We start from the raw sequence: 72,089 nt of genomic DNA on the forward strand, positions 1-72,089 counted from the left end.
CGTGCTGCCAGATGAGAAAAATATAATCTATGTAGCGCTTGTAATAGAAGGGTTTTAAGCTACAACTGCCAAGGAATTTGCCCTCAAGTAATCCCATAAAAATATTTGCATAATTCGGGCCTATTTTTGTCCCCATTGAGGTACCGCTCACTTGTACAAAATGCTCGCCATTGAATTCAAGATTATTTAACTGGAGAATTAGCCTCTATAGGAACTCAAGAGTGGATGTATCGACCACCTTGTCGAAGCTTATATCATCATACGCGTGGAGTACCGCGCGAATACCATCTTCATGTGGAATATTAGTATATAGAGAAGCTACATCCATGGTCACAAGTAGTAAACCATGAGGGACATCAAGGTCTATAATCTCTGTTAAGAAATGGTTGGTGTCTTTAAGGTAAGATGAAAATGTGGGTGGGATAATGTTGATCAAACTGTCAACATAGCGGGACAGGGGCTCAGTGACCGTTCCAATGCCTGAGACTATGGGACGGCCGGGATTGTCGGGTTTATGTATTTTAGGTAAAAGATAAAATCTGCCTGCAATCAGGCTCATAGGTACTAGTGATTGTTTTGCTTTTTCAAAAAGTTTTCCATCTTTCAAAAGCTCTCTTATGCTATCTAATATTATTTCCTTAAATTTGTCCGTAGGGTCAGCATCCAATCGTTTATAAAACGTGGTGTCATTAAGCTGTCTTTCTGCCTCAGCAATATATTTGGTCTGCTCCATGACTACCACTGCGCCACCTTTGTCTGCGGGCTTGATAACAATTTCAAGGCGATTCTGCAGTGACTCAATTTCTTTTGTTTCAGCTGTGTACAAGTTATGCCTGAAAGAAGAACGTTTTTCGTACATTTTTAGAATATCCTGTTGTACAGCGGTTATGTATAGATCGAGGTATTTGTCCCGATGACAGGGTGGGGTCCATTGACGATGTGATGGCATATGAGTAGCGCCGGCCGTTCATGAAAGGCCTCGCGTAGCCTCAGCGTGCGCGCAAAGTTTTCTAAATCTTTTACTAGCTGGAATTCGTTATAACTACCCGTCGCTGGACAGAAGATCAAGCCGCGCGAGAGCGCAGCAGTTTCTGCCTCAGATAAAACACATTTTGTTGACGATGTTTGTTTCGGGCGGTGCATTGGCCATTACATCACTCTTTGCAGGTAACTATCAGATGTTATCCCGTAGAAACTTCTTGCAATTTATAGCTTCAACCTCTTTCGTTTTCTGTGCTTCATATTCATCTAGCGCAGCACACTGTACAGGTCTTAGGGTGGACCACTACCACATTGGCAAGAAGTACTGCGTCAGACTACTACTGTAAAATAAAAGGCAATTTCACTTGCGACAGCAGCAATGTTATCTATCTGCTCGAATGCGGTGTGTGTAAGCTTCAGTACTTCGGGTAGACTGAACTATCCTTCAGGTTGCGATTGAATAACCACCGATCACATGCCAATACCCTTCCTAATCTTCCGCTCTCAAGACTCATTTATTAACATTAAAGCCACAATAATTGAATCTGGCTTCAAATCTCACCATGACAGAGAAGTTCGAGAATCTTTCCTAATTTTCAAATTCAGAGCACTTACGTCTGGTTTGAATGAACACCCTGGCAAAATATCTTTCCTCTCAAAGTAGCGAATAATGCAACACGTGCTGATGATTGCCTTTTGTTTTCTGTGCTATCCATGCAGTACTTTTCAGCATGTTTGTAAAAGCTTCCTCCTTTGCTTTTTTTTTAATTCTCGAATGTGCAGGACTCGAGCCCAACACGTGTCAATACCTGTGTACTGTATCACCTATGCCCCGTGTACTTTTTGTGTTTAATCTCATTGTTTATCAATGACGAAGTGACTGGCCGCGTGTTTCTGTGCCATGCCTGCAACGCCGCAACGTGTGTTATTTATTATTGTTTTCTGGATGCCCCAGAGAAACATTTTTTAATGCTTTTTTATGCTATCTTTACTTGCGAGGAGCACGTGCCAACCCCGAAAGACTGTAAGCCTCATCACTGTGCGCCACTTTGGACGTCATGCGCATTTTATTACGTTGTCATCAGCCATTAGTGGCTGCTCTTATGTCTTATCATAGGACAAGTATTTAAGGACCAAGCACAGATGCTTTGTGCATTACTTGATCAAGGCCGGGCCCCGGCCGAAACGTCGTTAATAAATCTGTGTTTCGGTTCGTGCGCCCCTCTTTTCTGCATTATATATATATATATATATATATATATATATATATATATATATATATATATATATATATATATATATATATATATATATATATATATATATATATATATATATATATATATATATATACACTTATGAAGGGATCCAACAGTCACCGAAATCAAGGTGCATAGGGGAAAGTTTTTTTTAATGTGTTTTGCTTATCAGTGGGATAATATTACTTAGATTAATAAATCGCTTAAAGAAAATTTCTTATAAAGCAGCAGAAAAAACAACCATGCCGCCGGTGGGATCCGAACCCACGACCTCCGAATATCGCGTCCGGTGCTCTACCAACTGAGCTACGGCGACGGCTGTCCAATCTGCTGCTCTCGTGGGTATTTATGTTTATAGGGTGTAAGCGAGCCTTGAGAGTGTTCACCAGCGCCACCCTAGTCCATAGCGGCGGATGTATTACGTCCTGTAATACCGCGAGTGTGACGTGGAAAGTCATCTAACGGCGGGGGCGGAAACTGTGCGAGAGCCCTCTTATGCTACCTATGGCATCAAGACTGCCAGAACCGAGACCCTCGTTAAGCTATTAGCAGACAAGGTAATTGAAATGAGGGACTCGTTTGACAAATTTATTAAGAAGCCAACAGTCACCGAAACCAAGATGCATAGGGGAATGTAATTTTTTTTAATGTGTTATGCTGATCAGTGGCATAATACTTAGAATAATCTATCGCTTAAAGAAAATTACTTATAAAGCAGCGGGAATGCAACCATGCCGCCGATGCTGTCCGAACCCACGACCTCAGAATATCGCGTCCGGTGCTCTCACAACTGAGCTATGGAGACGGCTGTCTAATCTGCTACTCTCGTGGGTATTTATGTTTATTTTATGTGAGCGAACCTTGAGAGTATTCACAAGCGCCACCCTCGGTCATAGCGGCGGACGTGGTTTCGGTGACTGTTCGCTCCCTTCATAGGTTTGTCACATGAGCCCCTCATTTCTTTTAGCCGGTCTGCTAATAGCTTAGCGAGGGTCTCGGTTCTGGCAGTCTTGATGCCATACGTAGTATATAAGGGCTCTCGCACAGTTTCCGCCCCCGCCATTAGTCGACGTTCCACCTCACACTCGCGGTATTACAAGACGTGCTACGTCCGCCGCTATGGATGAAGGTGTCGCTGGTGAACACCCTCAAGGTTCGTTTACACCCAATAAACATAAATACCAACGAGAGCAGCAGATTGGACAGCAGTTGCCATAGCTCAGTTGGTAGAGCACTGGACGCGATATTCGGAGGTCGTGAGTTCGGATCGCTCCGGGGGCATGTTTGTTTTTTCTGCTGCTTTATATGTAATTTTCTTTAACTCAGCTGATAGGCACTACAAACAAAAAAAAAGAAAAATTCTCCTATGCACCTTGGTTTCGGTGACTGTTGGCATCCCTAATATGTTTGTCAAAGGAGCCCCTCATTTCATTTGCCTTGTCTGCTAATAGCTTAACGGGGGTCTCGGTTCTGGCAGTCTTGATGCCATAGGCAGCATAAGAGGGTTCTCGCACAGTTTCCGCCGTCACCGTTACATGATGTTCTACGTCACACTCGTGTTATTAGAGGACGTGCTACGTCCACCGCTATGGACGAGGGTGGCGCTGGTGAACACTCAGGTGCTTTCCAGACCAAGACTTGGGAAAAGAGCCAAGGAGGTCCATGCCCGCTTGGTGAAAAGTGGTATTCAGTGGGTTTACGGGGTCAAGAAATCCGGCTGGTTTCAATTGATGAGACTTGCGACGTTGGCAGTCACGGCATGTGTTACTTCGGCCCGCGCCGACTGGAGTAACCTGGGCCAATAATACTTTTGTTTAATGAGCGCGAGTTTACGACGTACTCCGAGATGTCCGTCGCAGGGTGCATCATGACAGCAGGCACTCAAAATCTCTGGCCACAACTGCGATGGTACACACAAAGAGGAACGCTTCTTTGATGCTGGCAAACTTGCACTTGTAGAGAACACCATATTGTAAAGTGAAGGATTGGAGCCCACGACGAAAAATACGCGGGATGCGAGTGTCGACGCCTTCTTCGAGGTAATCGATGAGCGGCGCGAACTCCGAGTCCGCCCGCTGAATCTGCGCCATTTGGGTGGTACTAACAGCGCCCAGGAAAGTAAAATCATCAGCGGGTTCTTCGGGACCGATTGTGATAGGCGCGCGCGACAAACAGTCCACATCCTGGCGCTTACGGCCCGACTTGTAGACGACTGTTAAGTCGTATTCTTTTAAGCGTCTGCTCCATCTAGCCAAGCGTCCGGAGGGGTCTTTGAGGCTCGCCAGCCAGCATAAGGAGTGATGGTCGCTTACCACACGGAAGGGTCGCCTTAGAGGTACGGTCGGAACTTGCTAATGGCCCGTATCACTGGAAGGCACTGTTTCTCTGTCGTAGAATAATTGGTCTCGGAGCGCGTAAGTGTTCGGCTGGCATAACTGATCACCCTTTCGGCATCGTCTTTCCACTGGATCAGTACCGCACCAAGGCCAACATTGCTGGCATCACTGTGGATGTCCTTGGCAGCGTATTCATTAAAATCGGCGAGTATTGGAGTAAGTTGTGGACGGCTGCGAAGCTTGACAAATGCAGCCTCTTGGTCGCTTCCCCACACGAAGGGCGTGTCGTCGCGAGTCAGTAAGTTTAACGATTCGGCGATTCACGAGAAATTTTCAACAAAGCGCCGATAATACGAGCACAGACCCAAAAAGCGGCGAACGGCCTTCTTGTCAGTTGGGCGTGGAATACCTGAGACAGCAGCGGCCTTGTCACGGTTCGGGCGGACACCTTGTGCGCTGACAACGTGACCAAGAAAGCGAAGTTCCTCAAAGCCAAAATTGCATTTCTCAGCTTTGATGGTGAGTTGTGCGGATTTGATTGCTTGTAGCAAAATGCGCAGTCGCTCCAAGTGTTGGTCAAACGTGGTCGAAAATGTAACGACATCGTCCAGGTGCACCAGGCAGGTCTACCACTTCAAGCCGGAGAGAACGGTGTCCATCATGCGTTGATACGTGGCCGGTGCAGAGCACAGACCAAATGAGAGCACCTTAAACTCATATAGGCTGTCGGGCGTCACGAAAGCTGTCTTCTCCCGGTCTCTCTCGGCCACTTCGATTTGCCAGTACCGCTTTTAAGATCTAATGACGAGAAATATCGGGCGTCCCGCCATCGGTCGAGCGCGTCGTCTACCCTGGGCAGTAGGTAGACGTATTTTTTGGTCATGTTATTAAGTTTTCTGTAGTCAACACAGAACCGCAGAGTGTTGTTTTTTTTACAAGAACGACTGACGATGCCGATGTGCTGGTGGACGACTGAATGACGTCGTCCGCAAGCGTTTCGTCAACCTGATTCAGAATGGCTTCTCGCTCTATGGTGGAAACACGGTAGGGGCGCTGGCAGACGGGTCGCGCAGTGTCATCAGTGATGATACGGTGCTTGGCGAGTGGAGTGCGGCCGACCTTCAAGCACGTAAGGAAACAGTCCGCAAAATCTGCCAAGAGGTCCGACAGAAGATCATTCTGAACCGATGGCAGGGCCGGATTTCTTTTGACTGACTGAAGAACGTAGTGTGGGCCAGCATTTTCTGGTGTGGATCCTCCCACGGTGCACAAACCTGGGACCTCAGCAACTTCGTGGAGGAAGGCAATAGCCGTGCATTTGACGATGTGCTGATATTCGTTGGAAATGTTGGTCAGGGGAACTAGGGCACAGCTGTCACGTACTCGGACGAGACATCGGGCAACGACAAGGCCCCGCTCGAGCAGCAGTGGGGTATGGCCATCCACCAGGCCCTCGTAGTCGCGAAATAGGTCGTTCCGCACGAGCACCGGGACACTGCACCTCGGCGGCACCATCACGTCATCTTCGACAATGCGCAGAGCATTGCTGCAGGGATCTCCGCAGCCAGTGCGGGCCACGCCTTGTTTGGTCGCGAACGTGGCACGCGCGTCCTTAAAGTCAATCAAAGCGCCGTTCGCCTGCAAGAAGTCGATACCAAAAATCAAGTCTCTGAAACGCTCGGAGAGGACGACAAATTCACCAACGTACGTGAAACCACGAATTCCAACTCTAGCCGTGCACTTGACAACAGGGGAAGTTAGGTGTCCACCAGCGGGGGGACATGTGGGTCCCCGTCCTCGGAGTCAGAACCTTTTCAATGTCTCCAGCAAAGGCAGGGCTCATAACAGAGTAATCAGCACCGGTATCGAGCAGCGCGGTAATCTCATTGCCATCGATTCTCACCCGCAAATCGGATGCAGCGTATCGGGTACTGTCACTGCCGCTCTCTGTCCAGGTATCGTCGGCTCGATGGTTACGCGATGCAGGATCTTGACACGTGTCGACGTCAGCGGCCTTGCCTGAGCTCGCTGGTGTTAGTTTTCCCGACGCGGACTGGGCGAGTGACGGCCAGCAGAGCTGCTCTGCGGCCGGGGCTGGAAGCACGATAGCGGAGAGGCGAAGGCGAACGGGACTCGCGCCTTCCAGAGTAAACACGGTTCTGGCGCGCCCAGAGATGCTTCGCATTCTCTTGCGGTCGTTCACCGTTCCTAGGACAAGGTGCGTCGGGATGGAAACTGCAAAGACCAACTTGGCGGTAGGGGCAAGCTCGGTAGAGATGACCGGGCTCCCCACAGTGCTAGCACTGAGGCCTACGTTCCGTTGTACGCGACAAATCTGATTCCGAGGACGTGGCTCACCTGTAGCAGGTGCAGTTGCATAATATGGGGTGGTGCTACTTATGGGAGACGTCGGGGGATACCGTAGCCAGGTGCCGCTGCGTGACATGTGCCGATGCTGCTCATGGCAGGCGTCGGGGTAGCGCGACCGTAGCCAGCCATGCGACGTACAACTAATGCGTATGTGGGTCTGGCATCGAACTGGGGCGGCGCTTCGGGAACAGGAGGTGCCTGCGCAACCTGCCGCACTTCCTCTCTGACGACTTCTGTCAGCGCTGCCAGCGGCGCAGGCTCAGCCTGGGCCAGACAGAACCGTTGAAGTTTCTCCCGGACAACTGACCGAATCAATTCGCGCAAGATGTCTGCTCTGCCAGCGAGGCACGATGAAAAGGTTTCGGGCACAATGCTGTTGATGTCCCAATTGCACTGGCGGGCCTGTTGTTGGAGCGTCGTCTCCATGGTGGTCGCCTCGGTTAGAAAATCTGCTACAGTGCGAGGTGGGCTGCGTACAAGGCCTACGAAGAGCTCCTGCTTAACCCCTCGCATGAGATGGCGAAACTTCTCCTCCGTCATGCTGGGGTCGGCACGCTTTAATAGACGGGCCATGTCCTTGATGTACATGCGCACACTTTCGTTCGTGCGCTGATTTCGGGAGTGCAGCGCACCTTCAGCCTTCTCCCGGCAGTCAGCGTTCGGGAATGTAGACAGGAGACTCCTGCAAAACCTCTCCCAGGTAGGAAGGGTAGTCTCGTGGTTTTGAAACCACGTCCGGGCAGACTCTTCCAGAGCAAAATATACATTGTGGAGCTTGCGGTCGTCGCTCCAGCCGTTGTAGCGGGCGACCCGACCCGCTCGAAGGTCTCCAGCCAATTCTCAGCGTCTTCTAACACGTCACCGTGAAAAGATGGCGGTGCTCGCGGTGGGTGGTAAAGGATCAGCGCCAGAGGCCGGGTGTCGGTCGCCATGGCAGTTGAAATCAACGGGCTAGGCTGGGTCGGCGCTGTGGACCTGCTTTCAGTGGCCATGTCGGTTGGAATAGGTGTGCGAGGCTGCGTCGTTCTGGTGGGCGGGGGAAGGGGCCCAAAGTCAGGCAACTCTCCGCGGATACGGCGGCTGGGTCGCTGGTGGACAGCTGGGAGGTCCGTAGTGATGCTGTGCGGAGTCTGGCGGTCGGGAAGTGACCCCGCACCTCCACCAAATGTTACGAGCAAGGAAAACCTCCGGAGAAGCCACGTAAAGCTGCGGCGGTCCCTAAGTGGTTCGAACGCGCAATCGAGAGAAAACCAGCTTCTTTTTCTGCGAATGCAGGCGCTTCTACTTCTACAGTGGCACGTATCAATATATATATATATATATATATATATATATATATATATATATATATATATATATATATATATATATATATATATATATATATATATATATATATATATATATATATATATATATATATATATAGGCAAGGTAAAGTGAATGAGGGGCCCGTTTGACAAACTTATGAAGGGACCCAACAGTCACTAAAAACCAAGGTGCATAGGGGAACGTTATTTTTTTTTAATGTGCTCTGCTTATCAGTGGGATAATATTATTTAGATAAATAAATCGCTTAAAGAAAATTACTTATAAAGCAGCAGAAAAAAACAACCATGCCGCCGGTGGGATCCGAACCCACGACCTCCGAATATCGCGTCCGGTGCTCTTACCAAATGAGCTACGGCGACGGCTGTCCAATCTGCTGCTCTCGTGGGTATTTATATTTATTTGGTGTATGCGAACCATGAGAGTGTTCACTAGCGCCACCCTCGTCTATAGCGGCGGACGTAGCACGTCCTGTAATACCGCGAGCGTGACGTGGAACGTCATCTATCGGGGAGGGCGGAAACTGTGCGAGAGCCCTCTTAAGCAACCTGTGGCATCAAGACTGCCAGAACCGAGGCCCTCGTTAAGCTATTAGCAGACAAGGTAAAGAGAATGAGGGGCCCGTTTGACAAACTTATGAAGGGAGCCAACTGTCACCGAAACCAAGGTGCATAGGAGAACGTTATTTTTTTATTTTTTTTTATGTGTTGTGCTTATCAGTGGGATAATATTACTTAGATAAATAAATCGCTTAAAGAAAAAAAACTTATAAAGCAGCAGAAAAAACAACCATGCCGCCGGTGGGATCCGAACCCACGACCTCCAAATAAGCATAAACAGACATAAACATAAACGTAAACATAAATATACATAAATAAATAAACATAAATAAACAAACTAAATAAACCTAAACATAAACGTACACCAAATAAACATAAATACCCACGAGAGCAGCAGATTGGACAGCCGTCGCCGTAGCTCAGTTGGTAAGAGCACCGGACGCGATATTCGGAGGTCGTGGGTTCGGATCCCACCGGCGGCATGGTTGTTTTTTCTGCTGCTTTATAAGTAATTTTCTTGAAGCGATTTATTTATCTAAGTAATATTATCCCACTGATAAGCACAACACATTAAAAAAAATAATAACGTTCCCATATGCACCTTGGTTTCAGTGACTATATATATATATATATATATATATATATAACCTTTGTTAGTGAACTACCGAGAATGAGTCCATTAAGTTTAATGCCTTTAACATTGAAATCATTTGTGCAGCACCCCTTTGAAATAGTCTCCTTTGTAGTCTGTACACAGCTTACAGCGCTTCTTGAGGTCTTGCAAACAGTTGGGAAAAGCTTCTTTTGACAAGGCTGTCAGATCCTTTGTCGTGGCGTCTTGAATGGCCTCCAAGCTCCTCATCCCGCGAACTTTTGGGGCTCTCTTCACAAGAGGAAAGAAGGAAAAAATCGCATGGGGAGAGGTCAGGCGAGTATGTCGGATGTCGAAGTAGAGTAATGCTGTGCTTGCCGACGAATGTTGTTACGCTGAGAGCAGCGTGCGGCCTTGCGTTATCGTACAGAAGGCTCCATTGTCCAGATGCTCATAAATCAGAGCGACGGCGTCGCAGTGCATTCCGTATGTGTTGGAGGACGCGTATATAAAGCACCTGATTCACCGTCTGCCCTTGTGGGACGAACTCGTGGTGTTTGACACCTCTGGCATCGAGAAAAACTGTCAGCATCGTCTTTGTTTTGGTCTTCTGTCGCCGCACCTTTCTCGGCGCCGGAGAGCTTGTGGACCGCCAGTCGGCGCTCTGCCTCTTTATGTGAGGATCGTACTGAAAACACCATGTTGCTTCTTCAGCAATGATGTTGTCGACGAATGCAGCATGCTTCTCTGCCTCGGAGAGCAAATCAGCGCGTACTGATGCCCGCATATCCTTCTGGTCCTGTGTGAGGGAGTGTAGCAGAAGTCTAGCTTTCAGCTTTCGTTTCCGCAAGTTCTCACGCAGAATTTTGTGGAATCTTGTCTTACTAATGTCGAGAGCATCTGGGGGCATGCGGACTGTAATTGTACGGTCTTGCTGTACGAATGCCCTGATCCGAGTCACGTTGTTTTCATTCCATGAGGTTGAGGGGCGGCCGTGCCTTCTGTCGTCTTCCACCGACGTTCTCCTCGAAACCACTCGAAAACTCGCGCCCGAGATGATGTCACGTTGACGCATTCGTCACGAAGGAGCCCATACGTCTGTGTGGCTGTCTTGCCAAGCTTCACACAAAATGTAATGTTTACACGCTCGCAGTAGAATGTTCAAACGACTAGTGACAACGTATGAAAGGACGAGTGGATCAATACTGCTGAACCCTTTAAATCGGGCGGTGGCTCAAGCCACCTAGCCATGACTTATTATGTTTAATCTTATCTTAATTTTAGCCACCAATTCGATTAACCTTCGCTTGGTTACTTCTACCCGCTTAAACTCTACTTTCCCTTCACTATCCCTAAACCTCAATGCCTTGGGTAAGTCAGCCCCGCTGCCTTCCGCTGTAGGGTGAAGCCCTTTACAGAAAAGTATCTAGTGTTCAGCCGTTTTCTCCTCTCTGCACGCCGCGCACAACGTGTCTAGCTCATGGGACCTGATTCTATATGTCTTAGTCCGGAAAAGTCCCGTCCTGGCCTCAAATAACAAAGAGCTTCCCCTACAATTATCATAGATATTTTCTTTGGCAATTTCCTGCTTGAAAATCATGTATGTTCCCAGTGCTGATTTCGTCAGCATCCCTGTTTTCCACAGAGCTCTCTCTGTTTCTTTAACCTTTATATTAACTGATAATTGCTGCTTTCCCCCCTACTGCTGTCCAGATATTTGCTTGTAAATTTTCTAGTTCACTTTCTCCATTTCGTATCAACATTCCTTATAACAAGGTATCTGAAAACTTTCCTAGCCCACTGATTTTCCCCCATTTTTCTCAATCGCTCCTCAAATGCAATCTTACTGCTAGCTTCTTTGTTCTTGAACGACGCCCATCCCATATCACCCAGTACCCCCCGATTTGGAGTATTCCCATGTGCTGCCAAAGCTACCCTCCCTACGCCACGTTGTTTAATTTCTAACCTTGCTTGCATATCTGGTCTCATGCACAGAACCGCATTACCGGTAGTCAGGCTAGGAATCATCGCCCCTTTACAGATCCCTCTTACCACTTCAAAGCTATTGTAATTCCACAGGGCCCTATTTTTCATGACAGCGGCATTCCTACTACCTTTATCACTACATAATTTTCATGCTCTGTCAGATACTCAGCGCCGCTCTTTATCCACACCCCAAGATACTTGTACTCATACACTATTTCTAGCGTAAACTCCTGTATTCTATGCTCGCCGAACTCATCACTAAATATCATGACTGCAGATTTTTCCTTACTAAATTTGAAACCTAATCGATCTCCCTCTATACCACATATGTCTATCAACTTCTGTAAATCTTGCTTGCTGTCAGCCATCAGCACGATATCCTCGGAATACGTTAGTCCCGGTAATGACTGTTTAATCAATTCTCCTTGCTTGAAAAAAGAAAGTTTGTAGCCTAGACCGCTCCTCTCTAGCTTGGTCTGCAACCCTTGCAGGTACAACATGAACAACAAAGGAGGCAGAGGACATCTTTGCCTAAGCCCACGCTGTATCTCTACAGGCTCTGATACATTTTTCTCCATTTTATAAGCAATCTGTTACCTTTATATATATATATATATATATATATATATATATATATATATATATATATATATATATATATATATATATATATATATATATATATATATATATATATATATATATATACCAAAGTGGCAGCTGATTTGGTCAATATAATATAAAATTACCAAAAATTGAAGAAACATAACAGGATTTAATTCACGACGTTTCGGAGGACCAGCCAACCGAAACGTCGTGAATTAAATCCTGTTATGTTTCTTCAATTTTTGGTGATTTTATATTATATATATGTATATATATATATATATATATATATATATATATATATATATATATATATATATATATATATATATATATATATATATATATATCTTTTAAAAGATTAATTACACCATGTTCCACATCCAATGTGCCCAGTATGTCCCACAGATACTCTTCAATAACGTTGTCATAGGCTCCCTTAACATCCTGAAATGCTAGCCATAGGGGCTTGGGTTCCTTTTCAGCAATCTCTATACACTGCGTCCCTGAAAACAGATTGTCCTCCAACCTCCTTTGTTTCCGGAGCCCATTTTGTAGCTCCCCTAGCACCCCCTTGTTCTCGACCTAAACCTGCAATCTGTCCTTTATAATCTGCATCCCAGTCTGTACACCGCAGATGTCACTGTTATGGGACGGTAGTTACGTCAGCTTTGTCCCCCTTTCCCTTATATATCATGTTCAAACTACTTAATCGCCATTCATCGGGGACTTTCCCATCCACTATCATTTTATTCACTACCTGTATTAATGTTTGCTTGGATTTTGGTCCAAGCTTCTTTATTAACATAATCGGAATAATATCTGGTCCTGCTGACATGCCACTAGGAACCTTCTTCTCTGCCCTTTCCCACCCTCTTTGCTCAAGTGAAGCTATTGCAGTAACCGGTCTATCCTCCTTCAATAAATTATGTGCAACATTTCTTTAAATGTTTCTGTCATCCTTGTTCCTATGTGTTTAATCGCTTCACCTCCTTCTAGTCGAATACCCTGATCTGTAACAATAATCCTTTGTTCTAGCCTAGTCTTATTACTCACTGCATTTAAATGCTTCCATAATTTTTAAACTGCTTTTCTATCCTTTTTATTTACTCTTGACATCGATTGGGCAGCTTTTCTTTTCATTTTCTCATTAATCAAATAGTATGCTTCTCTTCTACACGCTATGAAGGTATCCCATTTTCTGTCTACTTCAACTTCTGGTTCCCCCCTGTTCTTAGAATATCTGTGTTCCCTGGACACTTCGTGATGTTTCTCTATCGCCCTGTTGACCTCCTCATCCCGCCAACTCTTTGGTTTGCGTCTTTTCCCTTTTAGCTTTAATCGCACCTTAGCTAGCTCTTGCTCCAGTAATAAAGTTAATTTCGTGTAAATCCATTCTGTGTCACTATCCTCCAAAATTACTTTCTCGATTTTTTTGGCTCCTGCTTCCAATTGCTTTTCTGAGTAAAAATTCTCTGATTGTTCATCTGGCTTCAGTCCTACTTTGGTTTCTCTTCTGAAACTCAACTTGATACGCTTGTGTTCACTACCTAGACTTCTGGAACCATGTTCATCTATGCTCATTACCCCTAATCTAATATACATCCTCTTTGACATATGTGCATAATCTATCGTCGTGTGCCGAATCCCTGTCTCCCATGTTATGAGCCCTTCACACTTGTCGGTACTGTTGCATAAAACTAAATCATGCCTGTCACACATGTCCAGCAGCATGCTTCCTGTCCAATCTGTGTACCCATCCAGGTTTTCTATATAATAACGTTCATGTCTCCTAATATAATAACGTACAACGTATTTTATGCCCGTAGTGCCATCTAGCGGCTGCCACAGCAATTAACATAATAGCTCAGGTTAGCCCAAAGAGATGGTGCTGCACATAGGCACCAACTAAAGCCCCTTGATAATATGAAAGTACTACCAACCATTGAACTTTGCCGCCACGACTTACAGGTCCAACAAGCCTTAGTCGGGCGCGCCCGGGCGGCGGCAACCGCCACTGGGGTCCCACACTAGGGACCTCCACCTAGTGCTTGTACGGATCGGTCCCTTACAGGCTGATCCAAACGTACCTCCTATTCATCCGTAATAAATGTTTTCACCACCACCCGCCACCGCGCGACCTCCTCGCCTTCTCCTTGCCCATTCTCCCCCTTCCCTGAGGGTCGGCTCTCCTCGCGACTTCCTGAGCGACGATTGGTCTCCCTGCCCTGCCCCTCTCTGCCGTTGCCCTTGGATACGCGCGGGACCACCGTATTTCTTGTGTTTTAATTTTTCCTACGCTCCATTTTCTCCTACGCTCGGCGAGCGTATATTACAGCCCCGTGCCTTTATCGCAACGTGCAAGCGCCATGGCGCGCTGTAGCGCGCACAACAGCAGCAAGCGGCCTGATGATAGTTATGCGGTATTAATGATACCATATATATTCTCGTTGGGGGATTTTCACGTTGTTGAGGTCGGTGCTTTGTGGTGTCGCCCCTCGTGTCCGTGTTCGTCTTTGCGCTGTGAATGTAAGCATGGTATACCAACTAGCCCGGCAACTCAATTTAAGGATTAACCACGACGTCATAAAAATTGGTTGACACCGTTGGTTGGAAGGCATCATTCGAGGGCTGTTTGCTGCTTCGTTTTTAGGTTATTTTGCATGCGAGGCCAGAACGGAACGAATCTCCAAAGCATCCGCACATTGCATCTTCTCTGGAAATAGAGACTGGGCTCAAAACGTGCTTGTTCTTCCACCTGTAGCGTCGTCTTTATAACAACAAATAGGCAATTTTTAACAGAGAGTCATTTAGCCTAAGATCCCATTGTCCATCAACTTTCGCCTGCATGAAACTGCTGAATAGATGTACAGAGTGATGTTGATTTGGGCTATGACATACACCACTGTCGTACTTCCTTGAGCATGCTTTTCTCAACTGTCATCAATACTGCATAGCACATATATCAACACTAGCGTGGATATTGAATATTATGTGATACTGCCGTCTGTTACGTGTATCTTGTCAATCAAGGTTCTTTTGCGTGCGCGAAAATAAATCATCCTGCTGACCATGCTCTCATTTTCTTTAATGATACATTTTAGGTGATGCCTAATCAAAATACCAGCTTTAGATGGCCTACTACATACTGCAACGAAATTTCAGTGTCAAGTATAATATTACATTATCGAGAGGCGTTCATCTTGCCTAGAGATAACAATGCGTTCTCTCATAAGTATACCGAATATATTCTTACGCTTCCTTGGCACCAGTGCCTAATAATGATCGATGAATGGTTGTCCGCTCTCCATGATCGCATTGAAAGCGCGCAATTAAATGCAAAAGCAAAGAAAAACATTTCGAAGCATTTCGTGTTAAGCCTAGTTAGAATGTTAGCTCTGTTTTTGTGAGGTTTTTCTTTAAGTTTGGCCAGCTAGCATAACGCGTTTACGCTTGCCCTTAGTGTTCCATCTATAGTGCAAATTTAGGATTTAACTGCAGTCAAATATTCAGCACTAATTAATTCGGGCCGATAACTGGCAACCTCATTTGCACTGAACCTAAGCTTTCGAAAGGTATATGACTCGATACTACAATGCAAATGGTGGTTTTGATTGCATATAGCTCAATAACGCTAATTAATAGGGATCGTAAACTAATTCAGAACATTTGCATTCATCCTAAGCTTTTCAACGGTATATGAATTTAGCAAGGTGGAAAGTTGGGCTGCTTGGTGCATGATTTTGCGGCAGGAACAGCGCAGCACGAGACAAAGCGTCGTGTCTCTCCTGTCCCTTTGTGTCGTGCTGCGCTGTTCCTGTCGCAAGGTATACGACTTCATCGTCTAGCTCACTGTTTGGTTTTGTAGCAAATTAACTAATTAACGCAGATTAATGTGGATCGCTGACTAGCACGGTGCCATTACAGTTGGCCTAAGTTTTCAACTGTATATGACTCGATGCTGAAGCGCAAATTTGGGTTTTAATTGCAATTTACTAAATATAAATTAATTTGGCTTCCAGTAATTAGTCATAATAAGTATATAATTAACCAGTGATCCAAACTCACGGTTTACCACGTGACATATACTATGCCTAGACTCATAGCTTGACAGTATCGAAACAGACTAAGTCCCGATTTGACCTTCTCTGATCTTGAAGTTCAGAGCACCAGCCCGGGTTGTTTTCCGAAGTTTTATTGCGGCGACAGAGTTCGCGCTCTAAAAAAACAAACACAGACAAGGTCAGAGGCAGTACTAAATCAGGAGCACAAACTAAAACACCTTATCATGTGACTTAAATGTCTGCAGTACCGAGCTCGCCTGAAGGCTTTGTTTACGTCAGTATTGCCCATTCACACAGTTCTAAGAAGAAACCATTCTCTTCATGAACGTTACTTTCGGCATTCTTATTGTTTTTCTTGCAATTTTTCAAAGATTTTGTGCACTCCTGTAGCGCAGAGCTGGCCCAAAAACACGCGCTTCGCTCACTGCTGCGGTCGGCCGGCGGGCGCCAAGGAGAAAAAGCGTGTCGTGCGCAGAGCTCACAGCCGCCGCGCGAGGAGAATAATCGAGGAGGAAAGCGCGGCGCGGAGGAGAGTGTCGCTACTTTCAAATTATCAAGGGGCTTTAGCACCAACTAAATCCCCTCAATGGACTAAAAGTAGCGCCATCTCCTCTCCTCTCTCGTGCGCCGCCGCTCCTTCTCTCTCGTTTCGACTGTGGCTCCCCCTACGCGGTGCGGAAGTAGCAGACGCTCTCCGGAGAAAACACTGGCGCTAAAGCTGGCGCAAGGTATCGCGGGGCCTTTTGAGCTCGTATTTTTGTCGCAATTTCTTCATGTTATATTATGACTTGCTGCTGAAACACCAAGTTAGATGTCTAAATGTCGTTGCGCTTCGGTATTCCCGCTCTTAGCTGTCCGACACTGTGCCATGCCGCGCGCGACCTCTGCGCTGGTTCAGCTACTGCCTTCGCCTCCGTGCTTCAGTCACTCGTCGGTTACCGGCCAAAGTGCGCAGCGCGGCTTCAACGTTACATTTGGCGTGCGAAAGCGATTGATCCGACAAGTTATCGTGCTGGTGTCACTGGCTGGCGAGCTACCGATAAAGCTGCGGAAGCTCGTCGCTGATGCCAAAGCGACGTGCTACGCTAGCTAGGGTCGCTCTTGCGTGTGCCGCAGGTCAGAGCACGTTACATAATGCCATGCTTGCCTTTTTTTTCTTTTTAGAGGAAGGGAGGTGTCTATAAAAGCAAGGCGGCAGTCGTTTTACAGGTGTGTGCAAGCAGCTACTGCTGATCATATCGGCGCTTGCGTGTGTTGCGCGTGGCAGCAAGATGTAGCGTGCTTGGCATTTTATACAGTATCTTAACAAAATGAGCGAATACAAAGTATGATATAATATGCGGCTTTGCCCCCTCCCAGCCACCTTTGGAATCCGCGGTATCGCCGCACGCAGGCACCCATGGACCTTCAGAGGTGCTTCTAACATGCCCCTTCAGAGGTACAGAGCTAACATAGGACTTTGTCCCAGGCGTGCAGGAATTCGTTAAGTGTAAAATCGAGGGCCTTCGCATGTGAAATAAGTTTAGTGGTTAGTCAAACTGGTTGTTCGTTTCAAACAGTGCGTAACTGAATGAATGTGCGCGCAAGTCTTCCCATATGGCTCCTGATACTTAAATATAGCTAAGGAGTAAGAGTTAACATTACTGATCCCCAATCATATCGGATCTGGAGGCAGTATTCCTTTTGTTCATGCTACGTGAGAGCGTTTGGTGCAGAAAATAGCACCACGTAGATGTTCTTACGGCACATCCAACGCTTCCCCTTCGCTGTGTTGACATTTAGGTACGTCGGCGATGACCAGATCACCAGTTTTGTGCAACTTTACTCGAGCCTTCGTGCCACATGGCTTTAACATTTAATAGGAAATTAAATTTCCAGTACGGGTCACCAAGGAAACGAACATTTTAACAATTAAAAAGCAAGCACTAGACAGTACCTGGAAGTGGATCACTGTGTATGAAATTTTTCTATAATAGTTTGTTCATCTAGACAGTGCCAAACCTTGATACATACTAGGGTCCGAAATCGAAATTTTACATGGGTTCACAAAGGCCAGTGCACCTTTCCTAGTGCACAATAACCATATTTTTCAAGTCTTTCGGCGCTACAGTAAAAGCTTTGTCGTTTCAACTTAAAGAAGGAACACGGAATATCAAGTAACAGCACAAAACATTTTGTTTTATTTCGCATAGATACGTGTTGCAGTGCAGAAAAAAAACAGACAGTGAACATAGATATATATCAAATACATATAATTAGAGGAGATTACGTGAACATAAAAGCAAAGAAAGCGACTACAGACAGGAAGATACAACGGCAGAAAATTAAGGCAGCCACTTCACATTTTCCTAGGCTGCTATGGTACTTTGCACTGATGGTATATGCCACAGCGATGATGATATGATGGCAGTGGAGAGTTATTAGTCGAATACGCAGATAGAAATAATTTACGGATCACGAATACCTTCTTCCGCAAACGAGAAAACAAGAAGTGGACCTGGACGAGCCCCAATGGTGAGACTAAAAATGAAATCGACTTCATACTATGCGCTCAATCTGGCATCGGTCAGGATGTGGGCATCCTCGGAAAGGTGCGTTGTAGCGATCACAGAATGGTAAGGTCTCGAATTAGCTTAGACTTGAAGAGGGAACGGAAGAAGCTGGTGAAGAGGAAATCCATTAACGAGTTAGCGGTAAGAGGGAAAGTACAGGAACTTAGGATATCGCTGCAAAACAGATATTCGACTTTAACTGAGGAAGACGATCTTGATGTTCATACAATGAACGATAATCTGACGGCCATCATTAGGGAGTGCGCGGTAGAAGTAGGTGGCAGGACAGTTCGACAGAATACCGGAAAGCTATCTCACGCGACGAAAGATCTGATTAAAAAACGCCAAAGCATGAGGGCGTCTAACCCTTCCGACAGAATAGAACTAACAGAGCTATCGAAATTAATAAATGAGCGCAAGTTAGCCGACAAAAGGAAGTTTAATATGGAGGGAATCGAGCATGCTCTAAAGAACGGAGGTATCCTAAAAGCAGTGAAGAGGAAACTAGGCAAAGGTAAAAACGAGATGTATGAGTTACGAGACGAGGAGGGCAATGTCATTAGCAATATGGATAATATAGTTAAAGTAGCCGAAGAGTTCTCCACAAATCTGTACAATAGCCAAAGTAATCAGAACGTTAATGAGAGAGACAGTAGCACAGAGCAAAGCGTCATCCCGCCAGTAACGGCAGAGGAAGTAAAGAAAGCCTTAAGAGCAATGGAAAGGGAAAAATCAGTTGGGGAGGATCAGGTAACAGCAGATCTGTTGAAGAATTGAGGGCAGATCGTGCTAGAAAAACTAGTCACCCTGTATACGCAATGCCTTATGACTTCGACCGTACCAGAAGCTTGAAATAATGGAAACATTACCTTAATTCATAAGAAGGGAGGCACCAAGCACTTGAAAAATTACAGACCGATCAGCTTACTATCCGTTGCCTACAAGACATTTACTAAGGTAATCGCTAATACAGTCAGGGCAACCTTAGACTTTAATCAACCAAATGATCAGGTAGGCTTTCATAAAGGGTATTCCATAAGCGATCATATTCTTAATATCAATCAGGTGATAGAGAAATGCGCAGAATATATCCGACCTCTATATATAGCCTACACTGATTACGAGCAAGCATTCGATTCAGTGGAAACCTCAGCAGTAATACAGGCATTGCATAATCAGGGTGTAGAAGAGCCTCATGTCAAAATACTGGAAGATATATATAGCAACTGCACAGCTACTATAGTCCTCCATAAAGTCAGCAATAAAATTCCAATAAGGAAGGGTGTCAGGCAGGGACACACTATCTCGCCAAACTCTTCCCTGCCTGTTTACAGGAGGTATTCCTATGCCTGAATTGGGAGCAGTTGGGAATAAGAGTTAATGGAGAATACACAAATAATCTGCTATTCGCTGACGACATTGTTTTGCTGGTCACTCAGAAGATGAACTGCAAATCATGATCAATGAGTTAGACAGACAGAGCAGTACGGTGGGTATAAATATTAACATGCAGAAAGCCAAAGTAATGGTTAACAGTCTAGCAAGGGAACAGCAGTTCACAACTGTCAACGAGGTGCTGGAAGTAGTAAAGGAATACTTAGTGCAGGCAGTGACAGCTGATCCGGATCATGAGAGGGAAATAACTAGAAAGATAAGAATGGGGTGACGCGCATATGGCATGTTCTCTCAGATAATCAACGGCAGTTTACCAATTTCCCTCAGGAGAAAAGTGTACAACAGCTGTGTCGTACCAGTACTCCCCTACGGGGCAGAAACGTGGAGGCTAACGAAAAGAGTTCAGCTTAAGTTAAGGACAACGCAGCGAGCCATGGAACGAAAAATGATAGGTGTAACGTTAAGAGACCGGAAGTGGGCAGAGTGGGTGAGGGAGCAAACGCGTGTTAATGACATACTAGTCGAAATCAAGAGGAAGAAATGGGCTTGGAGAGGGCATGTACTGCGAAGGCAAGATAACCGCTGGTACTTAAGAGTAACGGAGCGGAATCCAAGAGATAGTAAGCGTAGCAGGGGGCGGCAGAAGAATAGGTGGGTGGATTAGATTAAGAAGTTTGCACTCAAAGGGTGAATGCAGCTGGCAAAGGACAGGGTTAACTGGAGAGACATAGGAGAGGCCTTTGCACTGCAGTGGGTGTAGTAAGTCTGATGATGATGACATCAAATACAATGCACAAGATGTCAACTTGATTTTCAAGCTGTACTACAAGCTCTCATAACACAATACTCAAAATTGTGAAACACATAGGAGAAAGGAATTGAGAGGGACACAGAATTGCAAAATTCTCAGCGGGCACTAATATGTCCAAGGGTCTTCCAAACGCAGATTTTGATTATATCATTACAAAAACTTCTTTTTGGCATAACAGGCACAGAGAAACAAAGTTGCTATTTCTGAGGCTTTCAAAAGGTGTGAGAAAGGTTTGCAGTTGTTTTAGGTCTCCAACTTGGGATCATTTTACATTGTTGGTTGCCACCTGTTTACCAACACTCCTGCTGCCCCATTTTACAGTAGATCTAATCTCAGCCATGCGCTGGTTTTCCTTGCGCAAATATATATGAAGCCTTGTTTTCAGGTATACTTTGGGAAGTTTGTTTGCAATGTTATGACAGTCTGGAAAACAGTTCAACTGGGTTATACTTTTCAGCACACAGGCCTCAAGCTGAGAAAATGTAAGCTCGCTCTGGAGAACTTTTGCACTGTTCACACGGAAAAGGTCTTCAGCACTTTTCAAAAATTGAACAACAGCAGGTAAAGGCAAAGCAAGTCGTATTTTCTCTGTGTACGACTTAAGCTGAATAAGTGTGTTGGCCTCCATGCATGTTATAGCTTTCTGACATTCATCACAAATAGACATGTTTTTTGGACATTGCTCACAATGTAACCAGCAAGATACTCAAAAGACTCTTGCTCAAGGGTACTTAATGCAAGTATGTCCTCAGGGAATGAACGTTGGTGATGTCATCATTTTCTTTCTGTTTTGCAGGTAGGCTGCTCAGACCTATCAGCGAGTGCCCTGAGTTATGGTCATAGTTACCAGATTTGCTTAACCTGAAGAACTGAGCCATTGTTAGTTGAAAACAGGTTTTTTAGTGGGTCTCGACCGAATCGACTTAATAAAACACAGACAACACCTTTCTTATTAATATAATGGTCTTGGAGTTCAAGGGCAACAGTAGTAACCAAAATAATGCCAGTTTGGACTGGCTTCCAGAAATGTTTTCCATCACTTATTTTAATGTTTGAGCACAAAGAAATGACATCATTTAGGAACGAAACTGCCTCGGTATACTTCACCTGATCAAATTTTCTAATGGCAAGCTTTGTAGTTCTCGATGTCATAATATTGAACCACTTCAAAACAGTTTCAAAAAACCACGTAGTAGTCAGGGCCTCATCTGGCAGAGACCCTCTTTGAACCAGAAGGCGTAATGCGGCTGCGGTATCATGGTTGAAGAGCGAAAATGCCAGACCAACTTTCATTTTTTTCAAAATGACCGGGGTCCAGGCAAGAGGGCTTAAGGTGAGGTGCTATGTTGAGGTGAAGCTTAGAGTCGAGCTCGACAACCCTTTCTACTTGAACTAGGTTTACCTCGCTTGACGTTAAGCTGTGTTTCCTAACTATAGATTCAGGCAAAAAAATTGACTGTCCACGAGTTAGGTGGCTGCGCAGATTTTTCAACAGATGGGCAACGTCTGCCATGAAGTAAAGCTGTCGGCTGCTGCCACATGGATGGGAACAAGAAACTTTGCTGCGGCAGTGCCTGGCAACAACAATTCCAAATTCTTTCCACAGGGCTTGATTGCCACCTCCCTTGTCGCAGACTATTGCATCTATTTTGATCCGAATGCTCTCACATGATTTGATGATTTCGAGAATCACATGTTTCACAGTATTACTGCAAAAGAGTTTGATGTTAAGTGGTATGCTACTGTCTGCTTCCAGCGTGTGGTCACTCCAGCAAGCATAAAAACAAGATTATGCGTGGCAACAACATTGTCTGGGAGGGTACCACTTGATAAAAAAATGGTTAGCTTCCCAATCACCTTTTCGGTTCCCTGGTCGTAGGCAATTCCCTGCGTAAGCTGCATTTCACCCAATATCAGGACGGTGTGCTTCTCATAGTCCTTCATGAGGTTCACCTGATAAAGAAGATACATGTAAATACTGTCACATTGCAAATGACTGCTGTAATAAGAACACAGCACACTACTAATACAGCAACCACAGCACACCACAGGACAGCACAGTATTAAGCACAGCGTCACGAACAACCAGCCGAACCGTCCAGGCACCGAACAGAGACCACGTTCAGTCCAGAGCACGCCCGAGCGACTGAGCGTTCGGCGCTCGAGCTTCGCAATGTTTGGCGCTTCTCGTTGTCTTCTTCGTTGAGCGCCAGCCTCTGAAGATTATAAAGCCCGTGTCCAGTCTTACAATTCCCCCCGGGCGAAAGGGTGCCATCCTGGCGGCCTAGGCCGATGTGACGACGGCGGGGTCGTAGTACGGTTTGAGGCGGGTCGTGTGGACAATTTTGCGGCCTCGGCGGCGATGATCAGGGGATGGCGTAAGGGGTTCGATGAGGTAATTGACGGGGGATATCTGCTGAAGAATACGGTAGGGTCCCTGGTACTTGCTAACAAGTTTGGAGGAAAGGCCGGGACCTGAGGAGGGTACCCAGAGCCAGACCAAAGAGTCAGGAAGGTAAGCGGGAGGAAGTGCAGGGGGATCACGGGTGCTTTTCTGCTGCTGCTGGGCGTGAGAATGAACGACCGGGCAAGCTGTTGGCATTCTTCGGCGTAAGTTGCGGCTTGAGAAAGAGTTGTAAATTCGGAAGCATCAGGGCGGTAAGGTAGAATGGTGTCCATTGTAGAAGAAGGCTCACGGCCAAACAGGAGAAAGTACGCAGAGAATCCGGTAATGGCTTCAGCAGCGGAGTTATAAGCGTATGTGACAAAAGGGAGAACGCGGTCCCAGTTACAATGGTCGGAAGCAACATATATGGCCAGCATGTCGCCGAGGGTGCGATTAAAACGCGCAACCATGCCATTTGTCTGGGGATGGTAGGCGGAGTTGGTGCCGTGAACAACGTTGCATTCTTGGAGAGCTTCTACAACTTCTGAGAGGAAGGCCGGGCCTCTATCATTGAGCAGCTCTTTGGGCGTATCATGGCGAAGAATGATGCGATGGAGAATGAAGGATGCAATGTCGTGGGCTGTAGCGGATGGTAAAGGCGATGTTTCAGCGTAACGTGTAAGGTGGTCGATGGCAACGATGATCCAGCGGTTCCCGGTTGATGTGCTGGGAAGAGGGCCGTAGAGGTCGATGCCAACACGCTCGAAGGGCTGTACTGGGCAAGGCAGCGGCTGCATAGGAGCGGCGGGTCGGCGAGGTGGATGTTTTCGTCGCTGGCATGCGGTGCAGGACTGAACGAACTGGCGGACGTAACGGGCCATCCCACGCCAGTAGTACCGCTGTCGTAGACGGGCGAAAGCCTTCAAGAATCCGGCATGGGCACACTGGGGATCATCGTGGTAGGAAGAGCAAATGAAGGAACGCAGATGTGTGGGAATGACGAGAAGCCACTTGCGACCATCCGGGAGATAGTTGCGGCGGTAAAGGAGCTCGTCTCGGATGGCGAAATGGTGGGACTGAGGACGGAGAGCACGTGAAGGCGGTTGAGACGATTGGCCAGATAGGAGATCAAAAAGGCAAGTGATCCACGGGTCTTTGCGTTGCTCGGAAGCCATATCAGCGAACTCAAACTTGAAAGAAGACAGGGCGGATATACAAGGCGCTGGCTCAGATGGTACAGGGGAACGTGAGAGGGCATCAGCATCGGCATGTTTGCGGCCGGAACGATAGATAACGCGAATGTCGTACTCTTGGAGTCGCAGAGCCCATCGCGCCAGTCGGCCAGAGGGATCTTTCAAAGAGGACAGCCAGCAGAGGGCGGGGTGATCGGTGACAACGTCAAAAGGGCGCCCATACAGGTAGGGGCGAAATTTGACGATCGCCCAAAGGAGGGCTAAACACTCCTTCTCGGTGAAAGAATAGTTGGCTTCAGCTTTTGTGAGTGTCCGGCTAGCGTAAGCGACAACGTATTCGTCAAAGCCTTGCTTGCGTTGAGTGAGTACGGCACCGAGGCCGACGCCACTATAATCGGTGTGGAGTTCCGTCGGAGAACGAGGGTCGAAGTGACGCAGAATTGGTGGAGTGGTGAGGAGGCGACGGAGTGTCGTAAACGCTTCATCACAGGCTGGCGACCAGGCAGAAAGGTCGTGGGGGGAGAGGAGCTTGTTCAGGGGGTCGACGATAGTGGCAAAATTGCGGACAAAGCGGCGGAAGTAGGAGCAGAGGCCAACGAAGCTGCGGAGGTCTTTTACAGAAGTGGGCTTTGGAAATTCGGCCAGCTCGCAACTTGGCCGGGTCCGGGAGAACGCCATCCTTCGATACGACATGACCGAGAATGGTGAGCTGCCGAGCTCCGAAGCGGCACTTTTTCAAATTAAGTTGGAGGCCAGCGTCGGCCAGGCAGCGAAGAACAGTCTCGAGGCGCTGGAGGTGAGACGGAAAGTCCGGGGAAAAGATTACAACGTCGTCTAGATAACAAAGACATGTGTGCCATTTGAGCCCTTGGAGTATGTTGTCCATCATGCGCTTGAATGTGGCGGGTGCATTGCAGAGGCCGAAAGGCATGACATTAAATTCATAGAGCCCGTCGGGTGTGACGAATGCAGTTTTTGTGCGATCGACTTCCGCCATCGGCACCTGCCAGTAACCGGAGCGCAAGTCCAATGAAGAAAAGAACTCAGAGCCCTGCAGGCAGTCAAGGGCATCGTCGATACGGGGGAGAGGGTAAACGTCCTTGCGTGTAATCTTATTCAGACGACGGTAGTCCACGCAGAAACGGATGGAACCGTCTTTTTTCTTCACCAGAACCACTGGCGATGCCCACGGGCTGTGCGACGGTTGTATCACGTGACGCTGGAGCACGTCGGTCACCTGGGCGTCAATGATGCTGCGCTCAGCGGCTGACACGCGGTACGGACGTTGGCGCAAAGGGGCATATGGGTTCCAGTGTCAATACAGTGGGTAACGGTGGTGGTGCGGCCCAAGGAAGGTTGCTGGTAGTCAAACGAAGCTTGAAAACGCTGCAGAACGGCTACAAGCTGGTCGCGTTGGGTAGACGTCAGGGCGGCGTCGACGGAACGGTGAAAAATATCTACAGACGACTGATTCGTGATGGGAACAGGCGTAATGGCGCTGACGTGAAGGCCGGCCGCGCTATCGACGAGGGGGTATGCGGAGGCGGGATCGAGAACGGCAACGCTACCAAGCGATTGGCCACGGAGTAAAGTGGTAGGGCAGGAGAACGGGTTGGCCACATAAATAGCGCTGGAGCCACGAACAATTGTCAGCACAGCATGAGGCAGCAAAACAGACTTCTGGTCAGCGCATCGTAACGAGGGGGTATAAGTCACTGTTGCATCTGAGAGCGCAGCACAAGAAAGAGGCACCAGCACTGAAGAGAAAGGTGGAACGTCTGTGTTTTCTGAGACGACCACAGTAGCAGCAGCAGCACCGGTTACGTCCAAGGGGGCGTCACTGAAGGGCGACAAGTCAAGCTGAGCACGGGCGCTATCAATAACGGCGTGATGTGAGGAGAGGAAGTCCCAGCCAAGGATAAGGTCGTGAGAGGAGCGGGCGAGAACAATAAACTCGATTGTGTATGGAACGTTCCCGATGAGCAGGCGGGCGGTGCAGGCGGCTAACGGTCGAATGTCCTGAGCGCTGGCCGTCCGGAGAGAAACGGGAGGAAGGGGCGTCGTCACTTTTTCGAGTCTGCGACAGAGGGTGTGACTGAGAACCGAAACGGCTGCGCCAGTGTCAACAAGTGCTTCGACGGCGACTCCTTCAACGAAAACGGTAATAATAGTGGCAGGCGCAGAAACGGGTCTTGAGTTAGCCGCTGGTGACGCAGTTCTTGCCTCCGGAACTGCGGTGGTTAGTTTTCCGCGTGGACGGCGTGTTGGCGACGGAGCATTGGGGAACGGGAACGACGGCCAGGAGACAGCGAGCGGTAGGAGCGGGGATGGTAACTAGGAGAAGAAGAATCCGGAGGCGGCGTGTGTGACGCAGGCGAGGACGACGGCGGAAGGTCGTACGTCGGCTCACGCCTATAATCGTAGGGACGGTGGTCACGACTGCGACACAAACGAGCAACGTGACCAGCGACGCCACAGGCGTAGCAAATGGGGCGGTTGTCTTGTGTGCGCCAGGAGTTGAGTGGCTGCGGCTGTGATCGGGGGTGGGCAACCGGACGGTAAGGTGGGGTTGCAGGTCGCTGGGGTTCTAACTGCCGGATAGGTGGCCTGCAGACAGGGGCAGCAGGTGAGGGCCGCGACCGCACCACGGCATCGGCTACGTAAGAGGAGCCGCGATCAGGGTTGGCTGAGAAGGAGGTGGCAGGACTTCAGCGACCTGCTCCTCAATAACACGCTGTAGGTTGGGAGTGAGCGACGGCGCACGCGTAGGCGGGCAGGTAGACAAAGATAGCTGGCGTGCGACTTCCTCACGGACAAACTGCTGGATGCTCTGGAGGAGCGACTGCTGGTCAAGAGCCCCGTCCCCTGGCAGAGCCAAGCTGCAAAGTGCGGCCTCCTGTAAGCCTGCACGCCGGGTAGAAAGGGGTTGTTTGCGCAGCTCATCGAAGCTTTGGCAGTAGCCGATGACACCGGAGACAGTCTGGGGATCTTTGGCGACGAGCATCTGGAAGGTATCATCCTCAATGCCTTTCATGATGTGTCTGATCTTGTCGGCCTCGCTCATAGAAGGGTTGACACGCTTGCAGAGGTCGACGACATCTTCAATATAACTGGTGAAGTTTTCACTGGTTTGCTGGGCCCGACTTCGCAAGCGTTGCTCGGCGCGAAGCTTTCGCACGGCGGGACGGCCAAAGACTTCTGTCACACTGGTTTTTAGAGCTGCCCAGCTTGAGATGTCAGCCTCGTGGTTTCGAAACCAGAGATTGGCTACGTCGCTCAGACAAAAGATAACGTTGGTGAGCTTGACGCTATCGTCTCACTTGTTGTATGCGCTTACGCGTTCATAGGAGGCGAACCAATCCTCCATATCCGTATCATCTGTGCCGCTGAAGATGGTCGGGGCACGCTGCCGCGCGGCGCCGGAACAGAAGACAGCCGACGGAAGCGGTGAAGCGGTTTGGGTGACGGTCTCAGGCATTGCATAGGTGGTAGTCAATGCGCGGGTGCGAAGCTCCAGGGCGAGGGATCGTTGGCACCTCCACCACTTGTAATAAGAACACAGTACACTACTAATACAGCACACACAGCACACCACAGCACAGCACAGTAATAAGCAGAGCGCCACGAACAACCAGCCGAACAGTCCAGGCACCGAACAGAGACCGCGTTCAGTCCAGAGCACGCACGAGCGACCGAGCGTTCGGCGCTCGAGCTTCGGAGTGTTCGGCGCTCGAGCTTCGCAATGTTCGGCGCTTCTCGTCGTCTTCTTCATTGAGCGCCAGCCTCTGAAGATTCTAAAGCCCGTGTCTAGTCTTACACTGCCTTCGTTGCAATAAAACAAAATATCTCCAGTAAAAAAACCACATCAGTCATTGAATGTATTGCGAACTTCCCCCCAAAGAATTAACAGTGTTAGTAGTTAGATTTAACATCCGCTTGGGCCCTTGTTGCCAAAGCACGTATGTTCAGCAAGGAAAAGATGTGTTATGCCAGACATACTCACTTTGACAGAAAGAGATGGTAGAATTTCATGAAGTATTCCAGGCAAATATTTCAAATCTTCTAGGTGTCTCTGCAGAGTGCGTTCAGACGGAAGTGGTGTCCCAATTTCTCGGATGACGTTATAACTCCGAGATCCACAAGACAGCCTGATTTTCAATCCCTTTTCAATGGTAGAAGTCCACCATGGTGTGCGGCGCATTATAGATCTTTCCATGGATTTAAGCTGGTCATTTGCTATAAAATGACAGGTCCGTCTCTTCAGGGCGCTTTTTTCTTGAAGTGCAGCATTCTTTTGTCGATGACAGGTGGACAGTTTCCGTTTGTGGCTGTTCAGCTCGTCCTCTAGCTCAGCAATTCTTTTGTGCAATGCAGCCTCATCTGCAGCACAAAAGGCCTCTTTTGATGAGCTCCCTAGTTGAAACAAAGACAAAAATTGCATCATGAAACATGAGCTATGGTATCATGTGTGTATTCATGAAGAAATGGAAAGCTCCCAAGTTTTAATTTAGAGAATTCCCTTTAGATTCACAGCGACAAATCCTCACCGTCAACATCAGTTACAGTTGCAGGAAGAGACTCGTAACTAGTAGACGTGCTAGGAGTTTGTATACCTGCGTATAATGCAGAATGATCAAAACAAGAGAAAACCCTGATGAATTAAAGCATCCTTACCTTTCAACGAGTTCTGCAGAAAAGGGCAAGTGAAGTCAACATCTGAGCAGCCTATACAGAAGAAGAAGGAATATCATAAAATAGCTGTGCACTCCAGCAGAATACAGCGTTAATGAATAGCACCAGATAAACACTCACTTTGCAACGAGCTCTGCAAAGAGCTCTGCAACAGAGGGCTAGTGCTGTCAGCATCCGAGCATCCTACACAAGAAAAGATTGTATATCATGAAATAGCAATTTAATCTACCAATATACAGCGTTGATGAATGGCACCCGATAGCGGACGCACCTTGCAATGAGCTTTGAAGTGAAATGCTAGTGGAGTCATCATCCACGCAGCCTGCACAGGAAAAGACATCATAAAATGACTGCTCTTCACCAGAAGAAACAGTGTTTATAAATGGTAGTTACTCGACAGATCTTCACTTTCAATGCAGTCCGCAGCTGCACACAGGAGCTCAAGGCCAGCAGGTACCAAAGAAGGCTGCGTGCCTGTGAACATATTGCATGACTGTTAGGTACAAAAAAAACAGCTAAAACAGAGAACGAACGAAACCCCTCATGAGTGAATTTTGTGGATGAAAGTTACCTTGCCATGGTGGTATGCTGTAAGCAGGACCAGCTTCCGAACAGGCTGCAAAGAGTAATAATGAACACCATGCACCCGCAATGCGCTTGTACCTTATCACGTGCAGCGTGGTGATTGACATCACACAGCAAGTACTCACTCACCAGCAACGCTATTGTCTTGTGGTGATTCAAAAGGTGTGCTGCAAGACGGCGCAGCAGAACCTGCACGAAAGGGGGCGATGAAATCTATAGCTGACTTGGTACACGCATAACTTCATACATAAAATAGGTATGTATACTCTGTACTTCTGGCTGGGACAAGAAATGCCTAAAATTTAGCGAGTACATACTGCTGTTTAACATCAGCGTTCCTTTGCAAGGATTGATACGTCATTCTCACCGTGTTTTCTTCGCAAGGAAATCTGCAGTGTGACATTAATGTCAATCAAATTCTAGGCGTAATCTTACGTTTGGCAGGTGGCTTCCTCGGCTTAAGCTGCTTCCGATGGATAAAGAGTGATGGGGCGGCATTGGGTTTCAATTTTTTCGCCCCGCAGCTCTTGAGAATCAGCGGCTCAAACTGCTCGTCCGTGAAGTGGTTCTGATGAAAAGTGAAATCAGAAGACAAGGCCCCTATCAAACCGTGTTCCATCAAGTATAAACACTAAATCATACACTTTCAGAGAAAGTTAACGTAGTTCCCTACACCGCCGGAATGGGATCTTGATTCTGATGCGATACGAGATAGGCGATTAGAATGGTTATCAAGCTCAACACTTTCTACCAATTTTGATATAGTTATAATTCATCGAAACGTTTTTGCTTTGAGTATGGCTGTTTGCGACAGGAAAACGGTTCAATTTTTTTTAGGGCGCGGAGTCGCCCAAATATGTTAAACATTACGCAAAAAATTAAGCGCCCCTTTTTGCCAAAGTACCGTCACCGCTTGGTTATCTACGGCGATACATTCTAAAGATGCAGTTACCGCACATTCAGACCAAAAGCAACGTTTTCGAGTCTATAACTGAATCGATAAAAATCACGGAGTTTTCGGCACAGCGTCAATGCGATCGGTCAAGAAAGTTGAACGCAGCGCAAATATAAGACATTTAGCAGGGGGAAATGCTAACAAATGAGCGCAGAGTATATCACGGCCAATAAGATATGTGATCAGCGAGAAATCGCTCGCTTACCTCACAAAGCCGTGACCACTGCGTTGGGTTGAAATCAGCCCGGCCGATTCTTTGCAGCCAAATCTTCCGCCGCACCGCGTCTCGATTCGCGGATGGAATCCTCAAGAGACCCAAAAGCGCAGCAACACGGCATCGTGAACACGGCGCTGTGGAAAAAGCAATCCAAGCGAGGCCCAAAACGTGCAAAAACGAGCAAAACGTGGTCTTTAGGGCTCAAAAACGTGCTCCTCGCATGCTTCTCCCGCTCTGTATGGCACCGCGGGTGAGTAGGAAGCAACCAAACAAGCAATAAAAAAGCGCGCGAATGCACGTGACGGCGTTCGGCCAATGGGAGGGCTGAAAGTGTAGGGGACGCGCAAGGGAGGAAGGGAGCGGCGTTCTTCAAAGGTTGGCGCTACTTTTAGTCCCTTGAGGGGCTTTAGCACCAACTAGAGTCACTGGAAAAAAATTCAGTGTACCGCATTCGTTTTCCCCTCGCCGCCGACGCGTTCATTGGCCCAATCATACCACGTGACTTTGGGGTGCCATATAACTTCCAAGCACCGGGCGGGCTGGCGGAGTTAGAGCGCAGGCAGCGCAGGTTCCGTACGTTTCTTGTGTTCCGATCGTCGCGCTCGCGACTGACTGCAAGGAATTCATGCCTGGCTGCTGTTGCGCCTTCGGATGCAGCAAACGAACCGAGTCTGGAAAGACTTTTTTCTCGATTCCGACCGTGAAAAATGACAGCGAGCGTCGTTCTGCGTGGTTACACAGAATCGGCAGGGAGAACAAGCCTACTCAAAACACCCGCGTGTGCTAGGTAATCACCTTGCTGGTGATTTTCGGCACTGTTTCAGAAGATATTTAAGCGAAGTGCACGCGGTGTAAGCGATGCTAAGAAAATAGGAGTTCATTGCAGGGATCGTTCGCACCTTGCACAGTTGACGCAGGTACACGTGTACGCGTTTGTTGCTCAGCACACGCGTTTATTCCGTGCTCGTGGCACGCGAAGGGAAACTTGTCACACGAGAATTCCGCGTTCTCACGTGCACCAAGTACTCGCATGATTTCTCCGCGCACGTGAGCGCGCTCTCGCCTCGAGTCACTTCGACCCCTGGCAGAACGCGACGATCACCTTCAATAAAAGCAGTCATAAATAAGCTGGGAACCGTAGCCGCTCATGAACGCACTAGACATCCGCGTTCATAAATCGCAATGTAGCAAACTCTCGCTCATTAACAGCGTGCAGAAGTACACAGGCAGCAAATCTTTAAATCATTTTGAAAGAGCAGCCGCTCATGAACGCACTGGACCGCCGCGTTCATAAATTGCAATCGCAAACTCTGACTTATCACTGTACAGAGGTACATATACGCTGCTTTAATCACGCAAATGGCTCATATTGGCCTTCCACAAGATTAAGGGCGCAAAATAGCCATCGAAGTTGGTTTTTACGCCTGCTGTGCACAAATCGTCTTACGATCACGGCCAAACATCGGTGCGCGCGCACACGGCCGTCACAGTGTGTCTTGCATACGGCGGACAAAGTCGTACGGCCGAGTCGAGAACGCGCGGTATCCTATTGCATACTAAATTAAATGTATCCGATTTAGCTTGTAAAATTATACAATGAACGTACGTACCTGTGAGATTGTCAGGTGTTAGTTTCGTCCTGCTTGGAAACATTCAATACAAGCCGACGGCGGTCCACGATGTTCATGCCCAAAAGCACAAGCTTGCCTCATTGCTACTCGAAGTGACGAAATGTTTCCTTCGTAGCTCGCTCCACGGAAAGGAAATAAAAAAAAACGTGTGCATCAGCTCCCGATAGCAGCGCTAAACTGCTGCCCACAATCGTACAGTTCCAGGAGTAAACACGATCGGCGTGCAAAGCAAAACCGGCTGCATTACTTCGCGCAAAATAACATTTTCGATTCGTTCTTGGCAGCCATTATCTCCGGGCACAAAATATTTGTACTTCAGTAAACGCTCGACCCGATGTGTCACCGAACATCAAGCTCTTCCAACACGGCGGTCTTCCTGAGACGCAGTCAGCTTGGAAGGTATATGGCGGTGGCCGCTGAGTGTTGCCAGTCAAATCCCGACCTTTTTGGTACTCTGAAATTTTTTCCTGTGACTCTAGCACCAACATTTGTTTTGGGGAATCATTTCTATTGAAGAAAATAATTCAGTCTGAAAATTTTACGGACAAAGATTGTATATATAGTTACGGTCACTTTTGGATTCCTTCATGTGTTTGTCAAACGAGACCCTCATTTCATTTGCCTTGTCTGCTAAATATATATATATATATATATATATATATATATATATATATATATATATATATAGGCGCCTAGGGAGATTGCCTACACCACAGTGGGCTGAACGCAGCCTCTCACGAAGCAAGCTTTGGACTACCAAAACAAACACAGAACCGCTTAATGCGGAAAATGGCCACTAGGCGCTGTAGCGCACAAATAAATTAAGGAAAAATATACGCAGGTGCCCGGATATGAAAACCGCAGGTGGAGGATTGTCATCCGTTTAAATATGAGAAAAAAATCAGAGCTCTACCCACTCTGGGTACAGAGCTGTGTATCACAAAGGAGTGAAACACAAAAAGTCAACAATATACCCACAGTACATGATAATCTAAATATCCTGTACAACAACGCACCAAATATTGATATAGCAAAGCAAATATTTATCATTCGAAATCATCACTGCGCAAACAATATCTAGAACAATATCATAGCTTTCGTATCTGTCGGCTTTAGTTAGCTGGGTCCAGTGTGTAAGTGTTTATAGGCACATAAAAGCCTAACTCATTCTCAGGCGTGTTCGACTGTCCTGAGTGATTTAGAGTTGCGTAGCCATGGCGACACACCCGCTCCGATACGAAAGTCGTTTTTTCTTCTTTCACGGAAGCGATTCGTTCATGAAGTCGTCTGATCGATTGACAACGAGAACTTCCGTGCGCAGTCTTCCTTCATTATGAAAATTCCAGGCGCTAACAAACAACGACACATAGGGGAAACAGCGCTTCATGATGAACGTGTACCAACTAGCTCAGTTTTCTGCCTTGTTGCAGTCAGCCGGTCTGGAAGCAACGCGCATTTGGAGTTTGTCTGCTCCTGTCGCCGATACAGATCACAAGGATTCTCGTCTTTATAATCGCACAGCCAATGTTTTGTCCGGATGAAGCATGTTTTGTGTACTATATCTCGGCCTAAGCCTGCTTAACACTGCCACTGGGAAAGGCAGAGGTTGTGAACCCCATCTGAAAGAGGATGCGTACATCTTTGTAGAACATCCGCGCAATTCTCAGTAATGCGCCCAGCACATTTTATATTTGCCAGAACAGATGAATATGGGAATTTCGATGTAGTAGATGGCGCCGGCGCCGCAGTATGGTGTAATGAAAAATGTCACCGGACGGTCACCTCTAGGGTAATGCGAACTTGTGGGTTAGCTGGGCTGGTGCGTAATGCTGATGCCTTTTGAAATTGATACAATTAGAGCCCCGAGTAGATGTCTAAGGAAGGGGTGCGGGGTAGGGCTGTAGGGTAGACGTGCCTTACGAAAAGCCGTGTGACCCCGTGCCACCGTGCGTCATACAGTCTTCCGTACGGTTGCTCATCCAACCATATGTGGCAGGCGTGCAGCCTGACAGGCAGCGTGGCGTAATGAAATTAGGGCAAAGGTGATGCCATTAGATTCTGACCGATCGGCGTGCACGCAGCAGCGACTTTGTCTCTTTCTTTCCTAACCCACTCTTTTGTGACGGTTCTTAATGTGTAACGCTGGTTTTCTGTGACTTACAAAACATCGTTCATTCAGTATTATTTGTCACCGTCCCTGGAATGCTCTGTGTGACCTCACAATGCTGTCAATCTTGAAGTCACTATTTCCGAAGCAATCAGCTTCGCCTGTTTTTGTGCTGTCTTACGTGACGTCAGAACAAGCTGATTAATCCATGTGGTGCGATGCTATGCCGACACTAGCGTCGCAGAATGGGGAAGCATGCCCTTGCTAGCTGTCGCTCTAAACCTCTCCATTCTATAGCCCCTCAATGAAGCAAAAGAAACGCAAAGCTTTGAACTCTCCGGTTTCCCTCCTCTCCTAGAGCGCCACCGGATAATCAAGCCTCCATTGGCCGAGGCGCCGTGGTCACGTGTTAGCGCGCGCTTTTTTGCTCCGCTGCAGACGCCGGCGCCATTGCCCGGTGTAGGAGTCGCGCTTCGCTTTCGTTCTGTGCAACAGTTTTGGCGGGTGGTGTTTTTACAGCTTTAACGGCGTCTACGCGTTGCGGCGATGCCGAGCTTCTTTTGCGCGTATGGATGCAACAACCTAGGAGGCAGTGGGAAAAGATTTTTTGTAATTCCGTCCGGAAAAAGGAACGCGGCTTGCTGAAAGGTTTGGCTGCACAGGATCGGCCGGGCAAACTTCGATAATGTGCTGGATCCGCGACTTTGTGAGGTGAGTGGCCACTCTTCAGTTATCAGTCGTGTTTTTTTTCGGGTGGTTTGATGCAACGCGTAAGCCACTGCAGTATTTCTTCGCCCGTAAATGCAGTTTGGCATAGTTGTATATGGACTCGTTCGCTCGTAGGCTACGAAAGCTGTGCTTCTTGTTGTCTTATGCCCACCGTGCCAGCTCTGCGATATTCTGCAGGTGCAGCTTTGATGTTGCGCGCATTTCGTGGCGTGTCGACGTGGTTGCAGTCAGACTCGTTTGCAGGCTCGACTCAAAAGTTACGCTCTATATTGTTTGAGCCCACATGTTTACGCTACCCGCGTTGGAGGACCAGCTTTCATCTTGCGCACTGCTGCAGGAATTTTTGTCGCAGTCGAAATCCTTCGCTTACGAACCCCATAATAAAGAGGCGGTTCTCGCTGTTTGATACCAGCTGTACATGCTGCTCGGAATATAGGTCTAGCCTTTATGTCCGCGCACATTGCTTGCCGTATTTGTGCCGTTGCAGATATGGACTCCTTCGCTAACGAATTCGATAGTAAAAGGGCGCTTCTTGTCGTTTGAACCTACGCTGTTCATGCTGCTCGTTGTGCAGGTCTATGTTTCATGTTGTACGCATCGCAGGACGTATTTATTTTGTTGCAGTTTGACTCCGTTGCCCACGAACTCTACGCCAAAGGGGTGGTTATTGCTGTTGAAGCCCCCGCTCTTTATGCTGCTCGCGATTCCTAAAGCAACTAACGTGTTTGCTTCAGGAAGAACTGAGTAAATTCGAGTTTTGATTTTTTTAGCATTTGAGTTTTTTTCCTTTTACACGGTACTTCGACCAAAAGCGATTAATTTACTGTGGCAGTCCAGGCTGCTGTGCGTTAGGCATAGAGATTTAAAAAATGAAGGCAATGTTTCCTTACAAGCCATTATTGCATATGCTGACCCAAGATGATAATCACCTAAACATGCAGTATTCGAATGTCTCATGCGGCGCTGTAGTTGCTCACGAAACAGCGTTCAAATGCCTTTTTTGGTTGCTGTTAATCAACCGAAACTATTAACCCTACAAGGTGCCCGAGGTATATAACTCAGAAATAATCTGAAAACATTCCTGCACTAAAATGATCAATATTGAGACGAGTAATCACTGAATAGAACAGCAGCCTCACTGAAGACTCACTGAATAGCACAGCCTGTTGCACGAGCGAACGCCCCTCTCAGATAATATATTATTGGAGCATTAAAACTGCCATGCGTTTAAATAAAGCCTAGGCCGCACATCTAGTCTCATGTCGGTCCACTTCCTCTTTGCGGAGTTAAATTTATAATAAGATTATACAAAAGACACCGGTTGGAAAACACTACTCCGAGACGTTCTTATAATACATAACTTCACCAGCGAAAGAACGGGAACACCAGGAGGTGAAGGACACAGGACAACGCTGGACTGACAACTGAAGTTTAATCGAGAAACGGCCTGGGTCACCAAACGACGCATGCGTAACAGGCTCACCAAAACCCCTAAAAGACAAAAAAACCTATGTGGCGAATCACCTATGAGAGGATGCACGCACCAAAAATTGGCAAACAAAAAACAAACAAAAAGCACAAAAGCACAAAAACACATAATTTGCCTGTCAACCTTGCACTCGTACACTTTTGTTTAGGAATCTAAATTCCTTGTCAGTGAGAAATAAAGACGGTGCACTGACGCATGTGTCAGTGCCTTGCAACCTGATATGGTTAGCCTCCAGGATTTCCCTCTCCTCCCTGTTTTTTCCTTTTCCGATGACTGACATGTTGTTAAAAGCTGGAACGCAGTCTTTGCAACTCCTGCAGTGACGTGGGAGATTATTCTGATCAGATAAATTTCTCAGGGAATTGTTATGTTCTCGTGCCCGGTCATTAACGCATCTGCCAGTTTGGCCCGTGTACACTCTACCACATGATAGGGGTAACTTGTAAACGACACGAGTCGAACAAGCAACGAACTTGTTGGCATGCTTCACAGTGCGGCTCTTGGGCTTCCTCCCCTCACTAGCCATCGCGATACGTGAACATAAACCAGACAGCTTACAGGGTGCAGAGAAAACTGCCGTCACGCCGTGCCGTTGTGCCACTTTCTTCAGGTTATGCGAAACACCGTGAAGATAGGGCACCACTTCAACTTTCTTCCCCTCCATTCTTTCATTTCCGGAATCACGTTTGTTCTGGTTTTTTATCTTCTGCAGCATCGACTCACCAACTGCAGTCAGCACGTCAGCCGGATAAGCCGCGTCACCAAGGCGGCCGATTTGCTGGTAGAAGCTGTCAGTCACAGCATGTGTGCAGCTCTTCTGCAAGGCATTCCTTAGGCAAAGGCTAGCTATGGCTCTTTTAATCAGTTTAGAGTGCGATGAACCATACGGCAATAGCGCTTTCTTTGTTCTAGGTGAGTAGCTCCAGCAGATATGGCCTTCGTTAAAGGTTAGCATTAAGTCTAGGAACCGAATGGCAGTGTCACTGGGCATTTCGGGGGTAAAATTCAGTGCATTGGCACAGTCATGAGAAACACTCAGCGCATTGCTGACAACGGTTGTAAGCGAGTCACCAGGTGCAAGCTTAAGAACAATTAAAAATCATCAACATATCTGAACACACGAAGAACGTGGCCGTCATTTAGGCTGCGTCGAAGACAGTTGTCAAACTTAGCCAAAAAAATTTGGCACAAAACCGGAGCTACACTAGCACCAATGCAAATGCCATTCTTTTGCACGTACTTTTTCCCTTGAAATTCAACAATAGTGGACGACAGGTAAAACACCAGGAGCTCAATGAAAGAGTCCACATTCAGACCACATGTATTCTGGAACGCAACGGCACCAGACTGTTCGATGAGCTCGCGCACCGTACACAAGAGTTCAGCATGGGGTATGGAGTAGAAAGTTTGACAACTGTCTTCGACGCAGCCTAAATGACGGCCACGTTCTTCGTGTGTTCAGATATGTTGATGATTTTTTAATTGTTCTTAAGCTAGCACCTGGTGACTCGCCTACAACCGTTGTCAGCAATGTGCTGAGTGTTTTTCATGACTGTGCCAATGCACTGAATTTTACCCACGAAATGCCCAGTGACAATGCCATTCGGTTCCTAGACTTAATGCTAACCTTTAACGAAGGCCATATCTGCTGGAGCTACTCACCTAGAACTAAGAAAGCGCTATTGCCGTATGGTTCATCGCACTCTAAACTGATTAAAAGAGCCATAGCTAGCCTTTGCCTAAGGAATGCCTTGCAGAAGAGCTGCACACATGCTGTGACTGACAGCTTCTACCAGCAAATCCGCCGCCTTGGTGACGCGGGTTATCCGGCTGACGTGCTGACTGCAGTTGGTGAGTCGATGCTGCAGAAGATAAAAAACCAGAACAAACGTGATTCTGGAAATGAAAGAATGGAGGGGAAGAAAGTTGAAGTGGTGCCCTATCTTCACGGTGTTTCGCATAACCTGAAGAAAGTGGCACAACGGCACGGCGTGACGGCAGTTTTCTCTGCACCCTGTAAGCTGTCTGGTTTATGTTCACGTATCGCGATGGATAGTGAGGGGAGGAAGCCCAAGAGCTGCACTGTGAAGCATGCCAACAAGTTCGTTGCTTGTTCGACTCGTGTCGTTTACAAGTTACCCCTATCATGTGGTAGAGTGTACACGGGCCAAACTGGCAGATGCGTTAATGACCGGGCACGAGAACATAACAATTCCCTGAGAAATTTATCTGATCAGAATAATCTCCCACGTCACTGCAGGAGTTGCAAAGACTGCGTTCCAGCTTTTAACAACATGTCAGTCATCGGAAAAGGAAAAAACAGGGAGGAGAGGGAAATCCTGGAGGCCTACCATATCAGGTTGCAAGGCAGTGACACATGCGTCAGTGCACCGTCTTTATTTCTCACTGACAAGGAATTTAGATTCCTAAACAAAAGTGTACGAGTGCAAGGTTGACAGGCAAATTATGTGTTTTTGTGCTTTTGTGCTTTTTGTTTGTTTTTTGTTTGCCAATTTTTGGTGCGTGCATCCTCTCATAGGTGATTCGCCACATAGGTTTTTTTGTCTTTTAGGGGTTTTGGTGAGCCTGTTACGCATGCGTCGTTTAGTGACCCAGGCCGTTTCTCGATTAAACTTCAGTTGTCAGTCCAGCGTTGTCCTGTGTCCTTCTCCTCCTGGTGTTCCCGTTCTTTCGCTGGTGAAGTTATGTATGATACACACCAACTAGCCCACATGGTTACCTTGTGACATTTTTATAGTGCCGCGAGCTTGCCAGCTCACTCCACTTGCACCGTGTGCACCGCGATCAAAGCGATCGCAGTACGAAAAGTTCCGATAAAGCAGTGGAACGTGGGTCGGGGCAGTTATTTGGGTAATTTTGGTACCTCCCATGCCATGTGGCCGAATCACGGGCAGAAAATTCAACAAAAAATTCATTCGAATCGTTTGTCACGGCAGTTATTTCAGTAACTGATTTTTCGATATTCCATGTCATCATGTCATTTCGATCGAAGCCAGGCAAACAACGCAACACAACATTTATTCGGGCGCGGTCAGCTGCGCGCCAAAAGGCGAGTGTTGGGAGCTTCTGCTAGCATCCCCCGGCCTAGGTGCCGCCACCGTCGGCGTCCGGGAAGAGCCGAGATAAGGAGCACCGGCATAGGAGGAGGAGAGAGGAGATGTCGTTACTTTTAGTCTATTGAGGGGCTTTACTCCATTCAACAGACGCCACTGAGCACTGTACAAGTGTAGCTAAGCCACAGTTGTCATGAAATGTGAAGTAATCGTCGTGCAATCTGTAGTGACGCCAGCTTGGTCGCCCTCCACCCCATGGGACATATCGGCCTAGTGATGCACAATATCTGGTGTGGGCCATGTATGGCTTTGTGTTTCATCTAATATCTAGAGCCTATGTAACTATCCTGACCGGTGAAGACGGGTAAAGCTTTGGGATGTTTTTTATACCCCTGTCACACGGTAATTTCGAAGGCCGTTGAACTGACACTGCATCGACTCAAACGCCAATCGAGCGCTGCTACACAGGCAGCTCCGATGGCTATCGATTCAATAGTTTATGGAGCCAAAATATCACCGCTGAACACTATTGACATCTCGAGGGCCTTCGAGCGGGGGCTGCGTGAACTCACGGACACAGAGAGGCCACAACAATGCGCTGGGGAATAAAATAACTGCAGCACCATATCTGAAGAACGCGGAACTTTAACATATACGACTTATTTTGCAGAAAAACTATAGGCGTGACTACAAAACACTTCAGCAAGCATAATATTGTTGTCGCCAATTATACAAAGCTAACACCAGCTTCTTTAAAAGTGTATGAATGCGAAGTTCAGTTCAAGAGTCAATAATATTACTTCAAATAACAATAATTTTGTTTTCAACCTTTTCAGGTTAAACTTGTAATTTATTTGTTGGGCATTGCGGCATGCCTGCAAAATTTTTGACGGCGATGGAGGCGCTACAGCACCTTGGTGTGAGATATGGAAACTGTCGACGTCGATTGAGTTCGCCATGTAGCAGCGGCTCAACTCCTTCGAGTTTCGAGAGCGATTGACAACCTCTAAGGCTCTCGTTGCAATAGCCTTTGAAAATGCCCGTGTGACAGGAGGATTATACTGTCTAAGCTTGCATAGCTATCTCTTAGTCCAGAAAAAAACCGTCCCGATTTCCGCCAGAACTTTCATCACAGCAAGGTCTCCATCGGGTCCATGGCTGAAAACATAGCTAAAGTCTTAGGATAAGACTTCAGCAACCATCGTGATCCGTGATTTAACTGTTATCCTCGTCGCAATGTACTAGCTCATTGTTCGAGTTAGGATGGATGAGTTTCCAAAACTGGCGGTGTTTTGTGTTTAGCTTGCTGGCTAACGTAGATAAAAAAATGAATGCTTTGGTTTGAGAAATTGCGAGGTATAAGATTTTTTCGCTCCATGATATTGTTGCGGGAAAGAATATATTTACACTTATTTACAAAAACTAATGAACAGCTACGGGCGGCACTCAGAACACAGCCAGAGATGAGTTCTCGTCTTCTTCCTCGTCCACTCGTTCACTGGCTCAATGTCGTCGTCGTCGTCTACCCGCTGCAGGACCCCCGGCTGATGAAACGCCGTCTCGGCGTTAGAGTGGTGGCGTAGGAGCGTCGTGATAAGGTTTGAGGCGGCATACATGGACGACGTCGGTAGATGGGCCAGAGGACGATGGCGAGGACGCAAGGGGAGCAATTTCATAGTTCACGTCGGTGACTCGGCGCACCACACGGTAAGGGCCACGGTAGTGAGAAAGGAGCTTCTCGGAGAGACCGACGTAGCGCGACGGCGTCCAGAGAAGGACGAGTGATCCGGGGTGATATTCGACGGCCCGGTGCCGGCGGTCGTAGGCTGACTCATGGAAAGCTGGAGAGGCACGGAGCCGACTACGGGCTATTTGGCGAGCCAGCGTGGCCTGGGCGATGGCGCCCTGAGCGTAAGCAGTGGTGGGGACTGAAGAAGGCGGCATGAGTGTGTCCAAAGGCAATAGGGGGTGCCTACCAAACAAAAGGTAGAAAGGGGAATAGCCTGTTGTGTCATGCCGTGAAGAGTTGTACGCAAATGTCACATAAGGCAAGGCTGCGTCCCAATCGCGGTGGTCCGGTGAGACGTACATTGCTAACATATCGGTGAGCGTGCGGTTGAACCGTTCCGTAAGCCCGTTGGTTTGTGCTTGGTAAGCTGTCGCGAGCTGGTGCTGCGTGGCACATGAACGAAGAATGTCATCAATCACTCTGGACAGAAAATAACGACCGCGGTCGGTGAGCAGTTGACGAGGGGCGCCATGGTGAAGAATTACGTCTTGAAGAAGAAAATCGGCGACATCGGTAGCGCAGCTGGTGGGCAAAGCACGCGTAATGGCGTACCGAGTCGTATAATCAGTTGCGACAGCGATCCACTTGTTACCGGAGAGGGACGTGGGAAAAGGGCCAAGAAGGTCGAGGCCAACACGGTGAAAAGGTTCCGGAGGTACGTCGATGGGTTGTAGAAGACCGGCAGGCAAAGTGGAGGGCCTTTTCCGGCGTTGACACAGGTCGCAAGCGGCAACGTAACGCTTGACGGAACGATACAGAGCAGGCCAAAAGAAGCGGTGCCGCACTCGAGCGTACGTGCGGGACACGCCAAGGTGGCCGACTGTCGCAGATCGTGCAATTCCTCAAGGACAGAAGAACGTAGATGTTGGGGTATGACGAGGAGCAGCGGAGGACCGTCGGAGCGCAGGTTGCGGCGATACAAAATCCAATTCTGGAGCACATAAACGTGCAGAGACGGAGATCGGTTTGCTGAGCGGAGGCCATCAAAGATAGGTTGTAAAGATGAGTCGTTGCGCTGTTCGTTGGCGATATCGGTGAGAGCAGTGATAGCTAAGAGGCAGGGTAGGGTCTCAGCGCCTTCGAGGTCAGGTGGCTCCACAGGGTATCGGGATAAACAGTCAGCATCCTGGTGGTGACGACCGGACTTGTACACGACATAGTATGAATACTCGTGAAGGCGCAAAGCCCAGCGACCAAGGCGACCCGTGGGATCTCTTAGGGAAGACAGCCAACAGAGAGCGTGGTGATCAGTGACGACAGTGAATGAGCGGCCGAACAGGTACGGGCGGAATTTAGCGACAGCCCAGACAAGGGCGAGACACTCGCGCTCAGTAATGGAGTAATTTTGCTCTGCGGCGAAAAGCAGGCGGCTGGTATAAGCGATGACGCGATATTGGCCCTGTTGACGGTGGGCTAGCACGGCACCGATCCCATATCCGGAGGCGTCACTGCGAATCTCTGTGGGAGACGACGGGTAAAAATGGGCTAAGATGGTCGGAGAGGTTAGCAAATGAACGAGGAAGGAAAATGAGTTTTCTTGAGCAGGGCCCCAGATAAAGGGGGTGTCGTTCTTAAGAAGGTCGGTGAGGGGGCGAGCGATGCCGGCGAAATCTTTAATAAAACATCGAAAATACGAGCACTAGCCGACAAAGCTGCGCACATCTTTAGACGACCTAGGAAGAGGAAACTCCTTCACGGCTTGAATTTTGACTGGATCTGGGCGTACACCAGAAGCATCAACCAGGTGTCCGAGAATAGTGAGTTGGCGGCGACCGAATTTGCATTTCGATGAGTTGAGCTGGAGTCCGGCGTTACGACACACTGTCAAAATACTGGAGAGGCGTTCGAGGTGCGTGGCAAAAGTAGGCGAGAAAACCACAACATCGTCTAGGTAGCAGAGGCAGGTAGACCACTTAAAGCCGCGAAGAAGGGAGTCCATCATTCGTTCAAAGGTAGCCGGCGCGTTACAGAGTCCGAATGGCATGACTTTAAATTGGTATAAGCCATCAGGCGTCACGAAGGCGGTCTTTTCACGGTCCTTTTCATCTACAGCAATTTGCCAGTACCCCGATCGAAGATCAATTGAAGAGAAATATTTGGCGCCGTGGAGCAATCTAATGCATCATCGATCCTCGGGAGAGGATATACGTCTTTTTTTGTGATGCGGTTTTGGTGCCGGTAATCAACGCACGAGCGCCAGCTGCCTCCTTCTTTTTTACCAGGACAACTGGAGAAGCCCAAGGGCTTGACGAGGGCTCGATGTTGTCTTTTGCGAGCCTCTTATCGACCTCTTGATTTATGACGGTGCGTTCAGCGCTGGACACGCGGTACGGACGTCTGTGGAGAGGAGCGGCATCACCGGTGTTTATCCGATGCATCACCACAGAGGTACGAGTCAAAACACGGGCATCAAAGTCGAACATATCGCGAAAAGATGATAAGAGGCACCTAAGATCCTGAGCTTGCATCGCTGGTAGGTCAGAACAGATCATGTCGGCGTAATCATCCGTTGGTTTCTCTGGCGATGTTGCCGCAGGCAACAGGCATTGATGAGTGGAAGGTAAGCAGCTGACCGCCACTGATATGAAACATTCGGCAGCAGGGCACAGCGTGGCGAGTGAGATGCCTTGCGGAAGCGGTTGGATAGACGAGCCAAAGTTCAGAACCGGAAGGTACGCACGGTTTGCCGACATTGTAAAGACAGTGTGCGCAAGCCCAATACTTCGCGTGAGGGCAACGTCAAGGTCCGGAGTGACTACGTAGGGGCCATCAGGGACAGGGGGAACAGATGAGAAAGAAATGTAAGTTGCGGCTTGAGGCGGTAGAGGGACAAAGTCGACAGCACAAAGACGAGGTACAACTGGGGACGGCAACTCAGCAGAAAGAGGAAGGTCAAGCTGGACAACACTGGTGGCGCACTTGATGAGGGCTGAATGCTCAGACAGGAAGTCGAGGCCAAGAATGACGTCATGAGGGCACTGGTCCAGAACAGAGAATAGAACGGATGTATGGCGGCCGGATATGGTCACACCGGCTGTGCATAGTCCAACCACAGGAGGCGTTCCGCCGTCGGCAACGCGGAGAACGGCTGTGGGTGCAGGGGTCAGTAACTTTCTGAGGCGGCGTCGTAGAGTGGAAGTCATGACGGACACGTGCGCGCCCGTGTCGATCAGGGCTCTCACAGGGACTCCATAGACATGAATAACGAGCAAAATTTGGTGTGCGCGAAGGGCTAAGCGAGGATTTTGGGACTGGGGCTGTACTGCAGCATCACCTCCAGACACTGCAGCGTCTAGTTTTCCGCTTGCGAGCGTCCGTAGGGGCCAGGAGAGGAGCGACGGCGTAGGGGCGAACACGACTGCCGACGCAGGGGGGACGGGGAGCGGCTGGAGCGGGAAATCTGGCCGTCAACGGTAGCACTCTGCTGGGCTGGAGGGGGCGTGAAGTGGCGGGGCTGGTCATCGTTGCGGTGAGAGCTTGGATGACTGTATGTGCTACGACGAGACCAATAATTGCGACAGTGACGGGAGATGTGGCAAATGCGGTGGCAGAGGCAACAGATGGGTCTGTCGTCGGGTGTCCGCCAGTCGTTAGGGTTACGGCGAAGTGGAGCGAAGTAGGAAGGTCGTTCAGGAGCAATCGCCGTGATGTCGGGTGGTGATGAAGGACGCAGAGAGCTGACGGGCTGGAGACCAAGGTTTGCAAGCTCTTGACGGACGACGGCTTGTACGATCGAGATGGAGGGCAAGTGGTTGTCGCCATCACGTAGAGGCAGGGAGGCAGGGGACATAACATCAAGTTCGCGTCGAATGATGCGGGTCACATTTTCTGGAGGCGCAGGAGTTTGCCGGTGCAGCAGGTCTTCACATGAGGAAGTCGCAGCCGTGTTGGGGAGGCGTGTGTACGGCTGACTAATACGTCTGCTTTTAGCTTCCTCGAAGCGGCGACATTCCTTAATAATGCCGTAGACTGTAGTGCAGTTCTTGCAAACGAGCAGGTTGAAGGCGTCGTCGGCGATCCCCTTCAAAACGTGACCCACTTTGTCAGATTCGGGCATGTTATTGTCAACTTTGTGGCAGACGGCCAACACGTCCTGAATGTAGGAAACATAGGATTCCGTAGACGTTTGAGCTCTGGACGCAAACTCCCTCTTAGCGGCGAGTGTTCGGCCGAGCGGCCGTCCAAACAGCTCGCGCAGTTTCTGCTTGCAGACGTCCCAGCTGGTCAAATCATCTTCGTGAGTCTCGTACCAGACGCGGGCGGTGTCTTTTAGATAGAAGATGACATTCGCGAGCATAAGAGTCGGATCCCAGCGGTTGTACGTACTCACACGTTCATACATGTTGATCCAGTCGTCCACGTCAACGTTGTCGGTGCCAGAAAATGTCCCAGGGTCACGAGGGGAAGAAAGAACGAGCGACGGCATTGCCGATTGTGATGTTTGCTGGGAGGCGTCTTGGGTCATGGTGAGCGAAGTCAGCTGGCGGCCGCTGCGGAGCTCCGTCTTCGGTAGGCGTGGAGGAAAGCCGCACCTCCACCAAATGTTGCGGGAAAGAATATATTTACAGTTATTTACAAAAACGAATGAACAGCTACGGGCGGCACTCAGAACACAGCCAGAGATGACTTCTCGTCTTCTTCCTCGTCCACTCGTTCTCTCGCTCAATGTCGTCGTCGTCGTCTACCCGCCGCAATATTTATACCACATGTTGGTACCTTAAGCTCGCGTGGCACTTCAAAAAAGCCTTCTCTTCTTGTTAAGTCGCTTTAGTATGTCACTGTACCGCTTGGTTGCAAGGCGCCCAGTTGCGGTAACTGTGGGGACATGTCTTTCAATGAGGTCGTGCATTTGCTTTGACAAGTAGTCATTAAGTCTCCAGAGTCCCTTCCCGGGTAGCACATGACAGCGGGCCAATATTTGAAAGCCACTGGCAAAGCGTGGCCCTTAGTAGGCCCAGACTTGCCAATGAGGATCTGATATTGGCTGTGCCATCTAAACATCATGGCTATGATGGGCCATGTTAGCCAGCGTTCTCTCATTCTTTGCCAGAATTGGCTAAGCCATTCTCAAAGACTGGCTATCATGGGCCATGTTAGTCAGAGTTATCCCAGTCTATGCCAGAATTGGCTAAGCCATTTTCAAAACCTGGCTGTATTGGCCTTGCCTTGCCTCCCCTTATCCAGTGTTAAAAGTATACTGGCAGGTGTTGGTGAACATTGCACCATCTATTATACTGTGCAGAAGATTGATTTTAAAATTTAATATTTATAATAGTTTATAACCTTCGAACGCGCTAAAACTCGTTTGAGCTGCTGGTCTGCACTTCGCCGTGTTCAAGAATTTGAAGTTTTATTATATTTTTCTTACCGAACACTTTCGCGGCATATGTGTGGAGTTGGATAAACAACGAATATTTTCCGACTGCGCAGTCGGAGATAGAGGCATAGTTACGACGAAAAAAACTTAAATGAACCGAATTAAGCTGTCAGCTGATCGCGCCGGCCGGTGGGAGCTCTCGTACAGGAGAAACTAAAGGAGGAGCGTGTCGCAGCGACGTCTGCCGCGGGCTCCGCCGCTGATGAATTGTGTGCTACGGGGCTTCCCAACAATTTCCAAACGCATTTCGAAGCATTCAAAACGCATTCGCTAGCAGTGTGCTGCCGCCATCGACTTTTGTTCGGTCCGTTCGCTAATTTTGAGTTGTGCAACGAGGTGGCGGAGACTTCGGTGGTGGTAAGTCGAGTGTGCATATTCCGCCAAAGAGGAACCGCTCTGTCGCATAAGGCCCGTTTCAAATGCTGCAACTGCAACGAAAACAGTCGGCCAAGCCGGTGACGCCGCAGTGCAATTTTCGGCCGGTGCTTTCACATGCAACTCCGCAGTGAATTTGGTCAAAGGAACAGTCAAGGTTTCTTGATGTTTGCAAAGCCAATCCATGATTAAACGCGACCGAAACGCTACAGGAAATGTGTTGATGATGTTATGACGAGTGTATTTTTAGATGTGGGGCATTATTTCAATGTCTTGATTAGAATAAACAGTTTTCCTTCCACCGCGGCAACAGCTCCCACGTGACCGCAAGTCGCACGCAGTCTCGGCGCTCCCCACTGTTCAGTCGCTGAGCGAACACACCGATGCTGCGACTGAATACCAACCGTACGGAACTCGATCGCAAGCCGTCTGCGACTAGACCGACGCCCCCCCCCCCCCCCCCCCCCCCCCCCCCAGTCGCAGACCGACGGAGTTTAGCAGTGTCGCAGGCGAAAATCGCATGCATGTGAAACGGGCTTAAGGCCGACGACGACACCATCCAGCCAGACAACTACGGATCTGTAGAATTCTATCGTTAATAATTGGAACTAGAAGCGGCTGCAACTAACCACTAAAATTCCTTTGAAAAGTTGTGGTAAATTTAGTTAACGAATATGCGCTGGCATGACCCCGTTGTAATGATTCGTGTAACTTTATATGGCTAAGCCATGCCGCTAATAAAAAATACTTTTTTGAGAAGTGCAGAGACAGAGTTCACCCTGTTGCCTTTGTCCGATTTCTGGGCATAATAACCCGTCTATTTGCATGAACTGTATATATTTTAAAGCGTTTTTGCATGTTCTGCTTGCGCAAGTATCTGAAAACCAGCCCACGAGAGCTTCCTTCTGAAAAAAATCAAATGACTTTGATTTTATGATTTTTTTAATGCGAAAAGCTCTTTCTTGCTTCCCTCTAGGGAATTCACTGCCGCACTGTGCAGTGGGTGTCTGCTTAATAGAGATACTAAATCAAACGTAATAACTTAGTGCAAGTGCATTCCCTAAGCCGACTTCGTGCGCAATTTTAGCAACGTCCAGAAACGAAGCAGTGGCCTCGTAATTTACAATTATAAGTTGCGCACGCGCGAAACAATAGGCCGCCGCTTTAACACGCGGTAAGCTATTGCTACGCTTCCGTACATCGTTCCCTGTGCTCGCGCTTTTACATGTGTTAATAATAATAATAATTGGTTTTGGGGGGAAAGGAAAGGCGCAGTATCTGTCTCATATATCGCTGGACACCGGAACCGCACCGTAAGGGAAGGGATAAAGGAAGGATTGAAAGAAGGAAGGAAGAGAGCGGTGCCGTAGTGGAGGGCTCCGGAGTAATTTCGACCACCTGGGGATATTTAACGTGCACTGATATCGCACAGCACACGGGCGCCTTAGCATTTTTCCTCCATAAAAACACAGCCGCCGCGGTCGGGTTGGAACCCGGGAACTCCGGATCAGTAGTCGAGCGCACTAACCGCTGAGCCACCGCGGCGGTTTTCCATGTTTTTTCCGATTTGGTTTTTGTTCCTTTTCTGCAGAACGTAATGTTACAAAATGTCGTTTTTTGTGCATTTTATTCTTTTGTTGCGTAATTTGCATTGAGGGCTATAGCTCTTGCAAACGTCTTTACGTATTTGCTCGCAAATTATTTTTTTTTCTTTCAAATATTACCTTTATTGATGAAAAGCATTGGAAATAGTTGCGAGCCACAGTTCAACACTGTTTTCTTTCCTTTAGCTTTTTGTGTGAAATTTCCACACCAACAAAACGTTGGAGGATTATTCGACGACTAGCAAATAAATGTACTGACAAATGGTGTTCGACGCATGTTACCCTAGCTTGTTTGCCCCATGTCCCGTATGTAATACTATGAAAGAGTGCAAATTTGCTTGCATACTATTTATTGATTTTTTTAAGTTTTTGTTATTTTATGATATCATTTAAGCCATCATGAACAAACACACGGCCCCGCAGAATGCCCGACTGCCTGAAGTCGTTTTGGCGGAGTCCATCTCAAGCTCCACATTTTTCGCTTGAAAGTTTTCGGTCGCCGGACATGATGCTTCTCCAGCGGCTTTGCAAGAATACTTTGACACTTCCACGTTTTCCGCACCGTTACCTTAAAAACTGCTTATGACTCATTCTCGGAGAATTACAAAACTCTTTCACATGTTTTGGCCCCCCTCCTCTCTCTCTTTTGAAGTCTGCTGTCTCCCCAACTCATCTCTCGGACCTGCCCTTTTCAAGGCAGCGCGCTACCCCCCCCCCCCCCTCCCCGAAGTACTTTTTTTTGCTCACTTTCTCCTAGCTGTTTCTTCCATGCGCAGGTACGCGCTGCGCGGCTCGTTGCCCCCTCCCCCCCACCAAGATTTTCTTTTCTCTACCTTTCAGCTCGAAACTCATTTTTTGGACCACAAAAGCTGTGTAAAAGAAAATGACTCACCTCCTTGCTGCCCCTCCCACCCATCAACGTCGTCTCCCCTGCCATTCGTCACAGCACGATGCATCGCCACGACACATTCTTGACAGGACGAGGCTTGGCTTACCTGGCACAGCGGCGCCCAACCGCGCAACCAACAGGACGAAAGAGCAAGCGCACTCCAGCTGGCTCCGTTCATAGTCTGCGCAAGCGAAAACCCACATTCGATACTATATGAGAGCTCCGACGCGGTTCACTATCCTGGCCTGTAATACCTTACTTGTAAGTACTACAAATATTTTATCTTGAGATATGTTCGGAAATCAATGTGATTTCAGGAGTAAGTGTTGCTCTGACTACATGCGGCTTTATTTTTTCCGGCAGGAAAAGAGAAGACAAAACACGAGGACGACTTCTATGTATCTACTCTCATTGCAAAATGTCTGGCTTGACGTCGTGCGCAGTGCAGATCTGTCCGAATGGTAAGAATTTTATTTTTCGTCTTTGGTGCAATGACTTTACCAAACATTCGCTACTTTCCCAGGCAGCACAACAACGTTGGTCGAACGTTGGGCTATCATTGGCAAAAATTTGCATGAACATCGGTCCTACATTGGCATTTACGCTGAGCGCTACCATTCTGGCACATTGACCCTACTTTCATGCCAATTTAGGGCCAACGTACGGCCGATCAAGGAGCCAACGTAGGCCTTGCGTTCGTTCTGCGACATGGGACAGTAAAGAAAGGTCTCAGATCGGCATCTAGCTTTCGATCATCGGCATCCAGGTTTCGAACATTTGCATCCAGCCTTCTAACATTGGTATCCAGCCGTCGAACATTGGTATCCGGCTTTCGAACAATGACATCCAGCTTTCTGCAACATGGGCCAGTAAAGGTCTCGGACTGGCATTCAACTTTCAACATTGGTACCAAGCTTTCAAATAATGATGTCTAGCTTTCGAACCGTGGCATCCAGTTCTTGAGCAATGGTATCCAGCTTTCGAACACCGGCACATGCAAACCCGGCTGCTGGTTACTGACCAGCATTTTCGATTTAGTCTTCGAAGGTACCAGGCTGCATGGCTCGCTTCTTGCTTGGAGTGACAAATATGTGTAGGGTAAGAACCCTAGGATGTCCTCAGAATCCAACACTCGTCTTTAGGGAAGGGCTGCCTTATACATCGGAGATGCAAACCTTGCACCCTGGTTAATTTTTGCAAAAATGGTACTATTCCACGTACCAGCCCGCAAGAAGGTAAGCAAGAAAGCCAACCAAAAATATTAAAAAAAGATCTTAATTCAAAGCAGTTGTGAGGCACTTGAGGTGGTGTGCCTATAGGCAGGGCCCGGGCAGGGGTCAGGACCTGGAGTGGGGTGCCGTGCTTGTGGTGGGGCCCTGGGCAGAACTTGTGGTGGGGTGCTGGGCAGAACTTGGGGTGGGGTACATTTATTTTCATGTTTGCTGCGTGCCGATGATTCAGGCTAGACAACAAAGCTCGGCAATCTGCTGTCGCACGGCTAAGAGATCCATAAAGTGCTTAACAAAGCTGTCCTCCTATAAACTGATCAGTCATATCTGAAGTAATCGTTGCACTCCTCTTGCAAAAGGACTTTTCCACGGCACTCAAATTGATTGTCCAGCTCTTGCACGATGACCTCAAAAAAGCGTCGAGCCTGCAAAGAGAAGCATGATGTCACGATGAACCTAAATATGGCCGTCACAGGACAAAAACAGAAATGATTAAATAACACTGAATTTTGTGACGAACAGTCGGTGTGAAAACACTCGACACAGATTTTACAGGATAATTTGTAACAACTAGCACCGCTTTTTTCGCACAAAGTAAAATTTAGTTGGCGTTGTCCCAATTTCCTGATTTTCAGTTAATTGCGTCTTTTCGCACTTCCAGTAAGGTATTCAATGTGAAAAAACAATGTAATATTGAAAGGAAGTAAATGTTTTATTTTGTTTTATTATCATAACTACGTATCTCTAAATTGAGAGCGCATTTTTTATTCAGGTAAAGATGCACAGGTTGTAGCATCTCCTCCATATGAACGTCAAAACAGCAGTTTTGAACAAGGCTTGTGTGTTTGTATGGGGTTAAAGATAGGTACGCTGGACGAAAAAACTCAGAACACCTTTGTTTTTTTTTTAAATCCAACAGTTTATCTTAGTCGCTTCCAATGCATATAATACACATTCGAAGCTGATTTGAAACCCGCACAAAACAGCCTCCTGACTGTTCAAAGTAATGGCTTTTTTTGTTTAATTGCGAGATAACTTGGCAAAAGCTTTTGTCTTAAATTGCGGATTTTCAATTGCACCTGCAAGTGTGTTAACCACGGAGAAAGAGCGCAGAAGTAGTACTCATATCCTTACCGACTGGTCTGTAGTGGAACACAAAACAGTTCCGATTCCTATCCTGCATAAGCTGTACATGACCAACGTATTCCTGAATGAATTGGATGAAAGGTCAGAAGAATTGAAACCCGCTGTTCGACGAAGTTGTGAATATTTGGGGAATTAATTGCACTAAAGACGAAAAATAAAGTTCTTACCATTCGGGCTGATCTGCACTGCGCACGACTTCAAGCCAGACATTTGGCGATGGGAGTAGATACATAGAAGTCCTCCTCGTGCTTTGTCTCGTTCTCTTTTCCTGCCGGAAAAAATAAACCCGCATGTAGTCAGAGCAACACTTACTCCAAAATCACATTGATTTCCGAACGTATCTCAAGATAAATATTTGTAGCACTTACAAGTAAGGTATTGCAGGCCAGGGTAGTGAACCGCGTCGGAGCTCTCATATAGTATCGGATTTGGGTTTTCTCTTGCGCAGACTACGAACGGAGCCAGCTCGAGTGTGCATGCTCTTTCGTCGCGTTGGCTGTGTGGTTGGGCGCCGCCGTGCCAGGCAAGCCAATGCTTGTCCGGTCAAGAATGTGGCGTGGTGATGGATCGCGCTGTGACGAATGGCAGGGGAGACGATGGTTATAGGAGGGAGGGGCAGCAAGGTGTGGAGTCATTTTCTTTTACACAGCTTTTGTGGTCCCAAAAAATAGTTTCGAGCTGAAAGGCAGAGAAAAGAAAATCTTGGGGGGGGGGGGGGGAAACGTGAGGCGCAGCGCATACCTGCGTGTGGGAGAAACAGCTAGGAGAAAGTGAGTAAAAAAAAGGACTTCGTGAGGGGGGTTGGGGGGGGAGATAGCGCGCTGCCTGAAAAGGGCATGTGCGGGAGATGAGTTGGGGAGATAAAAGACTTCAAAAGAGAGAGGGGAGGGGGCCGAAACACGTGAAAGAGGCTTGGAATTCTCCGAGAATGAGTCATAAACAGTTTTTTTTCATCAGCATCATCATTTTATTTTATAAAACCAATACATCAAAACTTGATTGGGCCCATAGCCATCTCAGCTAGTGAAATGTCCAAATACATAATATTCACTAAAGAATGGCAGACATTCAAAATACATGTACAAAAGGACGTGAGATGCTACAATAGCGGCATTGCAAATATGTTAGGCAAATACTTATTCTGAAAAACAACAAAAAATAGGTTTATGAATGTACAAAACCAAGCACAAACGCATTCATAACCACATTTCTGGGCAGACAAGAAAAATGTTTTTCATTGAGGCCGAAAAATTATGTTTGAGTTTGATGTGATCGGGAATCTCATTCCATATCTGGGCACCATTGTACTCTAATAACCTTTGCCCGTAAGCGTTATGAAAAGACGGTAGGTTAAATCTTATTATTGGCGGCTCTTGTTTGTCTCAGCGGCGATCTAAACAGTCTAAGAGGAATTGGATCATTAGTACTTATTACTGTGTTTATTATTTAGCTATCTTTACTTTGTATGCCACTGATACCGGTAATATTCGCAGTTCTTGAAAGAGTGGTCGGCTAGGGTCAATTGTCTTTGCGAAGGTTATGGTACGAACAGCACGCTTCTGCAGGCGTAAGATTGATTCTAAATACGTTTTATAGGTACCGCCCCATGCCTCTAGGCAGTAACATAAATGACTATGGACAAAAGCGAAGTACAATATGCGTAAAATCAGTGCACGAAAACATTCCCTTGCTCTCAATGAAATATGACAGCCATAAGCTAATTTAGAGCAAACATTTCTAATTTGCTGCTTCCAATGGATGTCCGATTCAAAGACTACACCCAAGTACTTGGTTTGGGAGACATTAAGCAAATACGTACCGTTCAAGGTTAGAAATAAGTTATCACAGCTAATATTCTTTTTCCTTGAGTGAAATAAAGTATACTTTGTTTTCTCAGTGTTAAGTGTGAGGCGATTGTTTACGAACCACTGGGCAATTTTACTAAGTTCCTCGTTAATTTTGGCCTCCGGATACTCTAATGTACCTCCTGTAAAAAATAGCGCAGTGTCAACAGCGTATATAACAGCTTCAGAATAGTTCATAAACAGTGGAAAGTCATTCATGTATAACGAAAAAAAAGGAGGAGCCCGAGTACAGAGCCCTGCGGCACGGTAAGTGTGATTTTTTGAGTAGCGGAAATATAGTTTCTGGTAACAACGCATTGCTCTCGGCAAGAAAAGTAACTTTTGATTAAATCATAAATTTTCCCCCTAAAACCATAAGTCTCTATTTTCTGTAGTAATATCGAATGGTCAAGCGTGTCAAAGGCTTCTGATATGTCTAAGTAAACAACTACGGCCAGTTTGTTGCTATGTATTGCGGTGTTTATAAGCTGTTTAAGGACCAGAACTGCCGAGGAAGTGCATCTTTGGGGTCGGAAGCCGTGCTGATTTGGACAGAGGACATTGTACTTAGTTAAAAAGCTGTGTACTCGCTTGCAGAGCACCTTTTCGAATGCTGTATTAATTACACTTAATACTGAAATTGGCCTATAGTTTGATAGAATGGACCGCTCACCACCTTTAAAGACAGACGTGACCTTAGCGGCTTTGAGCTCATCAGGATACACTCCACTTCTCAGGGAATTATTAAAAAGATGCAAAAAATGGGTACTTAGAATATCAATATTGTTTTCGATAAGTGTCGCAGGTATTGCGTCTAGGCCTGCTGCTTTGCCTATTGAGAGACTGCTGACTGCTGCTATCACTTCCTCTATTGATAAGTCAGGCAATGCGAAAGTATTGGGAACACGCTCAGGAATTCTCAACGAGGCTACATCAATATTAATCCGTGAAGCCAGCGAAGGTCCTATGGAGGCAAAATGGGCATTAAATAACTCAGCCGTGTCCTTGTTAGCTGATTCAGGCAAAACATCCACTCTTGAACGAACACCAATTGCATCATTAAATGTGTCCCACAATTTTTCGTATTACACCGAGTCTCCTCTACAAGTGACGAAAAATATTTTTTCCTCTTCCTCATAAGAGACACAGATAGGTCGCGGTAGCGTTTAAACTGGCTTAGATAATAGTCGTTTGTTCTTAGTTGCTTCCATTTATGGTATCATTTGTCCTTTTCTTTTTGTATGTTTAAGATCTCAGTTGTCATTAAGGGATATGATGGTTGGCTGTATTTTTAGTGGCCACTGTAGAGCTCCGGGTAATAGCGGTTTTCAGAAGAGCTAAGAATTGTGTATACTCAACATTAACATCCTTGTCATAGGCAGAAGTAAAAGTGGTTTGCTTAAGCATTTTGCGCAGTAAAACGTAACTGATTTTAGTACGCAATTTGCTGAGTTGCGTCTGTTTTTTGCTTACGTAGTTCTGTTTCAAATAAGACAAAAATCGGCAGGAGGTCAGCAATCATATCCGCACAAGTACCAGCTTTCACACCTGCGTCAATGTTGCACAGGGCATGATCTATTAAGGTACATGAGGTGCTCGTTATATGGGTTGGTTCTGAGATGAGATTACGCAATGCGAACGATTCGAGGAGAAGGGCATAGTTATACTTTGTGCCAGATGATAGATCAATAATTATATCTCCCACAATGTCCACCCTTTAAGAGGATTAATTTTCCGTTTTTTCTTTCAAGCCATGCCGCCGACAGCCCTTTACTTCTGTGACATCGCTGTCACGCTTCTTAAGGCTCGCTACATCAAGAGTGCCTTTCCCTGCAACAAACTGCAGTGCCCATAAGCAGCAATAGAAAGATTACATTGCATTTCCCACCAAATATTTCTGCACGGATAGTTTCAAACTTTTCAAGAAAGATTGTTATCGATGCGTTGGGTAGCCGGTATAATATCCCAACTATTAGCCCACTGGAAAGCTTTAAGAAAAGTGTTTCAATACAATTATCACAAAGAGATGCCATGGTCAATACTTGGTAGACAAGGTTATCTTTAACAAAGAGTGCAACCCCGCTTCCTCTCGTATGCGATTCACGAGGTCGAGACAATATATAACCAGAAAGACAGACTGATTCATCATCCTTGAGCCACGTTTCACTTAATGCAATGATATGAAAAGATGATTCATAACTTGACAAATGTGCAACCAAATAATTTAGGTTTTTTCTAACACTGCGTAGATTGCAATGAAAAACTGAAAAGAACTTTTTATCGCGCATCAATTCTTCAACTTCAGAAAATGAAAAAGCCATGGTGAAGGACAAGCAAATTCCACATCAGCAAAAAAACAGGAACAGCAGACTCACAGAACATTTGACACATCATCCTCACATGTGACGTGTAATATAGCGGAATTCTCTTTTCTGCGCATCAAAACCTTCCCCTAAGTCACCAAACAAATTTCCATCCGTTGTCCCGCTTTGCTTGCTTCGCTTTAGTGAGGAGTACCTTAGTTTCCACGCAAAGATGCTGATTAATATACAGTGGCTGCTCCCCGTCGAAACCAAGGAAGCCTACGTTCAGTTGAGTATTTTTAGCGGCAGTCAGCACCCTGTCCCGGGCTGACCTGGTTGCAAACTTCACCACGACATTCGGCTTCTGTTTATCTTTAGAGCGAACTCTATGCACAATGTCAATATCTGATTCGGCAATCTCAACGCTCAGTTAAGTAGCCACTTTCTGTACAGCATTTAAAAGGTTCTCACCCTGAACAACTGGGAGACACTTGCTCTCGAGGTTTGAGTTTTGACTCAACTGTTTTAATTCCAGGATTTCTTTCCTAGCTTCTTTTAGTTCTGTGCGGAGCAGTTCATTTGTGTTTTGACACAACATTTTGCGCTTTCACCTCAGCAAGCTCACGACGAAATGTTTGAACATCACCCTTAAAACACTCGAACCCTTCATTCATGAAATCGATCGATTGCCTTATGCCCGTGACTTCAGCGCAAATTCCTGTATTGGTGCTCCAAATTTTTTCTACATTAGTCATCATTTCAAAGGCAAACGCGTCCAGCTTAGCTACTAGTTCATTTAGTACTTTCACAGCCACATTGATGCCACTCGGAGGTTTCTCTGCAAGAGCCTTAGTGACCTCATTCAGTGGTCATACGGTCCCCCATTTTAGCGCTTAGTAACTCGGCCAAGACAATCGAACGACAGCCAGTTCCTACCACAACCAGCAAACCACAACACACTCGGCAGCAACAGCGACGGCTATGCGAGGACGCCGTTTACAAGAAGACGAAGAAATAACCACAAACCTGCAAAAATAAATGCGCTTGAGTATTCAGCGTCCGCACGCCGTCGCCATCACTGCCAAAGTGATGGTCGCCGCACGAAAGCAACGCCCACTTGTCGCGGCAATTCAAAGTTTCTTGACTCTTGTATCAGACGGCGTCAGTGACGATTCTGGCAGCGGTACGAATGCAGTGTCGCCTCGCAGGCCAGGAAATTGAGGATGCGTCGCTGGCGTTGAAGAAGGCCTCTTCCAGCACTCCAGAAAAAAGGCAGGCCACCAACTGCACAAATAAATGCGCTTGAGTATTCAGCGTCCGCATGCCGTCGACGTCACTGCCAAAGTGATGGTCGCCGCACGAAATTAACGCCCACTTGTCGCGGCAATTCCAAGTTTCTTGACTGTTGTATCAGATGGCGTCACTGACGATGCAGCGGTACGAATGCTGTGTCGCCTCGCAGGCCAGGAAATAGTGGATGCGACGCTGGCGTTGAAGAAGGCCTCTTCCAGCACTCCAGAAAGAAGGCAGGCCACCAACTGCACAAATAAATGCGCTTGAGTATTCAGCGTCCGCATGCCGTCGAAGTCACTGCCAAAGTGATGGTCGCCGCACGAAAGCAACGCCCACTTCTCGCGGCAATTCCAAGTTTCTTGACTGTTGTATCAGATGGCGTCACTGACTATGCAGCGGAACGAATGGAGTGTCGCCTCGCAGGCCAGGAAATCGAGGATACGTCGCTGGCGCGGAAGAAGGCCTCTTCCAGCACTCCAGAAAGAAGAAGGCAGGCCACAAACTGCACAAATAAATGCGCTTGAGTATTCAGCGTCCGCACGCCGTCGCCGTCACTGCCAAAGTGATGGTCACCGCACGAAATTAACGCCCACTTGTCGCGGCAATTCCAAGTTTCTTGACTGTTGTATCAGATGGCGTCACTGACGATGCAGCGGTACGAATGCTGTGTCGCCTCGCAGGCCAGGAAATAGTGGATGCGACGCTGGCGTTGAAGAAGGCCTCTTCCAGCACTCCAGAAAGAAGGCAGGCCACCAACTGCACAAATAAATGCGCTTGAGTATTCAGCGTCCGCACGCCGTCGCCGTCACTGCCAAAATGATGGTCGCCGCACGAAAGCAACGCCCACTTGTCGGGGCAATTCTAAGTTTCTTGACTGTTGTATCAGATGGCGTCACTGACGATGCAGCGGTACTAATGCAGTGTCGCCTCGCAGGCCAGGAAATCGTGGATGCGGCGCTGGCGTGGAAGAAGGCCTCTTTCCAGCACCCCAGAAAGAAGAAGGCAGCCCACCAACTGCACAAAAAAATGCGCTTGAGTATTCAGCGTCGGCACGCCGTCGCCGTCACTGCCAAAGTGATGGTCGCCGCACGAAAGCAACGCCCACTTGTCGGGGCAATTCAAAGTTTCTTGACTCTTGTATCAGACGGCGTCACTGACGATGCTGGCAGCGGTACGAATGCAGTGTCACCTCGAGGGCCAGAAAATCAAGGATGCGTTGCTGGCGTGGAAGAAGGCCTCTTCCAGCAATCCAGAACGAAGAAGGCAGGCCACCAACTGCAAAAATAAATGCGCTTGAGTATTCAGCGTCGGCACGCCGTCGCCATCACCTCCAAAGTGATGGTCGCCGCACTATAGCCACGCCCACTTGTCGGGGCAATTCAAAGTTTCTTGACTCTTGTATCAGGCGGCGTCACTGGCGATGCTGGCAGAGGAACGAATGCAGTGTCGCCTCGCAGGCCAGGCAATCGAGGATGCGTTGCTGGCGTAGAAGGAGGCCTCTTCCAGCACTCCAGAAAGAAGAAGGAAGGCCACCAACTGCACAAATAAACGCGCTTGAGTATTCAGCGTCCGCACGCCGTCGCCGTCACTGCCAAAGTGATGGTCGCCGCACGAAAGCAACGCCCACTTGTCGCGGCAATTCCCTGTTTCTTGACTGTTGTATCAAATGGCGTCAGTGGTGATGCTAGAAGCGGCACGAATGCAGTGTCGCCTCTCAGGCCAGGAATCGAGGATGCGTCGCTGTCGTGGAAGAAGGCCTCTTCCAGCAATCCAGAAAGAAGAAGGCAGGCCACAAACTGCACAAATAAATGCGCTTGAGTATTCAGCGTCCGCACGCCGTCGCCGTCACTGCCAAAGTGATGGTCACCGCACGAAATTAACGCCCACTTGTCGCGGCAATTCCAAGTTTCTTGACTCTTGTATCAGATGGCGTCACTGACGTTGCAGCGGTACGAATGCAGTGTCGCCTCTCAGGCCAGGAAATCGAGGATGCGTTGCTGGCGTGGAAGAAGGCCTCTTCCAGCACTCCAGAACGAAGAAGGCAGGCCACCAACTGCAAAAATAAATGCGCTTGAGTATTCAGCGTCCGCACGCCGACGCCGTCACTGCCAAAGTGATGGTCGCCGCACGAAAGCAACGCCCACTTGTCGCGGCAATTCCAAGTTTCTTGACTCTTGTATCAGATGGCGTCACTGACGTTGCAGCGGAACGAATGCAGTGTCGCCTCGCAGGCCAGAAAATCGAGGATGCGTTGCTGGCGTGGAAGAAGGCCTCTTCCAGCACTCCAGAACGAAGAAGGCAGGCCACCAACTGCAAAAATAAATGCGCTTGAGTATTCAGCGTCCGCACGCCGTCGCCGTCACTGCCAAAGTGATGGTCGCCGCACGAAAGCAACGCCCACTTGTCGGGGCAATTCCAAGTTTCTTGACTCTTGTAGCAGATGCCGTCACTGACGATGCAGCGGAACGAATGCAGTGTCGCCTCGCAGGCCAGAAAATCGAGAATGCGTTGCTGGCGTGGAAGAAGGCCTCTTCCAGCACTCCAGAACAAAGAAGGCAGGCCACCAACTGCAAAAATAAATGCGCTTGAGTATTCAGCGTCCGCACGCCGTCGCCGTCACTGCCAAAGTGATGGTCGCCGCACGAAAGCAACGCCCACTTGTCGCGGCAATTCCAAGTTTCTTGACTCTTGTATCAGATGCCGTCACTGACGATGCAGCGGAACGAATGCAGTGTCGCCTCGCAGGCCAGAAAATCGAGGATGCGTTGCTGGCGTGGAAGAAGGCCTCTTCCAGCACTCCAGAACGAAGAAGGCAGGCCACCAACTGCAAAAATAAATGCGCTTGAGTATTCAGCGTCCGCACGCCGTCGCCGTCACTGCCAAAGTGATGGTCGCCGCACGAAAGCAACGCCCACTTGTCGCGGCAATTCCAAGTTTCTTGACTCTTGTATCCGATGCCGTCACTGACGATGCAGCGGAACGAATGCAGTGTCGCCTCGCAGGCCAGAAAATCGAGGATGCGTTGCTGGCGTGGAAGAAGGCCTCTTCCAGCACTCCAGAACGAAGAAGGCAGGCCACCAACTGCAAAAATAAATGCGCTTGAGTATTCAGCGTCCGCACGCCGTCGCCGTCACTGCCAAAGTGATGGTCGCCGCACGAAAGCAACGCCCACTTGTCGGGGCAATTCCAAGTTTCTTGACTCTTGTAGCAGATGCCGTCACTGACGATGCAGCGGAACGAATGCAGTGTCGCCTCGCAGGCCAGAAAATCGAGAATGCGTTGCTGGCGTGGAAGAAGGCCTCTTCCAGCACTCCAGAACAAAGAAGGCAGGCCACCAACTGCAAAAATAAATGCGCTTGAGTATTCAGCGTCCGCACGCCGTCGCCGTCACTGCCAAAGTGATGGTCGCCGCACGAAAGCAACGCCCACTTGTCGCGGCAATTCCAAGTTTCTTGACTCTTGTATCAGATGCCGTCACTGACGATGCAGCGGAACGAATGCAGTGTCGCCTCGCAGGCCAGAAAATCGAGGATGCGTTGCTGGCGTGGAAGAAGGCCTCTTCCAGCACTCCAGAACGAAGAAGGCAGGCCACCAACTGCGAAAATAAATGCGCTTGAGTATTCAGCGTCCGCACGCCGTCGCCGTCACTGCCAAAGTGATGGTCGCCGCACGAAAGCAACGCCCACTTGTCGCGGCAATTCCAAGTTTCTTGACTCTTGTATCAGATGCCGTCACTGACGATGCAGCGGAACGAATGCAGTGTCGCCTCGCAGGCCAGAAAATCGAGGATGCGTTGCTGGCGTGGAAGAAGGCCTCTTCCAGCACTCCAGAACGAAGAAGGCAGGCCACCAACTGCAAAAATAAATGCGCTTGAGTATTCAGCGTCCGCACGCCGTCGCCGTCACTGCCAAAATGATGGTCGCCGCAAGAAAGGAACGCCCTCCTGTCGGGGCAATTCCAAGTTTCTTGACTCTTGTATCAGATGGCGTCACTGACGATGCAGCGGTACTAATGCAGTGTCGCCTCGCAAGCCAGGAATTCGAGGATGCGTAGCTGGCGTGGAAGAAGGCCTCTTCCAGCACTCCAGAAAGAAGAAGGCAGGCCACAAACTGCACAAATAAATGCGCTTGAGTATTCAGCGTCCGCACGCCGTCGCCGTCACTGCCAAAGTGATGGTCGCCGCACGAAAGCAACGGCCACTTGTCGCGGCAAATCCTAGTTTCTTGACACTTGTATCAGATGGCGTCACTGACGATGCAGCGGTACGAATGCAGTGTCGCCTCGCAGGCCAGGAATTCGAGGATGCGTAGCTGGCGTGGAAGAAGGCCTCTTCCAGCACTCCAGAAAGAAGAAGGCAGGCCACAAACTGCACAAATAAATGCGCTTGAGTATTCAGCGTCCGCACGCCGTCGCCGTCACATCCAAAGTGATGGTTGTCGCACGAAAGCAACGCCCACTTGTCCGGGCGATTCAAAGTTTCTTGACTCTTGTATCAGACGGCGTCACTGACGATGCTGGCAGCGGTACGAATGCAGTGTCGCCTCGCAGGCCAGAAAATCGAGGATGCGTTGCTGGCGTGGAAGAAGGCCTCTTCCAGCACTCCAGAAAGAAGAACGAAGGCCACCAACTGCACAAATAAACGCGCTTGAGTATTCAGCGTCCGCACACCGTCGCCGTCACTGCCAAAGTGATGGTCGCCGCACGAAAGCAACGCCCACTTGTCGGGGCAATTCCAAGTTTCTTGACTGTTGTATCAGATGGCATCACTGACGATGCAGCGGTACAAATGCAGTGTCACCTTGCAGGCCAGGAAATCGAAGATGCGTAGCTGGCGTGGAAGAAGGCCTCTTCCAGCACTCCAAAAAGAAGGAAGGCCACCAACTGAAAAAAATAAATGCGCTTGAGTATTCAGCGTCCGCACGCCGTCGCCGTCACTGCCAAAGTGATGGTCGCCACACGAAAGCAACGCGCACTTGTCGCGGCAATTCCAAGTTTCTTGACTGTTGTATCAGATGGCGTCACTGACGATGCAGCGGCACGAATGCAGTGTCGCCTCGCAGGCCAGGAAATAGTGGATGCGGCGCTGGCGTTGAAGAAGGCCTCTTCCAGCACTCCAGAAAGAAGGCAGGCCACCAACTGCACAAATAAATGCGCTTGAGTATTCAGCGTCCGCACGCCGTCGCCGCCACTGCAAAAGTGATGGTCGCCGCACGAAAGCAACGCCCACTTGTCGCGGCAATTCCAAGTTTCTTGACTCTTGTGTCAGATGGCGTCACTGACGTTGCAGCGGTACGAATGCAGTGTCGCCTCGCAGGCCAGGAAATCGAGGATGCGTTGCTGGCGTGGAAGAAGGCCTCTTCCAGCACTCCAGAACGAAGAAGGCAGGCCACCAACTGCAAAAATAAATGCGCTTGAGTATTCAGCGTCCGCACGCCGTCGCCGTCACTGCCAATGTGATGGTCGCCGCACGAAAGCAACGCCCACTTGTCGCGGCAATTCCAAGTTTCTTGACTCTTGTATCAGATGCCGTCACTGACGATGCAGCGGAACGAATGCAGTGTCGCCTCGCAGGCCAGAAAATCAAGGATGCGTTGCTGGCGTGGAAGAAGGCCTCTTCCAGCACTCCAGAACGAAGAAGGCAGGCCACCAACTGCAAAAATAAATGCGCTTGAGTATTCAGCGTCCGCACGCCGTCGCCGTCACTGCCAAAGTGATGGTCGCCGCACGAAAGCAACGCCCACTTGTCGGGGCAATTCCAAGTTTCTTGACTCTTGTATCAGATGGCGTCACTGACGTTGTAGCGGTACGAATGCAGTGTCGCCTCGCAGGCCAGGAAATCGAGGATGCGTTGCTGGCGTGGAAGAAGGCCTCTTCCAGCACTCCAGAACGAAGAAGGCAGGCCACCAACTGCAAAAATAAATGCGCTTGAGTATTCAGCGTCCGCAAGCCGTCGCCGTCACTGCCAAAGTGATGGTCGCCGCACGAAAGCAACGCCCACTTGTCGCGGCAATTCCAAGTTTCTTGACTCTTGTATCAGATGGCGTCACTGACGTTGCAGCGGTACGAATGCAGTGTCGCCTCGCAGGCCAGAAAATCGAGGATGCGTTGCTGGCGTGGAAGAAGGGCTATTCCAGCACTCCAGAACGAAGAAGGCAGGCCACCAACTGCAAAAATAAATGCGCTTGAGTATTCAGCGCCCGCACGCCGTCGCCGTCACTGCCAAAGTGATGGTCGCCGCACGAATGCAACGCCCACTTGTCGCGGCAATTCCAAGTTTCTTGACTCTTGTATCAGATGGCGTCACTGACGTTGCAGCGGTACGAATGCAGTGTCACCTCGCAGGCCAGGAAATCGAAGATGCGTAGCTGGCGTGGAAGAAGGCCTCTTCCAGCACTCCAGAAAGAAGGAAGGCCACCAACTGCACAAATAAATGCGCTTGAGTATTCAGCGTCCGCACGCCGTCGCCGTCACTGCCAAAGTGATAGTCGCCACACGAAAGCAACGCGCACTTGTCGCGGCAAATCCTAGTTTCTTGACTCTTGCATCAGATGGCGTCACTGACGTTGCAGCGGTACGAATGCAGTGTCACCTCGCAGGCCAGGAAATCGAAGATGCGTAGCTGGCGTGGAAGAAGGCCTCTTCCAGCACTCCAGAAAGAAGGCAGGCCACCAACTGCAAAAATAATTGCGCTTGAGTATTCAGCGTCCGCACGCCGTCGCCGTCACTGCCAAAATGATGGTCGCCGCACGAAAGCAACGCCCTCTTGTCGGGGCAATTCCAAGTTTCTTGACTGTTGTATCAGATGGCGTCACTGACGATGCAGCGGTACTAATGCAGTGTCGCCTCGCAAGCCAGGAATTCGAGGATGCGTAGCTGGCGTGGAGGAAGGCCTCTTCCAGCACTCCAGAAAGAAGAAGGCAGGCCACAAACTGCACAAATAAATGCGCTTGAGTATTCAGCGTCCGCACGCCGTCGCCGTCACTGCCAAAGTGATGGTCGCCGCACGAAAGCAACGGCCACTTGTCGCGGCAAATCCTAGTTTCTTGACACTTGTATCAGATGGCGTCACTGACGATGCAGCGGTACGAATGCAGTGTCGCCTCGCAGGCCAGAAAATCGGGGATGCGTCGCTAGCGTGGAAGAAGGCCTCTTCCAGCACTCCAGAACGAAGAAGGCAGGCCACCAACTGCAAGAATAAATGCGCTTGAGTTTTCAGCGTCCGCACGCCGTCGCCGTCACTGCCAAAGTGATGGTCGCCGCACGAAAGCAACGCCCACTTTTCGGGGCAATTCCAAGTTTCTTGACTGTTGTATCAGATGGCATCACTGACGATGCAGCGGTACAAATGCAGTGTCACCTTGCAGGCCAGGAAATCGAAGATGCGTAGCTGGCGTGGAAGAAGGCCTCTTCCAGCACTCCAGAAAGAAGGAAGGCCACCAACTGAAAAAAATAAATGCGCTTGAGTATTCAGCGTCCGCACGCCGTCGCCGTCACTGCCAAAGTGATGGTCGCCGCACGAAAGCAACGCCCACTTTTCGGGGCAATTCCAAGTTTCTTGACTCTTGTATCCGATGGCGTCACTGACGACGCAGCGGTACGAATGCAGTGTCGCCTCGCAGGCCAGGAAATCGTGGACGCGGCGCTGGCGTGGAAGAAGGCCTCTTCCAGCACTCCAGAAAGAAGGCAGGCCACCAACTGCAGAAATAAATGCGCTTGTGTATTCAGCGTCCGTACGCCGTCGCCGTCACTGGAAAAGTGATAATCGCCGCACGAAAGCAACGCGCAGTTGTCGGGGCAAGTCAAAGTTTCTTGACTCTTGTATCAGACGGCGTCACTGACGATGCTGGCGGCGGTACGAATGCAGTCTCGCCTCGCAGGCCAGAAAATCGAGGATGCGTTGCTGTCGTGGAAGAAGGCCTCTTCCAGCACTCCTGAAAGAATAAGTCAGGGAAACAACTGCACAAAAAATGCGCTTGAGTATTCCGCGTCGGCACGCCGTCGCCGTCACTGCCAAAGAGATGGTCGCCGCACGAAAGCAACGCCCACTTGTCGCGGCAATTCAAAGTTTCTTGACTCTTGTATCAGGTGGCGTCACAGACGATGCTGGCAGCGGTACAAATGCAGTGTCGCCTCGCAGGCGAGAAAATCGTGGATGCGCCGCTAGCGTGGAAGAAGGGCTCTTCCAGCACTCCAGGAAGAAGAAGGCAGGCCACCAACTGCACAAAAAAAAATGCGCTTGAGTATTCAGCGTCGGCACGCCGTCGCCGTCACTGCCAAAGTGATGATCGCCGCACGGAAGCAACGCCCACTTGTCGCGGCAATTCCAAGTTTCTGTACTCTTGTATCAGATGGCGTCACTGACGATGCAGCGGTACGAATGAAGTGTCGCCTCGCAGGCCAGGAAATCGTGGATGCGGCGCTGGCGTGGAAGAAGGCCTCTTCCAGCAATCCAGAACGAAGAAGGCAGGCCACCAACTGCACAAAAAATGCGCTTGTGTATTCAGCGTCGGCACGCCGTCGCCATCACCTAAAAAGGCGATGGTCGCCGCACTATAGCCACGCCCACTTGTCGGGGCAATTCAAAGTTTCTTGACTCTTGTATCAGGCGCCGTCACTGGCGATGCTGGCAGAGGAACGAATGCAGTGTCGCCTCGCAGGCCGAAAATCGAGGATGCGTTGCTGGCGTGGAAGAAGGCCTCTTCCAGCAATCCAGAACGAAGAAGGCAGGCCACCAAATGCAAAAATAAATGCACTTGAGTATTCAGCGTCGGCACGCCGTCGCCGTCACTGCCAAAGTGATGGTCGCCGCAGGAAAGCAACGCCCACTTGTCGGGCAATTCAAAGTTTGACTCTTGTATGAGACGGCGCCACTGACGATGCTGGCAGCGGTACAAATGCAGTGTCGCCTCGCAGGCGAGGAAATCGTGGATGCGCCGCTGGCGTGGAAGAAGGGCTCTTCCAGCACTCCAGGAAGAAGGCAGGCCACCAACTGCACAACAAAAATGCGCTTCAGTATTCAGCGTCGGCACGCGGTCGCCGTCACTGCCAAAGTGATGATCGCCGCACGGAAGCAACGCCCACTTATCGCGGCAATTCCAAGTTTCTGTACTCTTGTATCAGATGGCGTCACTGACGATGCAGCGGTACGAATGCAGTGTCGCCTCGCAGGCCAGGAAATCGTGGATGCGGCGCTGGCGTAAAAGAAGGCCTCTTCCAGCACTCCAGAAAGAAGAAGGCAGGCCACCAACTGCAAAAATAAATGCGCTTGAGTATTCAGCGTCCGCACGCCGTCGCCGTCACTGCCAAAGTGATGGTCGCCGCACGGAAGCAACGAGCACTTGTCGCGGCAATTCCAAGTTTCTTGACTCTTGTATCAGATGCCGTCACTGACGATGCAGCGGAACGAATGCAGTGTCGCCTCGCAGGCCAGAAAATCGAGGATGCGTTGCTGGCGTGGAAGAAGGCCTCTTCCAGCACTCCAGAACGAAGAAGGCAGGCCACCAACTGCAAAAATAAATGCGCTTGAGTATTCAGCGTCCGCACGCCGTCGCCGTCACTGCCAAAGTGATGGTCGCCGCACGAAAGCAACGCCCACTTGTCGGGGCAATTCCAAGTTTCTTGACTCTTTTATCAGATGGCGTCACTGACGTTGCAGCGGTACGAATGCAGTGTCGCCTCGCAGGCCAGAAAATCGAGGATGCGTTGCTGGCGTGGAAGAAGGCCTCTTCCAGCACTCCAGAACGAAGAAGGCAGGCCACCAACTGCAAAAATAAATGCGCTTGAGTATTCAGCGTCCGCAAGCCGTCGCCGTCACTGCCAAAGTGATGGTCGCCGCACGAAAGCAACGCCCACTTGTCTCGGCAATTAAAAGTTTCTTGACTCTTGTATCAGATGGCGTCACTGACGTTGCAGCGGTACGAATGCAGTGTCGCCTCGCAGGCCAGAAAATCGAGGATGCGTTGCTGGCGTGGAAGAAGGGCTATTCCAGCACTCCAGAACGAAGAAGGCAGGCCACCAACTGCAATAATAAATGCGCTTGAGTATTCAGCGCCCGCACGCCGTCGCCGTCACTGCCAAAGTGATGGTCGCCGCACGAAAGCAACGCCCACTTGTCGCGGCAATTCCAAGTTTCTTGACTCTTGTATCAGATGGCGTCACTGACGTTGCAGCGGTACGAATGCAGTGTCACCTCGCAGGCCAGGAAATCGAAGATGCGTAGCTCGCGTGGAAGAAGGCCTCTTCCAGCACTCCAGAAAGAAGGAAGGCCACCAACTGCACAAATAAATGCGCTTGAGTATTCAGCGTCCGCACGCCGTCGCCGTCACTGCCAAAGTGATAGTCGCCACACGAAAGCAACGCGCACTTGTCGCGGCAAATCCTAGTTTCTTGACTCTTGTATCAGATGGCGTCACTGACGTTGCAGCGGTACGAATGCAGTGTCACCTCGCTGGCCAGGAAATCGAAGATGCGTAGCTGGCGTGGTAGAAGGCCTCTTCCAGCACTCCAGAAAGAAGGCAGGCCACCAACTGCAAAAATAAATGCGCTTGAGTATTCAGCGTCCGCACGCCGTCGCCGTCACTGCCAAAATGATGGTCGCCGCACGAAAGCAACGCCCTCTTGTCGGGGCAATTCCAAGTTTCTTGACTGTTGTATCAGATGGCGTCACTGACGATGCAGCGGTACTAATGCAGTGTCGCCTCGCAAGCCAGGAATTCGAGGATGCGTAGCTGGCGTGGAGGAAGGCCTCTTCCAGCACTCCAGAAAGAAGAAGGCAGGCCACAAACTGCACAAATAAATGCGCTTGAGTATTCAGCGTCCGCACGCCGTCGCCGTCACTGCCAAAGTGATGGTCGCCGCACGAAAGCAACGGCCACTTGTCGCGGCAAATCCTAGTTTCTTGACACTTGTATCAGATGGCGTCACTGACGATGCAGCGGTACGAATGCAGTGTCGCCTCGCAGGCCAGAAAATCGGGGATGCGTCGCTAGCGTGGAAGAAGGCCTCTTCCAGCACTCCAGAACGAAGAAGGCAGGCCACCAACTGCAAAAATAAATGCGCTTGAGTTTTCAGCGTCCGCACGCCGTCGCCGTCACTGCCAAAGTGATGGTCGCCGCACGAAAGCAACGCCCACTTGTCGGGGCAATTCCAAGTTTCTTGACTGTTGTATCAGATGGCATCACTGACGATGCAGCGGTACAAATGCAGTGTCACCTTGCAGGCCAGGAAATCGAAGATGCGTAGCTGGCGTGGAAGAAGGCCTCTTCCAGCACTCCAGAAAGAAGGAAGGCCACCAACTGAAAAAAATAAATGCGCTTGAGTATTCAGCGTCCGCACGCCGTCGCCGTCACTGCCAAAGTGATGGTCGCCACACGAAAGCAACGCGCACTTGTCGCGGCAATTCCAAGTTTCTTGACTCTTGTATCAGATGGCGTCACTGAAGACGCAGCGGTACGAATGCAGTGTCGCCTCGCAGGCCAGGAAATCGTGGACGCGGCGCTGGCGTGGAAGAAGGCCTCTTCCAGCACTCCAGAAAGAAGAAGGCAGGGAAACAACTGCACAAAAAATGCGCTTGAGTATTCCGCGTCGGCACGCCGTCGCCGTCACTGCGAAAGAGATGGTCGCCGCACGAAAGCAACGCCCACTTGTCGCGGCAATTCAAAGTTTCTTGACTCTTGTATCAGGTGGCGTCACAGACGATGCTGGCAGCGGTATGAATGCAGTGTCGCCTCGCAGGCCAGGAAATCGTGGATGCGGCGCTGGCGTGGAATAAGGCCTCTTTCCAGCACCCCAGAAAGAAGAAGGCAGCCCACCAACTGCACAAAAAAATGCGCTTGAGTATTCAGCTTCGGCACGCCGTCGCCGTCACTGCCAAAGTGATGGTCGCCGCAGGAAAGCAACGCTCACTTGTCGGGGCAATTCAAAGTTTCTTGACGCTTGTATCAGACGGCGTCACTGACGATGCTGGCAGCGGTACGAATGCAGTGTCACCTCGCAGGCCAGAAAATCGAGGATGCGTTGCTGGCGTGGAAGAAGGCCTCTTCCAGCAATACAGAACGAAGAAGGCAGGCCACCAACTGCAAAAATAAATGCGCTTGAGTATTCAGCGTCCGCACGCCGTCGCCGTCACCGCCAAAGTGATGGTCGCCGCACGAAAGCAACGCCCACTTGTCGGGGCAATTCAAAGCTTGACTCTTGTATCAGACGGCGCCACTGACGATGCTGGCAGCGGTACAAATGCAGTGTCGCCTCGCAGGCGAGGAAATCGTGGATGCGCCGCTAGCGTGGAAGAAGGGCTCTTCCAGCACTCCAGGAAGAAGAAGGCAGGCCACCAACTGCACAAAAAAAAATGCGCTTGAGTATTCAGCGTCGGCACGCCGTCGCCGTCACTGCCAAAGTGATGATCGCCGCACGGAAGCAACGCCCACTTGTCGCGGCAATTCCAAGTTTCTGTACTCTTGTATCAGATGGCGTCACTGACGATGCAGCGGTACGAATGAAGTGTCGCCTCGCAGGCCAGGAAATCGTGGATGCGGTGCTGGCGTGGAAGAAGGCCTCTTCCAGCACTCCAGAAAGAAGAAGGCAGGCCACCAACTGCAAAAATAAATGCGCTTGAGTATTCAGCGTCCGCACGCCGTCGCCGTCACTGCCAAAGTGATGGTCGCCGCACGAAAGCAACGAGCACTTGTCGCGGCAATTCCAAGTTTCTTGACTCTTGTATCAGATGCCGTCACTGACGATGCAGCGGAACGAATGCAGTGTCGCCTCGCAGGCCAGAAAATCGAGGATGCGTTGCTGGCGTGGAAGAAGGCCTCTTCCAGCACTCCAGAACGAAGAAGGCAGGCCACCAACTGCAAAAATAAATGCGCTGGAGTATTCAGCGTCCGCACGCCGTCGCCGTCACTGCCAAAGTGATGGTCGCCGCAGGAAAGCAACGCCCACTTGTCGGGGCAATTCCAAGTTTCATGACTCTTTTATCAGATGGCGTCACTGACGTTGCAGCGGTACGAATGCAGCGTCGCCTCGCAGGCCAGAAAATCGAGGATGCGTTGCTGGCGTGGAAGAAGGCCTCTTCCAGCACTCCAGAACGAAGAAGGCAGGCCACCAACTGCAAAAATAAATGCGCTTGAGTATTCAGCGTCCGCAAGCCGTCGCCGTCACTGCCAAAGTGATGGTCGCCGCACGAAAGCTACGCCCACTTGTCGCGGCAATTACAAGTTTCTTGACTCTTGTATCAGATGGCGTCACTGACGTTGCAGCGGTACGAATGCAGTGTCGCCTCGCAGGCCAGAAAATCGAGGATGCGTTGCTGGCGTGGAAGAAGTGCTATTCCAGCACTCCAGATCGAAGAAGGCAGGCCACCAACTGCAATAATAAATGCGCTTGAGTATTCAGCGCCCGCACGCCGTCGCCGTCACTGCCAAAGTGATGGTCGCCGCACGAAAGCAACGCCCACTTGTCGCGGCAATTCCAAGTTTCTTGACTCTTGTATCAGATGGCGTCACTGACGTTGCAGCGGTACGAATGCAGTGTCACCTCGCAGGCCAGGAAATCGAGGATGCGTAGCTGGCGTGGAAGAAGGCCTCTTCCAGCACTCCAGAAAGAAGGAAGGCCACCAACTGCACAAATAAATGCGCTTGAGTATTCAGCGTCCGCACGCCGTCGCCGTCACTGCCAAAGTGATAGTCGCCACACGAAAGCAACGCGCACTTGTCGCGGCAAATCCTAGTTTCTTGGCTCTTGTATCAGATGGCGTCACTGACGTTGCAGCGGTACGAATGCAGTGTCACCTCGCAGGCCAGGAAATCGAAGATGCGTAGCTGGCGTGGTAGAAGGCCTCTTCCAGCACTCCAGAAAGAAGGCAGGCCACCAACTGCAAAAATAAATGCGCTTGAGTATTCAGCGTCCGCACGCCGTCGCCGTCACTGCCAAAATGATGGTCGCCGCACGAAAGCAACGCCCTCTTGTCGGGGCAATTCCAAGTTTCTTGACTGTTGTATCAGACGGCGTCACTGACGATGCTGGCAGCGGTACGAATGCAGTGTCACCTCGCAGGCCAGAAAATCGAGGATGCGTTGCTGGCGTGGAAGAAGGCCTCTTCCAGCAATCCAGAACGAAGAAGGCAGGCCACCAACTGCAAAAATAAATGCGCTTGAGTATTCAGCGTCCGCACGCCGTCGCCGTCACCGCGAAAGTGATGGTCGCCGCACGAAAGCAACGCCCACTTGTCGGGGCAATTCAAAGTTTGACTCTTGTATCAGACGGCGCCACTGACGATGCTGGCAGCGGTACAAATGCAGTGTCGCCTCGCAGGCGAGGAAATCGTGGATGCGCCGCTAGCGTG

The 72,089-nt window shown here is 49.0% G+C and overlaps 1 pseudogene; it reads right to left on the reverse strand.

Annotated features, from left to right (window-relative positions):
* Nucleotides 1-20,066: 20,066 nt before the first annotated feature.
* Nucleotides 20,067-51,370, reverse strand: LOC144133841 (uncharacterized; annotated as a pseudogene).
* Nucleotides 51,371-72,089: the final 20,719 nt, after the last annotated feature.

The sequence above is a fragment of the Amblyomma americanum genome, chromosome 5, assembly GCF_052857255.1.
Source record: "Amblyomma americanum isolate KBUSLIRL-KWMA chromosome 5, ASM5285725v1, whole genome shotgun sequence".
Classification (NCBI taxonomy): domain Eukaryota; kingdom Metazoa; phylum Arthropoda; class Arachnida; order Ixodida; family Ixodidae; genus Amblyomma; species Amblyomma americanum.